We start from the raw sequence: 70,926 nt of genomic DNA on the forward strand, positions 1-70,926 counted from the left end.
ACAAGGATGGGGAAGACGCATTTGGGTGGGGAGGCGGCTTTGCCCCTGGTCTGCATTGCTCACTGTGGTGAGTGCGAGGGCAAATCGCGGGGTGCAGGCCTGCAGGGCACAGGGCATCCCTGAGTTGCCACAGTGACCCCCAGACTCGGGGGCAAGAGCAACATGTGCGCGGCACAGGAGGGCAGTTCAGACCACCGAGAAGGCAGACTTAGTTCGGGCACAGAACCCGCCTGCGCCAAGAAAGCCATCGTACTGTAGTCCAAGTGTCGTGAATGGGCTGACAGTACCACCTTCCCAGCCTCCCCTCCCCGCCCCCAAAAATAATCCAAAATTGCCTTCATGAACCAAAGTAGTAATATTTAATGAAAACAACTACTTACAATGGCAGGATCTGAAAACAGAGATACTGATAAATAAATGGACATAAAAATCTTTTAAAGACTATAAATACATGATTTTCATTTATAAAATCAGTAATACCTCATGTATCTGGCACTTTATGGCAAACCATTTTACACTTTATCATTCGGAAGAAATAAAGATTTCTCTAAATGAAGTACTGTTCTGCCTCCCTAAGCCATGCTTTGAAAGTGCTCCCTCCTTCTCCATCACTGGCCGTCTATTGGGTTTCCAAACGTCTTTGAGTTCTGCCCGTGGGCACACTTTTGTCCTGTCATTCAGCCTTCTCTTTTAGTCTGCTGAGGACTAGGAGACCAGAGAGCCATGTTTGTTAGAACAGTTTGTAAATTAGGAAGATCGAATTTCCATGGGTGGCAGTGAGAGGCTAACCTCTGAGTGAAACGTATGGGCTTTGGAAAAGGGCCTTTGTTCTGGTTTTCCACCGGGGCCCTGGGTGGGTGGGGCTGCAATGAAAGTGAGGGGAAACCGTAGTTCAAAAAAGCAGGCACACCGGCCATGCACTGATTGACCCTATGATGTGGCGTGGGTGTGCGGTTCTTCTTTGACGTAGGTACAGGGAGGGTGTCTGGACTGATGTGAAGTGGACCTGAGAGTCTGTAAATCAAGTGAACAGACTGACACTTGTCACATACAGGAAGCCCTTTGAGAACTCGGGTGTTTTAAATCCACTGGTCCTCCCCTACCTCAAATCTGATCATCTGGAGATATTGTACAAGACACCCAGGGGCTTCAGATGCCAGAGCCGGCCCATCCCACCTGAACCCCACCTATTCTGTTATTTTCTGTGTTCTTGAAAGTTCAGCATATCCCCACCCCTGACCCACCCAAACACTTGGAGCTCAGCCTGTGCCCCCACCAACTTACAGAGGTCGGCACAGTTTGTCAAAGAACATAGCATTTCCTCTTTAGATCTGGAAACCTAGAGAGTTACCCCAAGAGTGATGACACTCGGCATGTCTGAGGTCACTTAAATTGGACAGCCCTGGAGGCAGTGTGGTACAGGGGCCAAGACACAGCTCTGGAGTCATATCGCTTAGGCCACCTCAGGTGACATCTCTGCTTGGGATGAGGTTGTAGCCATAGGGAACAAGAGCTGGTCTCTACAACTCCAAGGCAGCCCTTGCTCCCTCCCTCCCTGCTCTGCGCGATGGCCATTCATCCAAAGGAGAGATCTATGGAAGAGAAGTCTTCTCAGCTGGACCCATGGTCCTGAGGAACAGTGAGTGAGTCGAGTATCAGCTGTCTCGGCCCATGATCACCATGGGCCATGTGGACAGTCCTCAGTGAGAGCAGGTGGCGCTCCAGCCTTCTCAGGAGTACATAGTCATCAGCAGCCACTGCACAGAATGGGGAAGCAAATTATGGCCGGTTTAGCCTAACCCCTGACCTTCGGTTAAAGGTGCTTCATTTCTCAGTCACCAGGTCCCACCGCCTGACATTGGACTTGGGGCCCCCTCCCCCTCACTCCTGGGGAAGCCATGGAGACAGGATATATTAATGAATGGTTTAGCCAGAGGGACCACACCATCTGGTAATACATTTATAAATCAACCTGAAATATAATCAACCTTGACTTCTCGTGGTGCCTGAGAATGAATGATGATAGCCAAGACACAGGCTGATTCTGTATTCAATTCTCAGTACTTTTTCCCCCGTGAATTCAATTTGGCATGCTCGTGACAGCTGTGTGTGCAGGTGTATGGACTGGCCAGGTAGCAGAAATCCATTAGAGCATATTCTACATGTTTACATTTATAGACCCCTTTGTCTGACAGCTTTATGCGGGTGTGATGAATGGTCCCTCGAATTCACACAGAGGGCACTTCCGGAGAAACTACTTCCTGGGCCAATTACATCCCAATAATAATGCTGACGATGGTGACGATGAAGATGATAATGGTGAAGTAAGTTACCAATGGTGTCAAAAAAGAAAACCCCAGAGTGAAATTCCAACAAGCTGGCTGCCCGTCCTTGTAGGACTCCTTGGATGGCCCTGGGAATCCCCTCCTCGTGAAACCAGAAATGGTCAGGGCTGGAGGGGATTTCAGGGAGCACCTAGCCCAGCCCACGCCCTGAGATCTAACGTGATTTGCTAGTTACTAGAGTGCAGTGGGTTCGGCCAGGTCTCAGTCCAATCTTCCTCCATTGCAGCACCCCACACTGCCAGCCTGTTCAGGCTGTGGGCTGTCCTGTTTCAACTGCACACTCGTGTTGCCCTGCTCTCTCAGGTCTGAGCCTGCGCTGTGCAAGGATTGCCTGGGATCAGGACGTGCCCTTGGGGATCGTAGGTGGGAATGGGCTCAGAAGACTCTAATTATTGCTCCTCCAGCTGAATCCCACCTTTGCACTGGAACACAGGAGTGACTGAGGGGAGGGAGTCACACGCTGAGGGTCCCTCCATCTTGGGAAGATATTCCATAAAATGGACATTTGTGGTCAGAAAAGAAGCCCTAGCTTCCCGTAGGTCCTGTCTAAGCAGCCCCAACAGAGGATGTGTTTCAGAAAGAAAGAACAGGGTCCAGACTCCAGTGTCTTTGCAGCGAACAGAGCAGGTGCTCAGTACACCCGTGAGGTTTGAGTGACCAAGGGAGACAGGTGGTGTCAGGCACATATTTGTCTTCTCCTTAGCCTATCACTTCAACCACTCTACAAGCATTTGTCAACACCTACTTCCAGCAAAGCACTGTGTGAGATTCAAGATAAGGGCACAGAGACTAGGTTAGAGTCCTTTCCATATGGGGAAAGCTAAGCCGGCCCTTGAAATGAGGTTTATCTCTTGCCTGTACGTCCTGATCTTTCCAGACTCACTCTGAGCCAGTTTCTTTGTTCTCTATACTCCAGCCAGGATTGAACTTGCTGTTCCCTCTGGCCTGGGCCTTTCCTGCTCTCCGCCCTGCCTTCCCGGCTCCTTCTGATCTTTGAGTTTCAACTTCTATGTCACCTCCTCCAGAAAAGCCTTTGTGGAGCATGCTATCTAGTCCAGCTCTCCTATGACTGTCTGTGCTCAGGTTCATCGCTGGCCCAGGTCTTCACCCCTTCCCCTCTGCATCCATGCCCTCTGCACGTGACTTTGAAGTTCCTCCCACGACAGAGGAGAAGGCTCATTCCCTATAAGTTGGAAGCGGGCTTGGCCACGTGACTTGCTTTGGACAACAAAATTAGTTGCAAGGCACGTAGTCCCTAGACGTGGGGCCCTTGTGTGCTTCAGCTCACTCCCCTTTGCTCCTGCCATTGTTCTGAGAAACCCAAGCCTGGCCAGAGCTTCCTCAGTGAAGGTGCCAAAAAAACCCCTGGCTCACCCACAACCACTAGCCAGCCAGCTGAGGCCCCCCGACTCCCATCATGTGACTGGGGAGCTAAATAAATGCTGACGTCACCACTGAAGTTGTGTGGATGTGTCACATGGCATTATTGTGGTCATAGTCCTTGGGTGCACTGAGTCAGTCTCCTGTTCCCCTCATATGTGCCCAGCACAGAGTGGGTGCTCACTAAATATTTGACGACTACATGAGTGAATATGTGAAGTGAATTCAGTGCCACATCCTGAACTCAGGAGAATGAAGGCTCCCCCAACCCTTCTCCTTCATGGAAGTGGCCCCTGCTACCTTACATGGCATGATCCAACCCCTGGAGAAAGTCTTACCTCTGGCTTCTGGAGGTATATCCCTTTGCCATCTTGGGTTAAGTTTTGGAAGATACCTGTGAACATGCATAAGAGAGAAACAACAGTTAAAGTGTTTTGAAAATATGATGAACTGGTTCCTCCCGTATGTCTCCTCACCTGGGAACCCAAAGGTGGAAGCACATGCAGCCACACCTATCATAAATGAGCCGCCTCCCACCTTTGCCTCTGGAAAGGGGAGGGTGCAAACTAGTCGGAGGGGATGCAGCTAGTTTCCCAAGCACGTAGCCAGCGCTCCCCACAGCTCCCTGGCCTGGTGTCTCTTCACTGGCAGCTGTCCTCCCTCCTGCTTGGACTGGGGACAGGAGGACAACCCATGAGCAATGCAGAGAAAGCCCTGGCCCTCCCTCCTTCCCGCCAGCTCACTCTCCATCTTCTCCGCACGCAGCATCAAGTGGACAAAGCTGACAAAGTCCATCTGGAGCTTGGGGCCGCCGTAGCGGATGAGCATCAGGTAGCAGACGTCATCGCTGAGCACGATTCCTGTAGTGAACACAGATTCCTGCTGTGGGTGCTGCGGACCTCATGCCCAGCTCCCTTTCCGTTTGAGGCCCCTTACATTGTCCCTTCTCTTCTGGGACCTGGGTCCCCAAAGCATGGGGACCTTGTTTTATGGGCTTCATTGTAAATTGTTTAATTATTTAGTCCATTCAATTTTTTAAAAGATTTTACTTATTTATTTTTAGAGAGGGGAAAGGAGGGAGAAAGAGAGAAACATCAGTGTGTGGTTGCCTCTCACGTGGCCCCCACTGGGGGCCTAGCCCGCAACCCAGGTATGTGCCCTGACTGGGAATCAAACCTGCGACCCTTTGGTTTGCAGCCTGTGCTCCATCCATTGAGTTACGCCAGCCAGGGCTATTTAGTCCATTCATTTTATCTCCACTCCCCATTCCTGCCCCCTTGGGCAACCAGCAGAAGATCTTTTTGTCAATTGGGTTACTGGCCTTCAGGGCAGAAGGCAGTCTATTAGGGGTCAAGAGCATCTGCTTTGGAGCCTGCTGGTCCTGAACTTAAACTCCAGGCAAGTTATCTAGCTTCCCTGAGCTTTAATTTCTTCCTCTATGAAGTGGGGATTAGAAAAGGGCATTGTTGAAGATTAAATGAGAATGTGATGTGCCAATCCTCAATAATTGTTAGCAATGATTATAACGATAATAATAAATGTATCCATTATTTATAGATCTATGTGTTTGGATCTCTGAACGGGGAGTAATTTTGTGCATTAGAATTACTCCAGGATGTCATGCAATGCACCCCCACCTGTTCATACCTACTGCACCAGCTGCCCCATGCCCACCTGCATTCTTCATGGCAGCCCGCAGCTGTCCCCAGTTCAGGCATCCTGACCTGTTACTGTCATGCTTGTGGAAAACCACCTACAAAGAACAAAATGTTAAGGACCCCCTGAGATCCTCTCTGTCCCCGGTGTCAATGCTGCAGAAGACTGCTGGGGAGCGGAGGCTCCATCAGCAGGGCCTGCTGCCCAGACAGAGGGTGCATGCCAGGATCCCACCACCTCGCCCGTTTCTGAAGGCTTCTGAGAACGGGAGTGTACCTTTAGGTCGCAGGGGATAGACAGTCCAGGTAGGTATATGTAAATGTGCTTAGTCTAAGATGGGCTTCCAACTTTATGACTGGGGAGACAAGGGGGAGGGCTGTGAGTGATGATTGGAAAAGTAGGGAGGAGCTAAGTTATGAAGGACTTTAATGCCACATTAAAGAGCATGGACTTCCTCTGAAGGCTATGGGGAGTCTGACGGAGCTTTTTTGGAGAAAGTGATGTAATCAGATGTGAGCTCTAGAGACTCAGGAGACTGGTGCAACAGGCTCTGTGAGTTTGTGTAAGAGAGAGGAGTCTCATTGGAGGAAGAGCAGGGAAGACTGGGTGAGTGTTTGGGTTTAAAGGGCTGAAAGGGAGAAAAGTTAAGTCCCTTATATACTTTGCAGAATTGCCATTTCTGCAGCATCCTGCAAGACTTGTTCTTACCTGATAGTGAATCAGCTGCTTCCACAGGTCCCTGAATTCCTGGATGCTCACGGTACCAGATGCATTAAGCTGATAGCAGAGTTAAGGTCAAAGCTGCCAGGGGAGTTTCATCTATGCCTCTGGAGGCAGTAACGGGCCTTCCACACAACACTGTGTGATTGGTGGACAGCCCCATTCGATGTCAGGTATCTCCAGTGGCCTCCAGCCCAGGGCTCCCCGCCCTTGCTGGGAAAGGACAGAATGAGCTGCAACACAGCAGCCTGGGGAGAAGTGCTGATGATGGTGAATAGTGGCAATGACAACAGCTACCGTTGAGTGAAGCAGGATATTTTGACATGGCCAATTTGATTTGATTTAATTAAAAAAAAAACAGTAACTGTCTTTCCAACAGTTACTGTCAAAGCCAACTTATGGAAGGAGTCAGGTGGCTAAGGATGCTTCTTATATTCAGTCATTTTATGAAAAGTTAAAAGCTTAATGGTTGGCCTTGTGGATCATGTCCCAATACCCTTGCATTAGGGAGACTGGGTCAGCATACCACCGTTACAGGGGGGCTAGCTCTGAGTTCCTCGCTTTATCATGTTACTTCATTTTCACCTGGTAGGTGAGATTGGTGTTACCTTGTCCCTATCATGGATGATGAAATGAGGGCTCAGTGAGTCTGATCATGTCCAAGTTTATACAGCTGGTGACAAGGTTGGGACCTGTTCCAGTGCCTGGCACCATCCCACGCTGTCTGTGCCCTCTGCAAAGTTTCTGCAGACACTGTGGTTTGTAGTTGCTGCTCCACTCCCCCCACCCACATGCACACACTCATCCTGTGTGCCTATCTGCAGTACAGACAACCGAACTTGGATTAAAGTGTCCACTTAGACAGGCAGAAGTTTTGTTTAAAAAATTTAATAAATCGCAGGGCTGAGAACGAGGAAAGCTGAGTTTGCAGCAAGCTGTTGAACTTCTTGAGCCTCAAATTCCTGACCCATAAATGGGGGCAGCCACTGCCTGGTCACCAAACAGAAAACTTAGGACCCTGAAGCTCTTGTTAAAGTTTCTTGTAAATCTGGAGAATTGTTACCAACCACCACCCTGCATGTGCCTCATCCTCACTATCAGACTATTGTTAGTAATAGTTCATATTGATCACTTTTCCTAGGACAGTTCTGTCCTGAGCACTTCACATAGCTTATCCTGTTTGCTTTCTCAGACGAGGCTCCTACTGATGAGGCTCAAATGCCATCTCCATGCTGTAGACGAGGACCTGGAGGCTAAGTGACTTTCCCAAGATGACCCAACTAGTAAGCACTGAGGTTGGGATTCAAACCCAGGTAGCCTAGTCTGGCTTCAGAGTGAAGCTCTTCACCAGCAGCGTGTACCCACCCACAGACAAGAAAAGATACATCCAGTAGAGCCAGGATCCCCTGGCAGGCATCGAGGCTGAAGAGGGGATGTGTGCTCCCCAAACCTGTAGAAGAACAGAAAGAGTTCATGGGGCTGGCCCAGGACAGCCCAGCATAGCACAGCCCTTTTCTGGGTGGCACCAGACGGTGTCACCCATGCCAGCCATAGGTTCTGACAACTATCATTTATGTGGGAAGGGAAGACACAAAGAGCCATGGAGAGAGAGGGAAGGCTTGCTGGTGATCTCTGCACCCAAGTTGCACAGTAAACCCCTGTGGAGAACCCGTTATAACCTGGAGTTGCCTACAGAGTGAGTCAGAAGAACGTGGCCCCAGGTGCCCAGCAAGGGCCAGGATCCGAGAGTTACGGGCTCTATGAGGGACGTCTGAGAGGTCAGCTTGATCAAGCTCCCACTTAAATTAGGAGGTGCTTTCCTCAGACATCTTGACGATGGTCAGCCAATAAGAGGTGCTCCCCTGGATGGCTACCTCCACTCAAGAGAGACTTCCTATGTTAATTTCAAGGCAAGCTCCTGTAAGATTCACTCACTATTCCTTGTTCTGCCTCTAGCAAAGCATAAACAGGTTTTTGTCTCCTGTCAACATTTCTCCAACCATTCCCCAGATGATATGGTTTCTAAATTCTCATTGCTCTCTTCTCGATCCATGCTTTGCCAGAATCTCACTAAAATATGACACTAAGCCTGTTCTTCAGAGGCAATTTGGTTAAGCAGAGTATAATGGCGCTATCACTTGCAAAATTTTCAGTCTGCATTTTCCAAATTATGTTCCAAGAGAGATTTTCTGCAGAGAAAGGGTTGAGTTCAAACAAATTTGAATACTTTGTACCTATAGATGCCTTTCTCCATTCATCAGGTGCCTTAGTATATGAGAGGTACAGAGGGGCCAAAACTGAAATTTTGACTCAATTTGTCAAACAAGCACACTTGACTTAATCCCTTCTATTTCATGGGACACTTACAAAACTTCTTGGTTTCTAATGTTTCTTAGAACACAATTTCAAAAACACAAATCTAGACTTCTGGCCAAAATGGAGGCATAGATAGATACACTTTGCCACCTCACATAACCAAAAGAAGGATAACAACAAATTTAAAAACAAAAAATTACCAGAACTGCTAGCGAATTGATCTGTATGCAAAGAGTTAAAGAAGAAACATTCATCCAGACTGGTAGAAGGGGGAGAGACAGGCAGTTGGGGCAGAGAGGATGCATGGCAAGGTGGCAGCTGGATGACCGGGTGGGCAAGGCGGTGGCTGGCAGACCAGGTGGTCCCACATTTGCATGTGGATAAACCAGGAGGATTGACTGGCGAGCAGACAGACTGTGCAACCTAGGGTTACAGCATGGGAAAAGAAAGCCTCAAAACCTCTTGCCATAAAAACATGTGCGGGTTGTGGCAGTAGGAGAGGCTCCCAGACTCATAGGAGAGGTCATTGGAGAGACCCTCAGGGTCCTAGAATGTACACAAACCCATCCACCCAGGAATCAACGCCAGAAGGGCCCAACTTGCTTATGGGTAGTGGGGAAGCGACTGAAAGCTAGACGAGAACTAAGCAAGCGACATTGTTCCCTCTGGGACCCTCCCCCACATACAGCACCACAATGCAGCAATGTGGGTTGCCCCACCCTGGCAAATACCTAATGTTCTACACTTTACAATGTAACAGGGGTGCCAAGACAAAGAAATATGGCCCAAATGAAAGAACAGACCAATGCTCCAAAAATAGAACTAAGTGATGAAGAGATAGCTAACCTTTCAGATGTCAAGTTCAAAACACTGGTTGGTAATCAGGATGCTCACAGAAATGGTTGAGTATGGTCACAAAATAGAGGAAAAATCGAAGGCTATGAAAAGTGAAATAAAGAAAAATAGACAGGGAACCATCAGTGAAGGGAAGGAAATCAGGACTCAAATCAATTATTTGAACCAGAAGGAAGAAGTAAACATTCGACCAGACCAGAATGAAGAAACGGAATTCAAAAAAATGAGGAGAGGCTTAGGAACCTCTGGGACAACTTTAAATGTTCCAACATCCAAACCATAGGAGTGCCAAAGGAGAAGAGGAACAGTGAGAAATTGGAAACTTATTAGAAAACATAATGAAGGAGAACTTCCCCAATCTGGCAAAGGAAATAGAATTCCAGAAGTCCAGAAAGCTCAGAGAGTCCCAAAGAAGTAGAATCCAAGGAAGCACACACCAATGTACATCATAATTATTATTACCCAACATTAAAGATAAGGAGAGAGTCTTAAAAGCAGCAAGAGAAAAGGAGACAGTTGCCTACAAAGGAGTTCCCATAAGACTATCAGCTGATTTCTCAAAAGAAACCTTGCAGGGAAGAAGGGGCTGGAAAAAAGTATTCAAAGTTATGAACAGCAAGGAACTATATCCAAGATGACTCGATTCAGCAAAGCTATCATTTAGCATGGAAGGGCAGCTAAAGGGCTTCCCAGACAAGGTCAAGTTAAAGGAGTTCATCATCACCCAGCCCTTATTATATAAAATGATAAAAGGACTTAACTAAGAAAAAAAGATAAAAAATATGAACAGTAAAATGACAACAAACTCACAACTATCAACAACTGAACCTAAAACAAAAACAAACCAAGCAAACAACAAGAACAGGAACAGAATCACAGAAATGGAAATCACATGGAGGGTTATCAGCAGGTAGAGGGCAGGGGGAGAATGGGAGAAGATGTACAGGGAATAAGAAGTATAAATAGTACGTAGGTACAAAATAGACAGGGGGAGGTTAAGAGTAGTATAGGAGATGGAGAAGCCAAAGAACTTATATGTACAACTCATGGACATGAACTAAGGGGGTGGGGAATCTTGGTGGGAGCCGGGATGTAGGGAGGGAAAGAATAAAGGGAGAAAAAAAATGGGACAACTGTAATAGCATAATCAATAAAATATATTTTAAAAACCCACAAATCAAATGCTTCCATTAAATGCAGCCAGAATCTGGATCAGCTCATTTAATAGCAGCGATTTAAAACTATTAGCTCATGTGAAGCTTGAGGTCACCTACATTAACCAGATAGGTTTCACATCAGGTGCCATAAAAATGAGGTCTCTTCTATTAGGAACTTGCACAACCGAGTTTTTAAAATAACCAAGTGGTAGTTTTGAATTATCATCCTGACTCTGTGTCATCTTTCTGGATGGGCACAGCTTGTGGTGGCATTGTCAATTTCGATTCTGCTGCCTCTGACAATGGTCCCTCCCAGCATGTGCCACCCGCACATCTGGTCAACCCGCCTTCCACATCTTCTTCTGAACCACTGACAAAAGTTGAGGAAACGAAGGGCAGAGTCCAAAGACTTTCATCTAAACATCTAGACACTCAGCTATAACATAGAATTATCCCTCTGGTTTTATATTTACATAACTTTGGGGAATGGTCCTAAGACTTGTGAAGACATCTCATATTGCTGCTTCCCAACCCATACTTTATCATTTATCCTGGGAGACTTTACCAAATACTTCACCAAAATCCGCAGTAGTTCCCTGACCCATCAAACCAGAAAACCAGAACCCCTCTCAGAGACTAAACAGAAGCACTTTGTCCATAGATTCCTTGGGAAACCATTTTGCAGACTTGTGATCAAGGCATTTTAAAAAAATTTAAATGTGTACCTTTCTAGATACTTTCCCTGGAATATTTTTCTAAGTGGGGCAGAGGGAGAATTCTTAGATTCTATCATTTCTAGAATCTCTTCCTCTGGTTATTTTACCCAAATTAGGTTTGAGAAACCATCTGGAAACCCTTTCAAGCCCTGAGTTATTCAGTACCCTGGACTGTAACTTGTTTGAGTGTGAAGTCTTGTTCGAGTGTGAAGAAGAAGCAATCACATAGGTTAGGCAGAATATACCCTTTAATTTTTTGGCTTAAAAAATTTTGAAGTTTAGTTTCCTCCCTGGAGAAATCATGTTCTTCTCACTCAAAATATACTTATAAAATATTTTTATATAGACTTTAAGCTTTCCTAATAATGCATCTCATGCTTCCTCCAAAAGCATCCACACTACCCGTTGTCATCCCTCCTAGCTGACATGCTCCCTCCTTCCAGATTTATGTAGGTTGATCAATTTAAATATGAATTTGTCAGAGAGCAACCCAGTGGGCTAGTCAATATTTAATATCTATTTGCCATGTTGAGGAAATGGGTACAGTTTCCCCAAATGGAATTTATATGCCAAGAAAGAAGTATTCAGCTATTCTTCCCAAACCAGGAAAATTGCAGAAATTTTCGTTTCCACAGCTATAGTCTCTACACACTCAAACAAAACAAAACAAAAAAGAACTATTTTCCAAGCTGCAAAAATTCCTCTACTACCTTGTCAGACCACATGACCCACTCTGGTGTAAGACACAAGACACAGCTGTTCAGGGGAGCAGCACACAGTATGGCCCACGTGTCCCACCAGGGGAAAGAGAAAGAGACCCCGGGATCAGAACGGTTGTGTCCCCTGAGTCCTACAGGATGGACGACTTGGAAAGACTCACCGGACCAGGGCAGGTGGTTCAGGATCTTCTGCAGTTCAGCTGCATTTATCTCTGGATTCTGGAGTGAAAGCAGAGGGACAGGAGAACACCGTCACTACGGGAGGCTCGTTAGATGCTCAGGGGCCCACTGTTAAAGGGGGCGGGGACGTCCTCTCCAGCATCTGTTCCACATGACACAGATGCCACTTCTGGGCACAGTGGGTGACGCTGTTAGCTGGCACATCAGGAAGACAACTAGTCCTGTAATTAAATCTGTAATTTCATGAGAACTTTTATAATGCTTTTTAACTGGGTGCCCAGTCCAGAACACCTCAGCAGGGCAGGACTCTTAAGAAACAGACTGAGAGGGAGCAGTGGCTGCCAGACTGGGTTCTACAGAGATGCCTCAGAGGTTGAGCAAACAATTTGGTTTAGATTTTACTCCTAATAAAATATCCTCAGCCGAGATTCTAGATTTTAATTTAGATTCATCCGAAGCAACTCTTTGCGTTAAGACTTAACTTTAAAATATATTAAAATACAAGGATCACAAATTTGAACTTATAAAACAGGTCCATATTCATAATATACAATTTTTATCTGTTTTGCATATTGGGATTCTCTATGAGATTTCATTAGATAAAAGGACAGCAGCAGAAGATGCTTGGAGATCCCTGATGTGGAGGAGAACATGGATGAACAACACACATGCAATTCTGACATAGCCTCTCTGGCCACATTAAACAGAGCACCAGGGGTGAATACGAGGGAAGATGGGAGGACAGGCAAGCTGTGAACGAAATCCAGAGTGTTACTAACACGAGGAACACACACTCTTCCACTTTTCATGAAATCACTCAGAAGTCAGACCCCCACTTTCCTGTGCATTTCTTGCCCTATTTCCAAAGAGATTTAGCATCCTGCAGGTTAGAGTGGACCCCAGGGCTCTACACCCACCGCCTGGCCTGCTGATCTGGGTCAGCCCAAGGAAAGAAGTCAGGGGGACCAGGTGTGCAGCCCTGGGCCCTCCACCCCACCCCCTCTCCAGGGAGCCACCCGAGAGGTCTTTTTCCCTGGGTTTGTCATTGCCGTGCCCACCCCACTGTCGATACTGATTTCTGACTCTTCTGTAGTCCATTTTCTCCCACAGCTAATCCATATAGCTGCCGAGAACAGAGGTGCATTTTACAGGGGCCTTCTGGAGACAGCAGCTCCAATCATTGGTATAAAAACTTGATGACTTGAATAGAACATGGTGGCAGTGTGGGAGATAAGTCACCTTAAATCACAGTTTGCACACAGGGTCAGGCAGATGCAAACACAGTCTGTGGAATTATAGGCTCCACGTTGTCCCCTGCCCCGCCCACTTCTGGCTGCCATAATTCGTCAACTTACCCTTTCAAAGTATTTGAAGAATTTCTCATGCCCTTCCGCCTGGTCTACTATTTCCTACAGGAACAGACACAGAGAAAGACTTACTCACCTGGAGATGTGAACTCCCACACACACACTCATGTGTCATGGCTCCCAGGCTTCTAAAATCCAGAAGTCTGACCTCGAGCAAGCACTGTCTTAAATTCTCTACCACAGCATTCACACAGCCCTCATGTCTCCATTTCTCGCTGCCTTTGGGGAAGCAGCAAGCAGTGGAATGGGTACAAGAAGCACCAGGTCGAGAGAAGCAGAAGAGGGCAAAGGTAATAACTCATGCACCTGGGGCTCGGGGTCCTCGGTGACAAGGACCCAATCAGAAGGGCAGTTCTCCTGGTGCAAAACCAGCAGAACCTGGGTAAACTGAGGGCACAGTGGAATTGTGGTATGTGCCATGGAGCAGGGTCTGCAGGATCTAGGACCTTCTCCCCGACCCCCGAACATGGGGGAGAAACCCACCCCAGACTTTGTAAACATCCTGGGTTTGTAAACAGCCCCAGCCAAGTGGAATTTCACCCGACTACTCACCTTAAAGAAGACAGTTTTGGGATTGCTGCCAATTTCACTGAGGGAAAACAAAAGACAGAATTCCTTCTTGGGGACCCTCTTAGGAACCTTTGGCCAATGCCCCCCTGCCCAAGAAACTCTTCCAAGTTCCTTAGCGGATGCAGCATGTGGGCCTGTCCAGCTCTCACGCCTCACCTCCCACTCCTCCTTGAAGCACAAGTTCAACCACACACCACGGCACACTGCTTGTAACTCCCCACACACCCAGTGCTGTTTCCCATCTCATGCCTTTGCTCATGCCAAGCCCTCTGCCCAGCACGTCCTTTGCTTCCCCCCAACCCACATCTAACTATCCCTCCTATTTTAGGATGCAGCAGTCTGACAGGGCAGTGATGCTTGAGATCAAGTCAAACTATCGATGGCAAAGCAAAGGAAAAAAACAAAAAAAAAACAGGATTTTAAGCATTGAAGAGCTGTCATGTCAAAATAATCATAGGCCAAATAATAAGTGTAACTGGGGTGTGTATGTATAGATTCACCTGCACATGCCAGCACTGTCTGAGCCTGCTAGTCAATGACAGACAGCCTCCCCTCGTCTGAACCACCCCTGTGTATCCCTGAGGAATCACCACCTCCCAGAAGCCACCCCCGCTTTCCCCAGGACCATGGAAGATTAGCTGGTGCTCCTTCTTGATGCTGCTCTAACACCCTGTGCATATAAATGCTTCTGCTGGATGCAGTCCAACAAAAATGGCTGCTCACGCATCCGTGTCCTGCCCAGATCTTGAGCTTTTGGAGGGCAAGGGCCATGCCTGTGCCTGTCCTATCATTTTCTATAATACTCAGCAGAGTGTTCACTGGTCAGTACAAGGAGAGCGGGAGAAAGAAAGAAGGATGTTCTCCATGCAGAGAGCTGCCCTGCTCTCCTGTTCTCCCGAGCTCTGTCTGGACCAACCACAGGGACCCCCACGGCTGCCTTTCCCACCTCACGCCCCTTATCGGCCCTGGCCTGAGGGGACCCCATCCTCCGGGAGAGGCTGTGCCCTTACTGGAACAAGTGCTTCTTGGAGAAGACTCTGAGGATGAACTCCGACTCCTGGCCAGCCTTCGATGTGCAGGGCACGATGAGGTACGTCCCTGGCTCCAGCCACAACTCCCGACTCACTTCTTTTTCTGAGCGAAACACCTCGGGAAGGACCAGGGGGTGATTTCTCAAGAAGAACTCAGGGGGCAGTTTCCTCTGGTCATCAGATAACTGCAGGAGGCAGACAGAAGGGCACCAGTTGAGGTCATTACCCGGGCTTTAGGCCAGGCCTGGGGCCCTTGGCCACGGACCAGGAGTAAGGTAGCTTCTTATGTGCCAAATCCGCCCTGCCCCAGTGGAGGATGGGATACCCGGAAGTTTAAAACAGAGCGTGTCAGGAGTGGACACCTTTGCTGGAACCTGACGTGAGGCTGAACAAACACTTGATCAAAGCGATTTGCCGTTACATTGAAGACAACATCGTGTACAAAATGATGCGAGGCACGTCACTGTGCCTACATTCTCCAAGGTAGGTCATCAGCCCTAAGTCACCCGGCTACTAAGTGTTCTGTCCAGGGCTGGAGTTCAGGGCAGCCGAGCGCCAGTGCCCACATTCTTCACATTCCCTGACTTTGCACCTCCAGTGTTGAGTATGACGTGGTTATGGTCATAGATGCAGAGGGACCGCCAACCATCTCCCCACCAACATCGTAACAGCTACATGCAGATCAACTGGGCGCTCCGTGTGATCTCAGGGAAAGCGGCCTCGTGAGCGGGAAAGAGGACTGGACGAGAGCTCAGGGGACCTGAAGCAGGGCTCTGGTTCTTACGTTGCCTGGGTGTGTGTTTTATTTCATGAAACAGTGACAGTATTGTCAGACATTCTCAGAGCTCCTTGTAAAGCACTGCAAACTGAACCTCACAGTGGCTTGGCCACACATGACATCCCTCCAAACCAGGGCCAGCTGGCCAAGTGTGGAACTCACCTGGCTCATCTGGAAAACAGAAACACAGAAAGAGAGAGACAGAGACCTCATTAGCCAGTGAATACGCTCTTTCGCAAGCACAAACTCGAATGCAGGCTGATAAACAAGAGGACTCTACCCAGAGATCCCGTCCCCTCCCACAAGCTCTTCTGTTCCAGTCAGTGACATTTAAATCTATCATCGGGAATTCTGGGAAAGGGCGAAGGAAGCCAATCTTGGCTTTTTGGGGGAGAAAAAGGAAACTAGTATTGATTGTAAACTGTGTGCCGGGCACAGCGAGAGGCATTGCCATGTGATCTTTCATTTGGCTCTTTGCATAACTCTCATTGTCCCCATTTTACAGATGAAGAAGCTGATGTTCCATTCAAGGAAATGACTTGTTCCAGACCACATATCCCTAAGGAACAGAGACAGTATGTGTACCCAGGTCCGTGGGCAGACGGAGGACAGGAAACAGGAAGGAAGGACAAGAGCTGGAGACCCTGTGCGTGGCCGTGCATCCCAGAGCCACTCCTACCCTGAAGAGGTAGAAGCCGATGGCCAGGGGAAGCTTCCGGTTGCGGTGCCTGTGCCTGGGCTTCTGGATCAGGGACACCAGCACGCTGCAGGGCATCAGCAACGTCCTGCTCTCCTTTGGCCTCCAGACGGACAGCAGGAACTGCGGGTTCTTCCAAAATGTGTCCCGGGCTGAAAACAGCAAAAGATGAGATGTCCTTGGCTCCCCCTGCATGTTGCTCCCCAAACCGTGGGGAGGTGCCCCAGGACTCCCCCCAGAGGTTCATCAGGACAGAGTCAGGGCCTCTTCAGCCTCAGCTTACCCACCCTCCCATCTTACCTCCACCACCCCTGCTTTCTACAGACACGCGGACTGAGAGGTATTCTCACCGCCGAAGCCCTAGTGCTCAGCACAGGGCCAGACGCAGACTCCGTGTCCCTAAACATTAGCTGCCCATGTGACTGTATTAACTGCCTGAGGAGAACATGCCCAGGATCCCAAGGGGATCTGCACTTTAAGGGAACCAAGCCTTAGCTCAAGGGCAGCTCCGGCTTTGGAGGAACACTCTGGTGGAACAGGGATGCCAGAGGTCGGGCGACCACAGCCCGCTGAGGTCATACCCTACAGGCCTTTCTTTCCAAAGGGATCCCTCACTACCTCCATTGTGGAGAAAGGGACACAGTCAACAAGTGTTCCATTCTGAGAATTTGGATACGTTTGTCTCTTGTAATTGAGGACTTCCTAGGTAAGGAGGGCGTGACACATACGATACAACTGCTATTTCCATCTGCCTGTTAATGAGCAGTTACTTTAACCGATCAATCACCTTGTACTAAAACCAGAACAAGATGTAACCTCCTGGTGCCAATTAGGAAAAGGTGCCCCATCTTCCCAGTGGACACAGCCCAGAGCCAGAGCAGTGAGCCTGGCCCCCAGGACTTCTCCCCCCTCAGCCTGATGCCCTCTGCAGGACACAAGCCACACACCATCCACAGTGGCTCTGCCCGCATCCCCACCCTTGCCTGGAAAAGCTGCCACTTTAGACCCCCGGAGTCCCAACTCCTGTGCATGCACTCACTCACCTTGGTGCAAATTTATGGGGCCACCAGCTGTGGTTCCCTTCTCCCATCTCCCCTCCTGCATGGTGTATGACCACTTCTGGCCTACTTCGTGACTCAGCAGGCCTGGGGTCAGTTTACAGATGACCAGAAGCTTGAAGTGTGTTTTAAAGTCCTTAAGCGTCATCCTGGAGAGGAAGAGGGCACAGTACAAAGATAAATGGGATGATGTCTAGTGAGCAGGACCAAAGAGGAGGCTGGACCAAAGAGGAAGCAGTGGGCATCCCAGAGCCAGGCCCCCATGCTTCATGCCCGTGTGCAGAGCTGAGCAGGCCTTGGACATGGGAGTGGGGCTCACTGGACCAATGCAAGGGGCCACCACGGGTTGGTGGAGCTACCAACACACCCTTCCTGTGGCTGCAGAATGTGCCTCTTGGTTTGCTGGTCAAGCTGATAAAGCTAAATTGAGGCACTTAAAAACAGTCAATTGATTTATAGGTAGGTGTTCAGTAATCAGTTCTCATTCATTAATTGATAAAGATCTTCACTTGTACTTCCTAACTTTGTGATCAAGGCCTGCTACTGGGGCTGTCTGGTGTTCAGTTTACTTATCCGTAGTGTGGAAATAATAGCATCTGCAGGGATCTTGAGTTTGGTGAGTACTTTGAAAGAAAGAGGGCTGCAGCAGTCTGGAAAGGATGGGTGATGGAGAAGAGGAATCATGGGAAGAGGCAGAAGTTAACAGCAAGGGTGAAAAGTCAAGGGAATGGGAAACAGCGGGTCTCATGTCAGACACCCAGAAGCAGCATCAGCTCAGGACATCTGGGTGACCTTTCATAATAAGAGTGAGTGGCTTTGGCGTCAGTGGGAGTAGTACTATTCTGCTGTGGAGGACACAGGTGAGGTAGCTTATAGCTTGACAAGACCTTGCAGTTCCTCCCTTCCTCATCTCCTTTTTGGGCCAGGAGAGGCACAACCATGGGATGGAGTGTACTGAGTGACATAAGAGCAGAGTGGACGTCGGGAGGAGGCGGCCACCCCACCCTCTGCTCTGACCGCCTGCCGAGCCCCATGGCAGTGGCCACTGCTCTTGTCAGAGACTGCGATTGTCCCTTTGCAATGCGGTTTGCCCTGTCCGACTGTGAGCCCCTAAAGGATCTTCTTGATGGCTGCAAAAGAGATGCCAGGCACAGGGGAGGCACCCCATAAATATTTGCTGGGTGGACGAGCAAATACAAGCCAGGGCATTTGTCACGCGTCCTTGAGCCAAATACCAAAATTCTCCATCATTATCTTTTCTCCACAGCACAATCTTCTCCTTGGGGCTCAGTAGGTCCCATGTACTTGAGCTGAAAACAGAAAAGAAACGTTTTCATGGGGAATGAAAGGATTGTGGAGGGCGTGTGAGAAATTCTCCAGTAAATGCTCTATAGCATTGCTATTTCTTCTCTTCATGCTGCCTTTGCAGACAACCACATCTCACATTCTGGATTATAAAAGCAACACGTAACATTAATTCACCATTCATTATCAGCCAAAATCTGGGCTAGGCTTTTGGTGGGCTTTATTTCAGTCGAGGACAACAACCTTGCGAGGTAGGGATTTTTGTTGCCATTTTAGAGATTAGGAAACTGAGATTGTCACTTGCTTGAAGCCACAAAGCTATAAAACGTCAGAGCCAGCATTTGAACCTATGTTGGAATTACTCCTGGTCAAAGGCCATCATTTTGGACTATTATTTCTGGCCACGAAGGATAAGGCTTTCCTGTATCACTTCCACACTACAAGCAATGACAGCTGGGACCAAATATAAGAAATAACTGTTTTCACACATTAGAGAGCAGGCAGCACAGGACTGAGACCCCAGGAGGAGGGGAGCAAATGAGGCGAGGCCTAACATTGCCAGGACTCCTGGCTGACACTAATTCCCTGGGCACCGATGCGGACAAGTGGAACCCAGAAAGAACCTCGAGGTCCTGCTGGGTGTGAGAGACACAGTCCCGTGCTCGGGAGGCCACAGCAGCTAGAACCGGCCAGGCAAAGTGCCCGAGAGCAGGAGGCTGCATAAAGAAGGAGCTCCAGAGAACTTCCTAGGGGCTCCCTCGAGTCTTTGAATGACATCAGATCGGTGCCTACGTAACGTAAAACCCCAAGACTGAACTAGACACAGAAGAATGTCTAGAGGTGACACAGGGCTGGGAATCATTTGAATTCTCATCAGCCAGAGTTGAAAGAGCTTGTTGATCCCCTGGCGTCCTTAGTAGAGACCCCAGGGGGTCAACACCTTCATAGTAGGGTCAGGTTATTTCTGAAATAAAGGTGTCTCTAGCTCTGCCTTAAAAGTGCTTTAAAACAAAACTTCAAAGTATCAAAAATTATCCCTAATTTAACTACCTGCCAGAAGAAAAAAAAAGCCCAACATTCTTTAAAGGAATGCAACAAAATTCAGCACTCAGAAACTTAAATTTATAATGTCCAGCATCCAATAAAAATTTACTAGGCATATAAAAAAGTAGAAAATGAGACCCATTACCAGGAATAGAAACAGTTAGAAGGAACAGACCCAGAATAAGAAAGATGATGGAATTAGAAAATAAGGACATTTACACAGTTGTTATTAACCCATTCAATATTCTCAAGGTTATAAAAAGAACTGTGGACATAATGAAGAGAGAAGTAGAAGACATTCTCAGATGGAATCTCTGGAATTAGAAAATGCAATATCCAAAATGAAAATATGCACTGGATGAGATTAACAGCAGATTAGACTCTATGGAATAAAAGCCCATCATTTCATTTAATCCTTACCAGACCTCTGGCTCAGAAAAAGGAAAAACCTTGCCCAAGGTCACACAACAAACAAATTTAATTCATCACTTATCTCAAATGTAAATACTTGTTCTTCTATGAAACAAACTAAAACCAACATCATGATGCTATATTTTGGTAACACTTTAAAACTGGTATATATTTTTCCCTGGCTGGTACAGCTCAGTGAATTGAGCGTGGGCCTACAAACCAAAGGGTCACTGCTGGTTCGATTCCCAGTCAAGGCACATGCCTGGGTTACAGGCCAGGTCCCCAATGGGGAGCCCTCAAGGGGCAACCACACATTGATGTTTCTCTTCCTCTCTTTCTCCTTCCCTTCCCCTCTCTCTAAAAATAAGTAAATAAAATCTTTAAAAAAATAAAATTGATATATATCTTTGGATGCTGTTTTTACATAGACCCAGTTCCGCTGACAATTCTTTTTAATCGTGTATCACACGTCAAGCGCAGCACATTCTATGAGGAGTGGAGTACAACTTATTTTTCTGAGCCTTCGTTTTTTCATCTATAAAAATGACTAAGTGATAATGAGTACGCAGGCATGTTTCTATACTTTAAAGCGTTATGCAGAGTCCAATATTATAAATCTTCATGCAAGAGGGTGAAGGGCTTTGCCACTGGTCTCTCTCTTCTCCTGTGTCCTCCAGCCAGTCTGTAGTCCGGCAAGCTCGCTAAATAAAACCAGAATTTGGTTTTATTTGTCTACCTCTAACCCAACAAGTCTAAGAGGGCCCATGCCAAGGGAGGGACATTGGACTACACAGGAAAGCCCTTGGCTGGATCCTGCTCTGAGACCTTAAGTAATTCACCTAGTCCAAGCATCTGTTCCTTCATCTGTAAAACAGGAATAAAACTACCTACCTTATAAATTCATTATTTGGAGGATTAAAGGAGATAAAAATCCAAAGGACTTAGCACAGTGCTGGCAAGCTCTTAATGAACATTTGACTTGAATTGTTATAATGAATGAGAAAACAATCTATACATCATGAACCATTTTATAAATGTGAGAGATTGACTGTCACACCCTGAGAATGTTCCTGATGCAGCCTGAGGCCAAGGGAAGAGCACCTGGAATCTGGGTGCAGAAGGCAACCTCCCTGGCAGGCTTCACCTGCCCCTTCCTCACCCCTCCCAGCCAGTCTCGGAAGCTCACCTGTCACTCCAGTCTCCTTTCCATTCCACCTTCCCCCAGGGGTTCCGCAGCTTGACTAGATATTCAGGCTCATGGTTGCAGGTCACCTGCACGGAATGAAAAGCAGTTTAGGTGGCTGGGCCGGGTGCCAACTGCACGTGTTACGGATACCTGGGTGAGATCCATGCCTGCAGACGAGACTTTAAAGTGGAAGATCCAAGGCCTTGAGAGCTGGCAGAGGAGGAAATGGCTCTGCTACTAACAAGCTACGAGATGTAAGGCAAGTTACTTAGTCCCCCCATGACTATTTCCTGATACGTAAAATGAAGCGAATAGTCACATCTGCCACAGCGAATTGAATGGTGGCCCCAGAAGATATGTCTACCCAGAACCTGTCCATGGGATTTGATTTGTAAAAGGGGTCTTTGCAGGTGTAACTGAGAATTTTGATATGAAATCATCCTGGATTCATGTGGGTCCTAAATCCAATGACAAGAGAAAAGAAGGGAAGAAGACACAGAGGCAAAGGCCATGTGAAGAGGGAAGCAAAGATTGGAGCTGTGCTTCCCAAGCAAAGCACTGCTGGGAGCCACTGCTCACTGTACGGCCAGGAAGAATTCTCCCCTAGAGCCTTCGGAGGGAGCAAGAACCTAACGACACTTTTTTTTAATCCTCGCCAGAGGACACGCTTATTGATTTTAGAGAGAGGGAAATGGAGGGACAAAGAGAGGAAAAGAAATGTTGATATGAGAGAGAAACATCAATCAGTTGCCTCCCATATGCACTCCGACCAGGGGCTGAACTTGAAACCTTGGTATATGACCCGACCGGGGATTGAACCCACAACCTTTCGGTTCATGGGTTGATGTTCCAGCCAACTGAGTCAAGCCAGCCAGGGCACTGATAATATCTTGATTTCAGACTCTGGGATTTAGAGCTGTGACAAAACAAATTTCTATTGTCCTGGCAGCCCTAGGACACTCATACACCTACTCACGGGGTTGTTGTAAGGGCTGAGTTAATGTTTGTGAAGCAGTGAGGACAGTATTTGGCACATAGCAAACGTTGAATTTTGTCAAATATTGTTAAATAAATATAAAACAAAATATAAACCTACAAAGATTAACAAATACAAATTTTTCTAAATAAGTGTGAAAATAAATGTAAAGTTCTTGTTACCCACACAAAAATGACTCATGGATATCTGGGAGGAGGAAGAATTCAGACATGAGTTGAGTTCAAAAAATCTGAAGCAGAATTAAAGGGAATTAGAGGACTTTTGGCAAGTGAGGCTTCTTAAATATCAGAGGTTCTTTAAGATTGACCCTACTGATTTCTTTTCGCCACACTCTGCACATGCTGTTCCCTTAGCTAGGATTGCCCTTTTCTCCTCATGCAAACCCACCGCCTTTCAGCGACCAACTCAATGTCACCGCCTCTAGAAAGCCTTTTCCCTCCAACCCAACCAGGTGAATGTCTTCTCTCCAACCTCTGAGCCCCTTAAGCCTTTGACCTATGCCTTCCTCTCCCAGTTTCTACTTTCTTCCTTATCATTTGCAGATATGGTTTTTCTCCGTACTTGACTGGGAGCTCTCTGTAGGCGGGGTCCCTGTCTAATTCCTCTTTCTCTCAATGCTTAGTAGAACTCAAAAGGTAAATAGCAATGGAAGGAAACTGGGAGACTTGAAAAGGCACAAGTGAGGAAGAAGCAGCGATTTGGGACGGAAGAGCCAACTATAAAGGCTATCATGGGCAGCCCAGGGGGAAGTGAAACTCAAGGAAGACTGTGAGGCACAGTGGGGATAGAAGGCCAATTGGCTGGGGCTTCTCCATGGAAAGAGAGGTTGGGATGATGCAGTGACGGTGGCAAAGGTTGGACTCCTCCCCCACTCCACCCCAGAAAATAGGTTCAGAGATATGGGGAGTCCCACCAGCTTTGGTGGACCCTAGAGGACACCCAGAGAATTTACCCCCAGACTAGACACAGATAGTAACGTTCACCAAGAACACCCCCAGGCTTTGGTAAAAAGCCGTAGGAGAGAAGCAGAGGCTGAAAGGAAACAGAGGGGGAAGGTTCCACCCACCTTCCAGATTCTTATGACAGTGTAGGCATGGCCGTCCACCAGCCCATTCTCCAGCATCCTCTCTTCCTGTACAGACAAGAGAGCCCCTGTCAGTCCTGCTGGGGATGGCTTATCCGGGAGCCATGGGGGCCTGGTTGGCTGAAGCAGGGGTTCATGAGGACAGGTTGTAAGAGACCCACAATGCACTGTGTTACCTTACAGTTTTCACAGCTCTTCAGCACCCAGAGTCTCATCTGAGCCTTTAAGTCAGGGTGCCACTCTGCAGTGATTCTCAACATTCTGCAGAGGACAAGCCCAGATTCAGAGCCACTAAAGGGTTGTGTAAGGTGACACAGTGGTCATTAGTGGAGGCTCAGCTGAACTCAGGGCTCCCTATTCCAGTTCCATGTTCTTGGCTGTTAATAAAATTAGACAGCAAGGTCTAGCTGAGCTGTAAAACACCTTGCATGTGGTGGACACTTAACTGTCAGCTCCCTCCTCTGCACACTCCCTTCTCCTCTGTTCTGAGGCTGCTGTGGTTGAACATAGGACTGTTTGTGGGAGTCTCGGGGCTCACACTGAGGTGACAGCAGTGACTGGTAGATGAAGAGAATGGCAGCAAAGAAGATGGACATCTGGACAGCCCAGTCTCACCCCTGCGTGGGTCTGGCAGCCGATAAGAGTTTTGCTGTAGGTGGCTCGGGTTAGGATGTCCCAGAGGTTTCCAGGGGCTTCTGCCAGGTTGATGGTGATTGTCACCCCACCGGTGAAGTCCAACAAGGCATCAGACACCTGTCCAAGCTGCAAGTCTTCATAGGAGCCACAGAGCCTGCCCGGGGGATAGGTAAACATAGGAAGAGAAGGGAAGGGGCATTTAACTGCAGCCTTGGATGAGCTAAAGAGGTCTTGTTTGATTATTCCCTGGGCATGTGTCTGCTACCCCTTCCCCCCAACCCAGTGCCCTGAGTTCTTATCCTCGTTAACAACTGTAGCCATTAGGGAAGGCAGAGTTTCTGAAAACTTGTTTAGATGGGGTAACCCTTACGCAAAAGCCTCTGGACATACCCATTATATATTCACTGAGTCATGCCTCAGTATCTCACTTCACAAACTTTACCTGCCTCTTCTTGCCCTCCCTCAACATTGATGGAGAGACAGAGACGACAGGGTGGCAGGGAGGGAAGGATTTCTCATGGTTGTCTTACTTCGCATAAGCTTTTTCCAGAAGAGCCCCCCAGAACAAGTTCTTATAGGTGGAAGAGACGAAGACCAGCTGACCAGCTTCATCCACGGGCAGTAGGTCATCTATCACCACAGGAACCCACTTCCCAAAGTGCCAGAACTAGAAGGAGAGAGTGCCCATGGGTGAGTGAAGATTATGGTGGAACACGGTCAGCCAAGGAGGCAAAGACATGATTCTTCCAAGAACCTTCTTTCCTATACCCCCAACCCAGACTGGGCACTAGGAGGACACTCACCCAGAACTGGAAGATGCCAGCGTAATTCTCGGTGAAACTCTGATTCAGGGGAACAACCTGGCTCAGGATGTCCTGGTGCAAAGTCAGAGCTTGCAGAGCAGCCAAGAGCCAGCAGTCACCTAAGCCAGACAGCACACAGTATCTGCGTGGATGTACTGCACATGCACACACATTCTCCAGGTGTCTGCACGGCTTTACTGAGGATCTATTGCATGCAAGAAGTGCCTGGTATCGATTGCTACCCTTTCTTGGCTTGTAGCCTACTTTAGGAGAAGGGAATTATATACTAGGGAGGAAAAGGGTGATTGAGTAAAGTGTGGTGCAGGGGGGTACATTGGCTGGAATCTATACTTGAAAATAAGAAGTGAGCCATATTCCTGTAGCAGCTTTTAGCTCCCCAAATGCTCCATCCTCAGACATTGGACCCAAACACAACCACACTTTTCTAATCCCTGTCTCTGTAACTGATTCATGTTCTGGGAAAGCCTGGGCCCTCTGGACTCCACTTCCCTGTCTGCAAAATGGATATTACTGCACATGCGCCTTCCTCATGACCAAGGCTTGTTTCTATTACTCTAAGAAGAAAGTTGGGTTGAGAAGAGGCCTTCTTGGATCCTGTTCTGGGGCATCTAGTGACAGGTGTGCCAAGGACTCATTACAGGGACTGGACCAGAGTGAGCATATTTTCCCAAGATAAGACTTCGACCTGTCAACTGATGATGAGGATTTTCATCAGGCAAGGTTTGACACTCACCTGCATCCCAACAGGACCAGTTGTTATCCTGTTCCCAGCAAAGGGCATGGCTAGAGTTCAGGTGGCCATTTCCCCCTTTGGAATCTCTTGGTTCCCCTCCTTCCCACCCCTGTCTTCTTGGGCCAAGCCAGGCCCGCAGCTGCCAGGTGTGCGTCTCAGGGGCTGTGCAGACACTTACCTACCAATCCCTGGCACAGATCCAGCCTTCGGGTGTTGGCAACATAGAAGAGGGGGTTGCTGTGCAGTTCCTGCAGGGACAGACAGAATTGTCCTTCTAACCAAGAAGAAGCTCCTGGAGCTACAGTGACCAATGGGTCCCCTACTCATGGACTTATGGGGACATCGATATAGAATAGATATATGTATATGCATGTATATGTATATGCATATGTAGAAGTAGATGCAGATGCAGATGTAGATTAGATGCAGATACAGATGCAGATGTAGATTAGATGTAGATTAGATGCAGATACAGATGCAGATGTAGATTAGATGTAGATTAGATGCAGATGTAGATGCAGATGCAGATACAGATGTAGAATCAGGGCTGTCCCCAAAAATCTGGCAAGCAGATTCTACCCATTCTATTTCTCATTCCTCCTTAAAGCTCATATAAGTCAAGTCCTGGAGAATTCTGTGTAGATACTGAGAAATGGCACTTGTACCAAAAAATGACTGTTTGAGGGTTTCCATTAAAAGTAGAAGTACCTATTATAAAGGGGGCACTCTCAGTCTTCCCAGAGATCTTCCCATCCTTATTCTCCCCCTACTCCTTTCCCCTGCCTCTAACCCCAGTGCAATGGCCTCTGGCTTTCTGTGCTGAGACATGGGCTGGGATGGGGTGGGGTGGGGCACAGGGAGAGGGGCTGCTCCCTGGCCTGCACCAAATCCCTCGGTCTTCTCCTGGGCACAATTCAGCCCAGGTCGGGTGTGTGAAAACTGTGTCAGCAGTTCCCAAGATTTCCTGGAAGAAGTAAAATCTCGGCTGCCCTCTAGTTCAGGAGGCACACTTGGGAACCTTACATGTAGTAGGGGCTTAACAAGTCTGGCTTTGATGGTGACAGCTGACGAGGGAACACGAAAGGGGAGCATCTGCAGCAGGGGTCGATTTGACCGTGTTCCGGAATCTTGCATGTAAATCGAGTTTGGGGAAGATGAATTGCTTTTGAACACATTGAAGAGTTGCCTTTGAAAGGGATTGTTGATGCATGTATAAAGTGAAGAATACTTGTGTAAAGTGATGAACAGTTTCTTAATTTGCGAGTTTCCTGAGCCTGATTTAGGGGGCGTGGGGTGTGAAATGTTAAAATGTATCCCTCTGGCAGATGGCATTGGCTGTGACTCAGGAGGCTTGCAGTCTCGGATGAAGCTCAATGGTACCTTAACATATTTTTCACTGCAGCTGCTCTGCATATTTCAGGCCTGGGGGAGGAGCTACATCTCAGACCCCTCCCAGGATCACCCCTTTTCTTCCTGGAAAATGGGGATGTGGGGATTCACCCAGTTTCCTTCTATGGGGACCAATGGGAGCTAAGACCAGATACCCAAAAGCCCCGAGCCCTTGGAAGGAAGGTCTGGGTCGACACACTTTGTGTGTGTGTGTTCGGAAGCCCCCTTCCCGGCCCCTTACCGGTGGCCTCCTCCACTGCAGACGGGGTGGCAGCTTCTGCAGCAGGGGCCCCCTGCCGATGGAGCTCAGGGTGGCCGGGAAGCTGCTGTCTTCAAAGAGGCAGCCATTCCTCAGGCACCTTTCCTGCAGGGCCTCATAGTCCTGCTTGGGAAGCTGTGAAGGACCTCCCATCGGGTCCTTCTCCCCTAGCTTGCTTCGTCCCCGCCAAGGTGGCCACAGAGACATAGCAAAGAGTGGATACGATCTTCCTGGATGCTCTCTGTTGCTCCTGGAATGGAAAGCCAATGTTCCGTTTACTTCCTTCCTGTTAACGCTTTGGCATTCCCACAGAGAGGAGGAGGGAGGCAGAGAGGATGTAAGAAAGAGAAATTAGCCTGCGAAAAAGAAACAAAATGTATATGCACTAGGAGCTACCTGCAAACAGGTCTGTACGAAGACGTACTCCCATACATTGTAGGGGTAATCTGAGGCTCCTCTCTGTCTGTCCAGGTCTTGCCTATCTCCCAAAGTCCCACTGAAGCCCCTCCTCCAGGAAGCCTTCCTTGAGTGCCTGGCCCTCCCTGAGTTCCCCTCATCCTGACTGTTGACTCACCATTGACTCCGTGGAATACTCTGCTACTTATCACTAATGTAGGACCTGTATGCTTTCATTTCCAATTTGTCGCAGAAATTTAATGAATAGAAAAATGAAATTTAAAAATAATATACAAAATACAAGCCCTCTTGTATTTAAAAAAAATCAGATTCAACAGAAGTAAAAGTATTGGTCAATTGCTATAAAACATTCCGAACACTTACCCTTAGTTTTGTGCTTAGCTCATCAGCACTGCTAGTGACCAGCTTGTAGAACGGCCCTAGCCTCCGACCCCATGTGGGCTCCGCGCTGAGTCACGCCCTAAAAGCTACTCTGTCTGATACTGGGTGTTTATCCCCATGGGGTTAACGCTGGCGGAATGCTGTGTCTCACACCCTGATTCCTCTCTGACCTGACAACATCTGACTCCAGCGGCTCTTAGTCGTCACAGGCGCAAACACACTTCCTGGGGGAAGACCCAGCACCCTCCCAACCTGGTCACAGGGATTCAAAAGCTCTTACTCAGGTCTGTGTTTTCCCCTGACGTTTTCTTCCTGATGCAGATGATCAGGCAAAGCTTCCTCCAGCCTACCCCTGTTTCTTTCCCAACCAGTTTCTTCTACCCCCTTTACCTTTGTAAACCAATGCGAGGTCTCATAAGAGCAAGATTTTCCTTTTTTGTCCTTTCAAGCCTGAGCAGCAGTCATTCGCGGTTTGTGACATGACATGTGATAGCAGGTCCCTTGGCTTCAGAACCCGACCCAGGCTCACACCCGCCTTACCAAGCTCTGGGCTGCACTTGAATTCTTCTCTGAACCAGAAAATACTGCATTATATCTCATGACAAGCCTTGGTGCCTCATGGGACTCAAAGGACAAAATACCCATCACAAGATCACATTTCAGAATGAGGCCACATACACAAGTATTATCTCCTTTTTATAAGTATTCCCGAGTCACCTTAAGGAGGGTCTAGATCTAGATGCGCGTGGTTGTCAGTTCCAGCAAGCCTGCTGTGGGCTACCAGCTGGGAGGTGAAATCAGCTGGCTCCCAGATTGTCACAGCCCTCTGCAAAGGGCCAGATGGCTCTTGGTCATGTCTGGAAATTCATTTTAATTGTTGCATGGGAGCCGTGTTAGAGCACGCCCATGGAGCAGGCCCATGGAGCAGGCCCATGAAAGAAGACGATGCAAACAAATAGGGAAAGCCACCTGGGGCACGAGACACCAGACCGTGCAGCCCAAAGTCGTGCTTCCGGTGCCCGAGAGCACTCTCCTGCGCCCCAGAGGGTGTGAAGGCTCCTCCGTCATGTTCTTCGTGGCAGGATTCATTTGCCCTCAGCCAAGGTGGGGCAGAGCCTCCATCTTCACTTTTTTCCATGTTGGCTTTGCTCGCCTAGTCTACAGTGTTAGTGCAAGGGAGAGCTTTGTGACGCTGAGATACGAGGGGTCTACCTGGGGCTCCTGATTGAGAGGGGATCCCGTTAGATTTGAGTGCTAACTGGCTGGGGAGCACTGCGAAGCATTGCCAGGCAAGACACCTGAGCCTGTTCCGTGCCTTGAGTCCCTCCCCTGATGTTCGGTTCAGTCAGATATTTACTGAGCACCTGCTACATGCTAGACACTGTTTCCATGCTGAATACCTGGCCCTTATTCCACCTAATAAGGGTAGAGTGGGGGCTCTGGAAAGGAAACAGAAACATAAGAACCACATCCTCACTCACAGGTGCTGTGAACCTGTGGCATCCGCCTAGGGATGACTGATTCCCAGAGAACTCTGGCCTCTTGCCACAAACCACTGAGTTGTCCGAGGTAAAATGGGAATAGAAACGTGGGCTCCTAGCACAATGGCCCTGTCTGTGTGATAAAAAGTATGAGACTGAAAAAGTGATCAATTCCAGGTTCTTGACAGTTGGAACAAAAGAGCAACACTAACTCTGGGCCCTGCCAGATTCATCTCAGGTAGGGACTGCACCTCTGTGTGACAGCCAGTGTGTAGTGGTCATGGAGCGCTACATTTACAATCAGGAGACCCGGGAGGTGGCCAGGATGCCACCTCTTACCCGTGTGGCTGTGGGCAGACCCTTTACCCTCTCTAAGATCATTTCCTTACCCATAAAATGGAGATAACATATACTATGTCTATTCTTAGGACTCAAAAGAGATTAACTACAAGAAGTGACTTGAAAAATCTCTAAAGCAGGGGTTGACAAACTATGGTCCTTGGGCCAAATCTGGCTCACTGCTGGATTTTGTTAATAAAATTATATTGAAATACAGCCATAGTTACCTGTCCATGTATGGCTGCTTTTGCAACATACAACAGCAGAGTCGGGCCCTTGCAATAGAAATTTTTGCCTGTAAGCCTAAATACTTATTGCCTGCCTTTTACACACAAGTTTGCTTAAAGCACTGTCTCACTCAGGCAGATTGTCATTGCATGGTGCTAGGCACAGGGGTCAGCTCCAAGCAGGAATGTGGTTAATTGCAGCCATCACTAAGAATGTTTCTTCATGTAGCAGAACTTCATCTCTAACTGACTTACTGATACTTCGCTTTTGCAGACTCTTTATGCTCACAGGTTACTGTCGTGGCTCAAAGTGTTAAAGATGCGGCCTGCCATTTCTCTCTGCCAAAGTCTCCAACTTTTTAAGATGTGGTGACAGCAGACCATCCCAGACAGCTGTCGGGCGGGTGGTTCTGTGGCTGCCGACTACAAATAGGAGCACCAATCTCTAAGTACAGGCCATGCCCTGTTCATAAAGGAGGAAATGACTTTGCCCAGTGAATGGTTTAAAAGGATCTTGAAAGTTTTTATTATTTAAATATTTGTCTACATTTAGATGTAGTTTCTGACAGAAGACCCAGAGAACTCATCTTCGTGTTTAGAGCAGCCGTTTGCATTTCAGGAAACAATAAGGAACGTGGCCCAACTGTGAGCTATCGAGAACAAAAACACACAGACACTTAATAAATGTTTGCTGACTGGCTGACTGAGCAAACAAACAGATGGGTGTTTCTTCACTTGTGAAACGTGAAGAATGATAAAGCCTGCCCCCCCCAAGCCCCACCCCCGCTCCTCCTGACTTGAAGCTGAAATGCGGTCAAGATGTGAACTGTCAACCATTTAGCTGTTCTCCTGTTGTTCTGATTACATCCCCAGGAACCGGTTCAGGTTAAGGCCTTCTTAACCTGGGTTCAGAGGCCTTCTTAACAGCCTCCCCTCTGATCCAGACTTGTTTGGGAGCTCCTTTCTGGGGGCAGAGGTTCTGGGGACCCAGGTTAAAGGACCCTAAGAACACAGTAAAATCAAAGTCAGTCTTCAAGGAGGGAGTCTCCAAAGGGAGCATGCGCCTTGGGAGTAGACTGGGAAGAGAAGAGGCAGGAAGCCCCCTGCCTGAGCTGGTGATGCTGGGGGATCCTCTGGGCTGGTCGCACACCTATGTGCAGATATAAAAACTTGGCTGGCGGAGCCCCCTACCCACTCTCAGCTGCCCTGTCTTCCATCTGCTCCGTGACACACAGCACAGCCACAAACCTCTGCAGAAGTGCAGACAGCCTACCACTCCCAGAATGCCAGTGTGCACCTTGAGTTGCCGTGTAGTGGAGACAGCTTTCCTTGGGCTTAGGAACAGTCACTGGGCCTGCGTGGAAGCCAGACCCTGATGTCACTCCTTGAAGACAGGCCTCATATCAGGCTAGAGGGAACTTGGTGGTCTCTCTGGTTAGTGCCCCTCTGCACAGGTAAGACCTCCGAGCAGTGCCTGCGGGCTCTTGGCCAGCTCCGCAGGACTGGGGTAAGCCCTGGGCATCCCTTTGGCACATTTTCTTCTTTTCTTTCTTACCAGCTCCTTAAGCAGAACCTCAGTGGGGTCACTCTGGTCCCCTCAAGCCTGCTTCCGTCCTTACAGTCCCCAAACGGGAGATACCAGTACCCTAGTATTAGGTCGTTTCCTACCCTTACTTCTCTACCACCTTCCATCCATTTAAAGGACCAACCCTTTTGATTTTTCTCCTTTCCAGAACATTTCAAAACATGTTTGAATAGGAAAGAGTCTTAAAACAGATGTGAATTTGTTCCTCTTATTTTTTCAGGAGTATTTGAATCTTAAAGGGTCAGATGTTGAGCTGCATTACCCGTCAGACTAAGGTAGCTTTTCCTCCTCCTGTTCCTGAATTCCCTGTCCGACTGGCCCTGTCACATCCCTCCACTCTGATCCCACAGTTCATGACCACGAACCCAAAGGGTCAGGGTCTCAGTGCTCTGACCCCTTTCTGTATAAACAGCCCGCAGCTCTACCCCAACATACCTTTTACCCGCACACAAACACAAGATGTTTCTTTCTGTCTCTGGTTTGAATTGCATCCATCCATCAAAGCTCAGTTCAAATCCCCCCCTCCTCCCCGGAGCCCTGGACCCACTTTTTCTTCTCACAGCCAAGGTATCTCTCTGGCACGCTGATGTCTGCACCTCAGAAAAGGTATTGTTCTAGGGACCTCTGAGCTCGTGTGATAGGTAAGGAGACTGGACAAAGCTGCCATGAAAGAACACTCCTGAATCAGTTACGACTTAGCACTTGCCCTTTGTTCAAGTTTGTGAACTAGGGAGAAGGGTGTTGGGTAGCAAGTGTACCCCCTCACTGACCCCCCTACCCCCAAAACTCAGTCTGGGACTTGAGGAATGGATGGCCTTGCATCTTAAGTTGTGATTTATGCTACTCCAGAATATCAGCCTTTGCAGTTACAAACCCAGGCAAAACTTTATAAAAAGTAAGTCAAACAAAAATAAATTTTAGGACAACTGTTTAGCAGTAAATACTAAACCTAAATGTGTACATACCCTGTGATAACAATTCCATTCCTGGGTATTACCCAATAGAAATGCTTAAATTTATGAACCAAAAGACATGTACATGAATATTTATAATAGTATTATTCAAAACAGCACCCAACTGAGACCTACCAACAAGCCCACGAACATGGATTAAATATTGGAACACATTCACACAACAGAACACTATATAGCACAGGGGGCAAACACAAGGTCCCCCAGCCGAATCCGGCCCCCCACTTTGTTTTATCCGGCCCGGCACCTTGTTTCTACCCAGCAGCAGTGCCAAGCTCCTTGCCCCTAGTTAAGGAGTAGTTACATGTATACAGTCCTAACATTGCATTCAGCCCTTTGAAGGCAACCTGGAGGCTGTTGTGGCCCCTGGTGAAAATGAGTGTGACACCCTGCTCTACAGCATTGAGAATAAACAAACCAGAATGACATGCTGAAATATGGATGGAATTTGCATAGTACTGAGTGAAAAAGTCTAGACACAGAAACTCTACGATTCTCTCTATGTAATTTTTAAAGAAAGGCAAAACCAATCGTGCGTTACAAATCAGCTCAGTGGTTACCCTTGAGGTGGGGAGATTTATCACACACCAATGATACCACTAATGGTTAAATCAGTTCTATTCTTTTCTATTGATTGTTTTGATGGTCAGGAGAGAGATTTAGAAGAGCATTTGAAAAGTGGTAGATCCATTTCATTTAAACAAGGCTCTATTGAATGCTTCATTATGGGCCAGGTGTTGCCCTAGATGGTAGGGGTGCGTGATGAACTAGAACTTGCTCTCAAGGAGTCCCACGGCTGGGCTCTCACTCTAGAGGGAGTGCAAGGTGCTCCCTCTGTTTAATGGTCGGTTCCCAACCCATCCAAGAATCCTTTCCAGACTTTTAGAGAGTGAGCTAGAGAGTAAAAGAAACTCTCTCACCTTGTTCAATTTCAATCTGGGAGAACCCCCCCATCCCCAAAATATAGGTCTACCCCGCTGGCTCATGCTAGGCTCACAGTTCCAGCTCCTGTATCTGACTAAATCTGACATTTCTGAAACAAAAATGTTTAAGCCATAACCAGGCTCAACCCCACCTAAACGAACAATACCTCCTCTCTCTCCATAGGAGACGACTGATTATAGGCTGAGCTGGCTGCCTTCTCCCAGAGTCATCCAGAGCCTCAGTGATCTCAGATGCCCAGAGGCCAGCAAGCTGCTTGAACCGGCGTGATTTCTACATTTCTCATCTAAGCGAGGGCCCCTCCACCCCAGCCCCACGACGATAACTATCACACGAAGGACTATTTCGTTCCCAATTTGTCATCATTGACTTCTTCACACCTGATTGCACGGAGAAAGTCAAACTGGCCTTGCTGCCCATTCACACCCAGAGAACATCCTTTCTCCTGGAATATCAGGGTCCTTCAAGGACCCAGGCCACCTCTAGACCCCTTCCAAAATGGGTCTTCTGAAGACCCCTCCAGACCCTTCAGAAGACCCCTGGAAGGGTCTGAGCCCTGGGAAATGACAATGCCCAGCAGTATCAGTAACTCCCCCAGATGACCATTTAACAGAAATCAGAGCTGACGCACTGGTAAGCAATAGCAAAACTGAGGACCAAATTCACATCTCCAGACTCCAGGGCTCTTTCCAGAAAAACTCTGACCTGCAAAGTTCAAATCAGAAGCAGCGACTACAATTTCTCTCACCTTCTGAACCCAGACCCTGCAGAGGATTCTGGGGGCTCTGGACTAAATTGAACCCACCCTTGGAGGTAAAGAAATGTACCTGCACAGGAGATCTTGCTTCTTTAAGCAGCTGGACAGGGTCTAATCCTGATGCAGTTCCAAAACCCGCTGCCCAGGCCACTCTTATGCATATATATGGTCCTTTCTATGCACCGGGGCTTGTCCCAGAGCCTGAGTTCCCGCCTCCAGAGCTTTGGCTCCTCCCCACTGTGGGTTCTCTGGAAGGGAGGGGAGCCCCAGAGCTTTGTGATGGCATCACCCGAATCTAATCATTTTCTTAGAACGACAGCCAAACAGAGCTTGTGCCAGTAATGCTTTGACAAGAAAGAGAGTTAGTCATCTTCAGCTCTCTGTTATGACATTCTATGACTCTGTTTAGGACCTGCCTTGAACAAACATTTAAAGGTCAAGTTCGTTTCTGGCTTCCAGACCCACTTCCTGGTTGAATACCTTACTTTCCCGTAATTATTTTTTCAGGGTCCCAGTGCCCTACATAAGCCTGCCCTCCCCCCAAACCTGGGTGCAGTCTCTAAATATGTCCTTTCATTTCCTCCTGTCACTATTCTCATTCCTCAGGGCACTGGAAGGCAATTGGTTGGATGAATTCTCAAAAATGTGTGACTGTGTAACTTGCTCACAAATCCTTAACCTTAGCATAGGTATTTGCACTTTTTAAAATAAAATATTCACCCAAATGAATCCCTGATTATTGAAGTTTCAGGCAGTAAAATAATAAGTGAAAAAGTCCAGTTGAGGAATAAATTAGGTGTCAAGTATATTTAATAGTAACTGCTAACAAGTGTTCGTTCACGCTCATACAGGTCGTTTGTGTTATTTAATTAGACTCACAATAAAAAAAAAAGCAAAACTGTGATGTGTCCAATACAACTGCGAATGGGAAAAACTACTCAAATGCTTGTGCATGCACTATATGCACACTTCATGCATATAGTTGTCAGCACTGCATGCATTGATTCCCTGTTTTGCAAATACAAGAATACAACAAGAAAATCATGAGATAGCAGAGCTCTGGCAAGGGTTACTTCTGGCAGCTCTATAGACAGGGATTGCCATCCTGGTGGCTACGGCCCCACCAAAGCTTCATAAAATCAATTGACAGGTTCTACTATTCTCTGCCCCCCCCACTTCATTGTTGTTCAGTTGACTATATGATTTCAAAACTAGGATCCAGCAAAGTAAGGAGAAGGGATTTTACTTGTGAATGGAAGAAAAGATAATACCAAGTTCAGCAGAATGGAAGAAAAAAATTCCTGGTTCCATATGTTAAGTAACTTTCAAGCATTGAAACTTTATCCCCAAACCAAGATAATAAAAAGGGGTTTTGTGGTCTAGCTCCTAATAAAAGTCATGTCTAAGTTTCCAAAGTAAATCCTAAGACCTTTTTTCTCCCCTCTCCCCCGCCCAAGGGTATTTTTCTAAGTTATCAGAGAGCTAATAGAATTTCAAGGACACTTATTTCTAACCCATAACCCAGTGACCTCAAACTAATGAGGTATGTTCTCTCTGAGAAGGGCTTGGAATATGCTAGATGGGGAGGCAGAGCAGGCATCAGGACATGGTGGCCTGGGGTGGGTAAATCTAAAAGATGCAAAAATACACCAAGATCAAGCTTCGGGCAGGCAGGTATCATCAGAATGTGTCCAAAATAGCCATTGTGACCTGGCCACAGAGCACATCAGGATTCCTGGGAAGTGGCAGAGATAAGGCTGACCTCACATCATAGGACAGGGGGTCCTAGGCAAGGAGCCCTTAGTGGTATTAGGATGTAAGGCAATTGCTTGATCATAGAAAACCAGGCAAGTGAAGAGCACACTTATTGAGACAGACTTCAAGGGCTCCCAAAATACTTAAATTGGGTCATAGACAATATGACCCAAGCATTGGTCAGTAAATCTTGGTGGGGGGAAGTTAAATGGAAGTAGAAGCAGAGACCTCCCTCCATCACCCTCCTTTCTGGTTATTGTCTTCTCTGTCCCACCGCCTCTGGTCCAATATTGGTCCATGGGAGCAGGTTTGGATAGCACTGGAGTCAGCTGGGGCAACATCTGGGACACATACATGACAGGCACACGACATGTCAGTAGGACCAGTGGTACATTTTGGCATTTCTTTTTCTTCTTTTTTTTAAAGATTTTATTTATTTATTTTTTTAGAGAGGGAAGGGAGGGAGAAAGCGAGAGAGAGAAAAACACCAATGTGCAGTTGCTGGGGGCCATGGCCTGCAACCCAGGCATGTGCCCTGACTGGGAATTGAACCTGCGATTCCTGGTTCGCAGCCCGCGCTCAATCCACTGGGCTATGCCAGCCAGGGCCATTTTGGCATTTCTCTAGCAGGTTCATGAAATGTCCATTAATCTGGCATTTTTATGTCTTTTTTAACATGTTTTCTCCCTGATCATTGGAAAATATCTGATCACCTAATATATAAGAAGGTTAATAAGTTTAATAGTCAAGTGCCATTGACTCAATTACAAAATACAGACCTTGAAGGATAAAGCTTCATTTAGCAACAATATGTGCCCAGAAATCACACAGTTATGGTTATGGACTATTCCCTCAAACAAAGACGGTTCAAAGAGAGGAAACAAGAAATGGTCTGCAGTATGGTTTGCTTTTTTGTTTCTTTTTTAGCTCTTGGTCTGGTTCCCTGACAGATAACAATGTTGTCTAAACTTTTTTCTTTCAAAGTCTCCTAGTGTACAGCTCTTGTTTTCTGCCTCTATTCTTAATTGTGTCCTTGGCATTATTAAACTTGTCCACATCCATACGCAACCACAACATGTATTTCTAACCATTCCTCCTGACCCTTGCTTTCTTCCTGACATTATTTTCCCAAGTGTCTTATAGTTTCACCTCTACTAATGTCTGTTTTGGCTCATTGATTGTTTGTTTGCTTTCATTTTGACTTGTGACCTGGCCTGTCTTTCTTGGCAGAGACTTTGCCATTAGGATGCTCATGACAGGGAAAAGTGACTGCCAGGGAGAACAGCGTGGTTTCTGTATTTCCTCCCAAGAGGTGGTGGCAAGATTTCTGTTAGGAAAGAAGTTCCATCAAACAAAGAAAGAAAGAAGAAAAGAGATAGAAGAAGGGAGGGAGGGAGAGAAGAAAGAAGGAAGGAAGGAAGGAAGGAAGGAAGGAAGGAAGGAAGGAAGGAAGGAAGGAAGGAAGGAGAAAGAAAGAAGAGAGGGAGGGAGGGGGGTGAGAGAGAAAGAGAGAGAGAGAAACAGAAACAAACAAAACAGACTACATTAAAAAAAAAAAGGGGGGGTGGGAAGGAAAGGAAAGAAACCCTGATAGTCCATAGGCCGTGACTGATCCCTGGGGTACAGTAATGAGGAAGACAGTGCCGATAGGGTGATGACTCCAGTAGAGATAGTAGCTCCCATCCCTGGGAGCTGACTCATGCAAAACCGTCTAAAGGGACGTCTGTGCATGGAGGCTTCCTTCCCGGTCGAAATCAAAGGAACTCCTCACATTAACAATCACATCCATTGGCCATCCTCACCTTGCATTCTCCTCAAAGAAGGCACTATCCTCTATCCCGAAAACAACATGCTTTTATGGAGAAGTTGTGTGGGCTAATGTTTTCAGCAGGAACATAACATATTTATGTTGAAATGTTTTCCTGCTACAGTTCCATGGAAGGGTGTGTGTGTGTCTTTCAACAAATAATTAAAAACAAAATCCCTCTAACTAAAGAGCATAATCTCTGATAAGCTTTCGAGTCTCAGCTTAAGGGAATGAGACAGCAGCTCTGAAAACATTAGTCACCCAGAGGGCCCTCATGCCCAGACCTCCCCATGCACGGGAGGGTTTTACCATGATCTGCCCTTTCTAGAACTGTGTGAGTTTATGTTCTAGAGAGAGCTTGCCTTTGGAGCCAGATAAATGTGGGGTTTGAGGCCAACTTTACCACATATTAGTTGGAGAGCCTCGAATCATTAACACACCTCTGAGGGCCTCACTCTTAGCATCTACAAAACAAGAATCATAGCTACTTTCTAAAATTAGCGGAAGAATTCAACTATCCACATTGCAATGAATACAAAACATTTAGTCCAGTGGCTGATGTATAGTGAGCACTCAATACATTTTGTTGAAGGAATGATTATGATTATTTCACATGACTAGATTCAGTGCTTACTGAGAGGTCTTTGGGAACGTCTTACCCCTTGGGACTGAGTGTGAGTTGCCCACAGAATACCCAGGGGGTGCCTGGCCTGGACACGTGAATGTTTAAGGTTGTGGGCAGGGGGATGGTGACTGAGATTGCGCACGTGGGTGATATCACAGTAAAGACAGGGTGAGTGAGCAGTCGATTGCTGCGTTTGGCTCATTCTATATCCATAGTTTTTGCCCTCCCATGTGACAGGCCTTCAAATATAACTGTTATGATTTTAGTTCTTTCAATTATTCACAACACAACATAGTGACTATTGTCCTAGGCCACAGCAAGCCACCTCCGAATATATGAATGAATTGGTTCAAGACTTTACACTTCATAGAAACTGTGGTGCTCCTCCTGCCCTGCCTCGCTTTAGCTACTAAGCTTCGGTTTCTCTGTGTGAGAGAGTAATGGCACTTTGAACCGTCGCTGTGAAAATGAAATGTGTCATCTCGGTGACAGCACCTCTATAGTGCCTCCCATACGACAAGCTCTAAGTCAGCATTGATAGTTGTCATTTCCTATGCAGCTGGTACCTCCTGATCATTTTTGGCAACTACATCTCAGCATTGACTCACATTGACTTTGACTTTGCTGTATATTAAACCTTGTACCTCTTCAACATGTGGATTTTGTGCCATCCCATAAAGCAGCAATTTTCAACTGGTGTGCCGCAACATTTTTAAAACATGCAATACCTGATTATTCATTCAGGGGAGCTGACCTCTTCCTCCTTAGATTGTCACATTAAAAAATGACAACAACCAATACAACAATAGCCATCCAGTGTGAATGCCTTGAACCATAAATATATAGGTCATATAATAGAGTTGCATCTTCGTGATCATGCCTCATAATACGTTTGCATCGAATTGGTTAAATCTCGATAGCAGAAATCCTTACATGCAAGTATAGGTACCTGGTTTTTTAAAAAAGTCACTCTGGAGCAAAAAAGGATAGGTTATGATTATTATCATCAACATTAATATTGTTGTAATCAGTCAAAATTACACCTATTTTTGTCAGATTGTCAAAAAATATATTTTTGATGTGCTGTGGAATTTTAGTAATTAATTTATGGGTGACACCTGATGAACAAGGCTGAAAATCACCGCCGTAAAGAAAACTCCCTTTGAGAAGGCACCGGGACGGTACTGCAGCGTTCTGTGGCTGTAAGGAGATAGCTCCCCAAACCTACCGCTCCTCCTGCGGTTTCCATGTCTATTAATGGCATCACCATCTACCCAGGCTTCTAAAAAAGAACATCCAGAGAACATAACATACATATGTAATTATCTATGTAGGGTTCTATATACATACAAATATACGTACCTATAAATTTGAGAGGATGCCACCTACTAGATGCTTTGTTTTGGTAGAATATTTTTTATCTGAGATCACAGCTCCCAAGTCAAAGAGATGAAAGAAAGAATCCAGATAAGAATCAGAATAGCACTGATGTCGGGGACAAACAAGAATGCCCCTTTTTTGTTTTCGACATTGTTCTGAAACTTCTGACCCAAATATGAAATTTAATTATAACCCAAGTAGTACTAATAAAAAGAGAAAAACATTAGTTGATGATCTTTATATCACTAGAAAACCTAAGAATGAACTAAAAAGTATTATATTGATGAGCATTAAGTAAAATATACAATATATATTATTAAAGTAATAGCATTCCTATATATATATATAACAATAAGCAATTAGAAGTTACCATAATAGAAATACCTCATTTGTAGTAACAGTAACAATATAAAATAACTGAGAATAATCTTGAAGTGTTTTTGACCATTTGAGGGGAGCTACAGAAAGATTATAGAGATGTAAAAGATATTTGACTAAACGGGGAGTCATGTCATCTTGGATAGAAAGATGAATCATTAATACGATGTTAATCATCCTAAAATTAATTTGTGGTTTTAATGAGATTCTGATTTAAATAATACCAATGATCCTGTTTTGCAGAGATAGGAAGAGACAAGAAGGTCACAGATAAAGATGTTGGCTTAAAAGATGTTAACATAGTTTGCCCTAATTCTCAACAATGGGAACTGTTTGAGTTGCTGCACTTTCCCCTTCAACAGAGGTCAACAGAATGGATATGCTGTGCTTTACGCACACAGTCGGGACCAGGCTGAGAGGGGCCTGCATCCTAGAGTTGCAGATACTGGGCCCCGACTTGAACTGTCCTCTGACTCCTCTAACCTCCCCTGGCCGGGCTCAAGCTTTTCCTCTAAGTTGCTACTGCAGTTCATATCTCTCCCTCTACTTCTAACCAGACCTACATGGTCTTGGTGAGAAAAGGGAAGAAAAGAGAAGGACCCCAATTTCATAGTGTCACCCCCAAGGGCCTATAGTGAATGCTACAAATTCTATTAGCAGTTATAATCCTTTGAGTCAATGCCATCTTCCATTAAGATACAAATGAACAAAAAGGTCCAGAACACAGGGCAGTGCCCATGTAGTGAATAAAAACAATAGTGATTATAACCTTAATCTCTAACCATGAATATTGAGCACTCTCGGTGGATTACGCACTGCACTAAGCTCTCTGCATGCATTGTCTCCTTTAATCCTGAAAAAAAAAAAAGGATTGTTTCTCTATTTTGGAGACCAGGGAGCTGAGGCTTAGACAGCAAAGATCACACAGCTAGGACGTGGGGGGACCAGGACCTGTCTCCTGCAGGTTGTCCGAATGGGAACTCCCATGGGCCATCAGGGTGACAGACTATAGGGCCACATGCTGGGTTTGGGAGAGCCACCTGGCTGGACGGCGTCACCACAGAGGCGGAGGAGGTCGAAAACAAAGGCTGCTGACAAAATGCTGAGTAGGGAAAAAAACTGAGTTCTGAGGGACTGCATGCAGCAGGATGGGCCTTTTATAAAATTCCAAAGCACTAAACCTCAATAATATGTGGTTCAGGCTTCCAAATATATGGGATAGTATTAATTTAAAAAGCAAAGGAATAAAACGCACCAAATTTTGGGTTGTGGTTCTCTCTGAGGAAGGGAGGAGGCGGGAGGCAGGACAAGAGAGGAACAGGTAGGTAGATGTAAATTATTGCTAATTTTTCTAGTCCTTGGATTAGATGATAGGTTCACCAGGAATTCATTTATATTATTTAAAATTGAGGAAATTCCCATCACTCCACACTCACATCACCACTTGGTATCATCCAGCTTTTTATTTTTGGTCATTATGATAGGTGTGAAGTGTCATAATCACTGTGGTTTGGTGTTTCTCTGATTACTAATGAGGTTCGACATCATTTTTTTTCTTGATAGGATATTTATATAACCTCTTTTGTAAAAGGAATTTTTATTACTTCTGCCAGTTTTTTAAATTAGAATATTTGTCTTTTCCTCCTAGATGTACAAGTATTAATTATAGTAGTAACTGAATGCCCCTTCATTAATTTTATGCATTGTAAATATTTTTTACTCTCTTTTGTATCTTTAGTTGAACAAGTGTGCTTAAGCTATTGCCAAATGTATTAATATTTTCATTTGTGGTTTATACTTCAACATCTTATTGAAAGAATTCTTTCTGACCTTGTACTAATATATATGTGATCTCTCAAATTCCTTATATATCAGGTTTCCATATTTGCTGGCTATTTTACTGTGTCATTCTATTGGTTTATCTCTGTGCCGAAAGCACACCATCTTAACCACAGCAACTTGATAATGACATCCACTAGGGCAAAGTTCTTCAGCTACTTGTTGCTATTGTTGTTACTATGTTCTTTTTCTCATCCTTCTGCCCACCCCTCCTTCCTCTCCTCCTGTTCCTCCCTTTCTCTTTTTTGTTCTACTGGAAAATCTTAGCTATTCTTGGACTATTGTTCTATATGCATTTTAAAATCTCCTTGTTAATTTCCATGGAAAATCGTGCTCAGATTTTAATTAAATCTCTATCAGTTATTGAATCACATCTTTGTGACATGGAATCTTTTAAAAATTGAACATTATGTCTCTCCCACTTATTTAGAATGCCTTTAATATCTTTCCATTACATTTTATAATTTTTCATATAAAGGTCTTGTACATCTTTTGTTACATTTATCTCTAGGTTTTTATGTTTTTGTAAATAATATCTTCTAAAAATTATCTAGTTCTAAACAAGATAGCAGCATAAGTAAATGCACTACTCACATCCTCCCACAAACACTTCAAAATTACAACTAAACTACAGAACAACCATCGTTTAGAACCACCTCAAATGTAGCTGAACAAAAGTCCTATAACTAAGGACAAAAAGAAGAAACCACATGGAGCCCGGACATAGTGGCAGAGATGCGGAAACAAGCTGGTTCCACACACACATGGAACCATCACACGTGCGATGATTAAAAATCAGGAGGGATATCTCAGCTACATGGTCAACCTTCTATGATCGAGGGGTCCTAGCCCAGCACCAGGCCTCCAGCCTTGGGTTCAAGTGCCAGGAAGAGAAGCCCCCATAACTTCTGGCTGTAAAAACCAGCAGGACTTAGGCTGAGGAAGACAGAGGGCTTCTGGAATACCAGGTGTTCCTCTTAAAGGATCCATGCACAGACTTACTCAGACCCACTTGCTCTGAGTTCCAGTGGTCAGGCAGCAGCTTGAAAGACACATGAGGCACTCTGCAGAAACTGAATTACCTGGCTTCGGGTTAAGAGTTGAAGGGGCAGCTTTCTCTCAGACAGAAGTACTGGCAGAGGCCACTGTTCCTTTGCTGAGCGCTCTACCTGCAGGCAGGCACCACATCTGAGTCTCCATCACTGTTTGTCCCACCCTGGTGATTCACTGAGGCCCCACCCCATCCAGCTTGTGGACTTGCCCATGCCATTTCCAGTGGCTTTTCCCTACAAATGGCATATCTTGGCTCACGGTGCAGACTTTATCAAAATCTCTAAGAGATTCACAAGCAGCTTCTGGCCTGGGCATGCCCCATACCTCTTGCTGAGTAGCCCCTGGCTTGGTACAAGCAGCAGCCAGCCTTGGTTCACAGCTTTGCCTTTCCCAGGCACCTCCAAGCCCAGCACAAGTAGCAACCATCTGCAGATATCTCTGCACCTCATGCCAATTGGCCTGTACTTCTCCAGAAGCCCCAGAGTCAGCATACCTGGTAGTCAGCTTCAGACCACGCTGGAGCACCACCCAACCACCTCCATGACTGACACACCCAAGGAGAGTACTCATCAGGCCCCAGAGCCCTGCTGAAGTGAGTACTGCCATGTGGGGTCAGCCCTTGCACAGTAGCTCCTCCACTGTAGTCTTGGTCAGTGCTCACAGCCCATGGGTCTGGGGGGCGGGTGGTAAATCTCTTCCACTGACATGCCAACAGCAAATAAGACTCAACTACAACAGGAGGGTACACACAGCCCACCTGGAGTGTCCATGGGAAAGGCTAGGCAACTGGGCCCAACAGGACACCTATTACATAAGGCCACTCTACCAAGATTGGGAGATGTGGCATCTCAATCTAATGCACAGAAACAAACCATGGAGGCAAACAAAATGAGGAGACAAAGAAACATGTTCCAAATGAAAGAACAGAAGAAAACTTCAGAAAAAGAACTAAATAAAATGGAGACAAGCAATCTACCAAGTACAGAGTTCAAAACACTAGTTATAAGTATGCTCAATGACAGGGGAGGAGTAGATAAACTCAGTGAGAACTTCAACAAAGAAACAAAAAACACACAAAAGTGGAGATATTAAACAAAAAAGAACAAATGAGAAATGAAGAATACAATAACTGAAATGAAGAATACATTACTGGGAATCAACAATAGAGTAGATAAAACAGAGAATCAAATCTGAGATTTGAAAATAAGAAAACAGAAAATATCCCATCAGAACAGCAAAAAAAAAAGAATTTAGAAAAAGAGAGTAGTATGAGGAGCCTCTGGGACAAATTCAAGTGTACCAACATTCATATTATTGGGTGCCAGAAAGAGAAGAGAGAGAGCAAAGAATTGAAAACCTATTTGAAAAAATAATGATGGAAAACTTCCCTAACCTGGTGAAAGAAACAGACATGAAAGTCCAAGAAGCACAGAGAGTCCCAAACAAGATGAACCCAAGAGAGGCCCACTCCAAGACACATCATAATTAAAATTCTAAAATTTAAAAACAAAGAATCTTTGAAAGCAGCAAAAGAAAAGTTAGTTACCTACAAAGGAGCTCCCATAAGACTGTCAGCTGATTTCTAAACAGAAACTTTGCAGGCCCGAAGAAATTGTCAAGAAATATTCAAAATTTAAAAAAGCAAGACCTATAGCCAAGATTAATCTACCCAACAAAGCTGTCATTTGCCATTGAAAGACAGATAAAGAGCTTCCCAGACAAGAAGAGACTAAAGGAGTTTATCATTATCAAACCGATATTACAAAAAAAATGAAGTTAGAGTCTCTTTTAAGAAGGAAAAAAAGGATTAAAAATATGCAAATTAAAACCACAATGAGCCCTGGCTGGTGTAGCTCAATGGATTGAACGTGGGCTGTGAACCAAAGGATAGCCAGTTTGATTCCCAGTCAGGGCGCATGCCTGGGTTGTGAGTGGGGAGCACACAAGAGGCAACTACACATTGATGTTTCTCTCCCTTTCTTTCTACCTCCCTTCCCCTCTCTAAAAAATGAATAAATAAAATCTTTAAAAAAAAACACAATGAGATACCACTTCACATAAGTTACAATGCCCATGATTAGCAAATCAACAAACAACAAGTCCTGGCGAGGCTGTGGAGAAAAGGGAGCCCTAGTGCACTGTTGGTGGGAATGCAGACTGATGCAGCCACTGTGGAAAACAGTATGGAATTTCCTCAAAAGAAAAAAATAGAGATGGAACTGCCTTTTGATCCAGCAATCCCACTGCTGCTATTATACCCTAAGAATCCTGAATCACCAATTCAAAAGAACCTCTGCACCCCAATGTTCATAGCAGCATTATTTAAAATAGCCAAGTGCTGGAAACAGCCTAAGTGCCCATCAGTATATGAGTGGATCAAAAAACTGTGGTACATTTACACAATGGAATACTATGCAAAAGGATGAAAGAAGGAGTTCCTGCCCTTTGCAATGGCACTGATGGAACCAGGGAGTATTATGCTAAGTGAAATAACCCAGGCAGTGAAAGACAAATACCATATGATCTCACCTATAAGTGGAACCTAATAAAAAAACAAATAAGCAAAATAGAACCAGAGACATGGAAATAAAGAACAAACTGACAGTGACCAAAGGGGCAGGGGAAGGGGGATCACAGGGGAAAGAGGGGGAAGAGGGGGAAGGAGCAAGTCAAGGAACATGAATAGAGGACCCAAGGGCAGGGACAATGGGGTAGGGATTGACTGGGAGCAGGGGAAGGGGGTGGGGGCAGGGGGTACAGAGCAGGGGAGAGCAATAAGGAAAAAGGCAAGACAACTGTAACTGAACAACAATAAAAATAAAATAAAAATATGAATAATAAACTGGCAATAAATATATATCTATCAATAATTACTTTAAATGCAAATGGATTAAATGCTCTAATCAAAAGACATATGGTGGTTGAATGGATAACAAAACAAGACCCTTACATATACTGTTTAGAAGAGACTCACTACAGATTGAAAGACACACACAGACCAAAAGTAAAGGGGTGGAAAGAGATACTTCATGAAAATAGGAATGGGGAAAAAAAAGCTTGGGTAGCAATACTTATACCAGACAATAGCAAGAGGAAACGAAGGACCCAGAAATTTCCCTTCTGGGTATTTATCCAAAGAAACACAAAACACTAAATCAAAAAGACATATATACATCCATCTGTTCCTTGCAGCATTATTTAGAATAGCCAAGATATGGAGGCAACCTAAGTGTCCATCAATGAATGAACAGATAAAGAAGTGGTGCATATATACAATGGAATGTGATCCAGCCATTAAAAAAAATAATGAAATCTCGCCATCTGCAGCAGTGTGCATGGACTGAGAGGGTATTGTGCTGACTACAGTAAATCAGACAGAAAACACCATATGATTTCACTTATATGTGGAGTCTACAAAACAAAATAAACAAGGAGATTCAGAGAACATTTTGACAGTTGCCAGATGGAAGGGGGGTTGGGGGAATGGGTGAAAAAGGTGAAGGGATTGAGAAGTACAAATTGGTAGTTACAGAAGAGCCGTGGGGATGTAAAGCACAGCCTAGGGAACAGAGTCGACAATACAGTAATCACTATGTGTTAGGTGGCTGCTAGATTTCTCATGGTGGTCGCTTTGTGGGTTGTACACCTGGAACTAATATAATATTGTATGTCAACTGTAACTGAAAAATAAAAATTATTACTTAAAAAATTATCTTTTATAACTTGTTATTGCTAGTATACAGAGATGCTGCATTATTATTTGGTTCTTTTTTTTAAAAAAAAGATAAATTTCTAACTCCATAAGATTGAGAACTTGAGTTTGATGTGTCAACAGGCACTCAGTGAATTAGATATTCAGGGCTGACATTCAATGGTACACAGTACAATGGTGGTACCACTTACTAAAATGTTGAAATATTTCCACTGTGGACCCCTCTTCTTTCCCTCTCGTACCCTGGCCATCCAGGACTTCCCCTCAGACAGACACAGGCCTTCTCAAGTTCCAGACACCTGCTAATAATGAGGCTTAATATTTTTTCTTACGTTTCCAAGGCATTCATGTAGTATCTTCTACAAAAGTAACATTTTGTCTTTGCCCAATTTTTTAATTGGAATGTTTTGTTATTAATGCACAGGCATTAATTATATATTTTGGGTGCTTTTCTGTTGGTTTTGTGTACTGTAATTCCTTTCCACTCGTGTTTGAACTTCTACACCCAGCACAGCTGGGCCTTAAGCCCTGTCCCACAGGGAAGGCTGTATCTGCTGTGTATGTTCCATTCCCATCCATGTGAGTTATTAAATATTTTGAATGTTGCCTCTTATGCTCATGTACCAATGCAAACATAAATACCAAGGGTAAATTATTAATCTGAGTGGTTTCTTACCCAGGGGTGCGGGGAGCTCAGAAGGAGATGATGAGCGCCGGGGTTCAAGCAGGGGGCAGGGTAGCTGAGATGCCACTACGGAGATTCTGGCTAGCATTCCTGCCTAAATCCTCACAGCTTCACCAGCTCTACTCCTCCACTTGGGGCCCCCACAGGCACCTCAACCACATGTGTTTCTGATGGAACACATCGTTTTAAATGCTAAGCATGTGCTCCTCCCGGCTCCCCAAATCAGTGAAACAGTGTCTCCAACCATCTTCTTCCCTACAGTAGAAAAGTCAGAATCATCACTGGCTCCGCCTTATCCTCCTTTCCTCTCTATTATTCCTTACCAAGATGTGTCATTTCCAGGCTATAAAACATCTCTTGAATACGCCCTTCTCCCCAACCCCGATGACTGCTGTCTCCTAAATTTTTGAATAGTTTCCCAGCCTGTCTCTTGGCCTCCAGCCTCTTTTGCTCCTCCAGTCCCTCCCCTGCCCTGCTACCAGCATTAGCAGTCCCGCCTGGCCCATTAGCCAGCTCTGTTTCCTCATCTGTGGACGGGAGTGTATAGAAGCCATCTGCCTTGGCAGGGAGCAGGGTTTTATCACTGACACTGCTTAGAACGGAGCTAATATAAAGCAGACTGACTGACTTTGAGTTGGTTTTATCATTGCACTGAAGTTTCCTACAGATAACGCACTACTTTTGCCTACACCTGGCCAACTGTCCCCACCCCCATTCTTGCTGGTATGCTACAGGAGATAATATGATCTGTCTCACGGGGATGCCATGGAGGTCAAATGGAAGGATGCTCACGGAGAACACAGCCCAGGCGCCTGCACAGGGTGAGCACTGAACGCTAGCAGTGATTAGTAATAACATTATTTTTGGTTCCTTATCCCCTATATGATGCCTGTTTTGGCAAGCAAAGCCTTTCTGGAGTCAGACACTCCCTTCCACCCTCCTGAACACTATGCCCTAGTGAAATTGTTCATTCTGCCTTCACCAAACCAAGTTCTTCCATGTTTCCATGCCTTTGCAAATGCCCTTTACTCTGCCAGGATGTCGTCTCTCTTCTCTGTAGATTCATCACTTCAGATCCTGCTCAGGGTCATGTTTTCTGTGAAGCGTTCCTCAAATCATCCAGACAGAAGGAATCCCTCTTCCCTCCTGTGAGTCCATGGCCCTGGCTCCTGGCTCCTCTGTGAAGCTGGCCTGGAAGGAACTCCTGGAAGGGAGAGTCTATTTGTGCTCATCTCGGTGGTCAATTTTGTATCCATAGTCACTAAAACTGGGGAGCCCACATTACCAGCCCAACACTTGCAAGGATGTTGTTTGTTTTGTATTATTGGAATGAATGAATGGGAATGGTTTTGACTTCACCCTAGACCTAGCAAAATGTTTGGGTAGTTACAGGTTTGTTTGTTTGTTTTTTTCATTTTATGTAACCTGGTATTAAACTCTTCTTTCCATACCCCAAGAAAAATATTCCCAAATACGCTAGCGTACTGCCTTCTTAAGGAACTCAGTAATTAAAGGGAAGGCCTTTTAAAGGCTGAAAGAATGAGGAGCAGGTCAACTCTGTGTTCGCAGCTGTCCCTGAGAGGGCGCTGTTCCGAAATCAAACCTCCAGAGGCCGGGACTGAAATACCAGAGCGTTCCCACAGGATTCAGCATCACTCACTTCCCAGGCAGCAGCCAGGAGCATCTGCCCACAAACATGGCTGCGCCCTACTCAGCTTCTCCTGGCCGGGACCGGGTGGCCGGGCTGGCCTTGCCAGTACTCGGGGACTTCCTCCAGCAGTCCGCTTCCTGCACCGCTGGCATTTAAACCCGTGCCGGGGTCTGCGGGATGCGGATGCTGAGCTGTCCGCCAGCTGGGCAGGGCTGTGGCATCCCTTGCGCCATCCGGCTGGGCAGGAGCGGAGCCGAAGCACCTAACTGTACCCGGGTCAGAGCAGAGGCGGTCTAGGAGGGAGATTGCGGACTCCAGCATCTGGCAGTTTAATTACAGGTTTGACTTTAATTTCCAAGATCGCAACCCTCCTACCCAGCCCCGATATTTTTCTCCGTCCTCGGTTGCTGGATGAGTAGGGACTGGGCTTGATCGCAGGAGAAGAGCTTGTTCTCCGCCCCGCGACGTGCTCCAGGGACCTTCAGCCGGGAGCCCCAGTCATGGTGAGGCTGAGCCCCGTGCTCCGGTGAGCGGTGAGCGAGGCGGCGGCGCGATCCTGAGCTCTGCGGACACGCCCTGCGGGGCACCTTCCCCAGGAACCAAGGGCACCGGGACGCGGGACTCCGCGCCCTCCTGCTGGGGCTGCGTGAGCGCAGGGGGCAAGCAGCAGTCGCGATGTTCAGCTGGCTGGGTTCTGACGACCGCCGGAGGAAGGATCCCGAGGTCTTCCAGACTGTGAGTGAGGGGCTCAAGAAACTCTACAAGACCAAGCTTCTACCTCTGGAAGAGCATTACCGTTTCCATGAGTTTCATTCGCCCGCCCTGGAGGATGCCGATTTTGACAACAAGCCCATGGTCTTGCTGGTGGGCCAGTACTCCACTGGGAAGACCACTTTCATCAGGTGAGCCAGTCCAGGGCACGGGCAGTCCCACCCTGGCCCCCAGCGCTTATGCTTCCCGGTTCCCTCCTGGTGCCCCCTCCACACTGGGTCTCGTCTTCATTTGTGGGCTCTGAAGAAATCTTTGCATGCACGTGTATTCAAAGCTTACCCCACAATTTCACTGCTGGCCCCCGCCCCATCCTACCCAGGGCCTCTCCAGCATACTTAGAGCCTTGGCTTGGGTGGTCAGTTTGAAGTGTGAAGATTCAGAGTCATCCTATTATTCTTCCCATTTTATGGATGGTGAAACCAAGGCCTAGGAGGCACAAATGAGAAATTCCCTGGTTCCAAGAGTACTTTATGCTTGGGGGTGGGGGCTTACACCCTCACTTTCAAGGGGCATGCCCTTTATGTCCAGTTCCACTTCCCTTGCCTTTTAGAGCCTTCAGCCACTCATATGGGGGCTTTAAAGTTGCAGCTGAAGAGGTGGGCTGGGGACCCTGTGGCTCCCCCTGCCTGGTAGTGTGACTCACCCTTCTTTTATCATTTTTCTCTGAGCAGAGCTCCTACATAGACTTCTTGGACACTGGATAGAAGCGGTATCCAGAAACAAAATTTTTTTTTATCTTTTCCCTTGTTGATCTTAATGACTCAGCTGTAATATTAAAGTTCTTTTAAAGGTGGTCAGGACATTGACGATCATCTCATCCAGCCCCTTGACTGGGCAGGTGAGCTAACTGAGGCACAGGGAGATTAAATGCATTGTCCAGAGTCATCTCAGCGGGTGGGGGACCAGCTCGGGATGCTGGCCCTAGATGCATGGGAGGAGATGCTTGGCTACAGGCCTGTCATTTTGAAGGTGAGTCATCCAGGCCCTTCAATTACAGAATCCTTGGGCCAGAGGGATCCTCAAGAAGTCAACTTGTCCATCCTGCATTCAGAGAGGTCTACCTACTGTCCACTTGAGTGATGAGAATCCTTATCTTTAGAAGACAGACTTCTCGTCAGTCCTCAGTCCCCACAACCTTCAAGGCCAGGCCATTTTCCTTGGCCTCATTTACAGCCATTGCCAAGCTGTGGAGGGTGCATATGGTCCTCTGTGTTGAGAGTCAGGCTCCTACAGTGTGGTGATGGCATTTCCATGGTCCATAAAAGTCAATGGTGTTCATCTCTTGCAGGATTTAAAATAGGGGTGCTCTCGTTTCCGTTCCCTGACTGAGAACCCATAATACCCAGAGCACTATTCTTTGTTTGGCAAGAAAAGCAGCCAAGTTAACAGTCTGGTTACTGGTCTTCTAGATATAAATTTTCCCTTCATGCTCAGCTTATAACACAAGCCTTCTGGAAGCAGGGCATGCCCCATGCTGACATGTTGTGTCTGAACAGAACGCCACACCAAGTTTGCCTTTGGGTGGATAGCCTTGGGCTCAGCAGCTTTGAGAGGCTGAGTGACTTCTTAAGAAGTCTGGTACCCAGGTAGGGGAGCGGGAGAAGTAGATGGGCTGCTTGGCTTTTGGATCTCTTACATTGTTAGAACTGTAAGAGCCCTTAGCTCTGAATCTTACCCATTGCGTCTTAACTTTTTAAAAGGTCAGCTCCTCTTTTGAAAATCTGATGAAAACTGTGGACCTACTGATGCACATAATCCCAAATTTACACATAATTTTGTGGGCCCAGGGACTGCCTTGGACTTTAGGGTGAGAACTCTGATCTAATCCATCACCCTTATTTTATTAAACACCTGTCACTGCCACAGACACTCTAGAGATGCATGGGTCCTGGGTAAGGTCTCACTGTAGTCTGTGTCCTCTGCCCAGCCTGGATGATGCCCCTCAGGAAGGCCAGGCTCTTTACAGATGGTTCCTGCCCTTGCAGAAGCTTCCCTGGCCCTCTGGACACAGCTGGGTAATTCAGAGCTTCTCCTTCCTGTAACACCAGCCCTCACAACTGTGCCTTAGCTCCTTGGGGCCTCGCCTGGGGTCTCAGCCACAGGAGGTTCCCAGTGTTGATTTGCCAAATGAGGGGGAACGTGGAGAAAGGCAGGTGTCCCTTGGGGAGAGGCTATGAAAGCAGCAGACAGGTTTAAGTGCCTCTTGTCTGAGACTCTCTCGTGGCTTTGTCTGAGTCATGCTGGCTGTTAACTGGGTCTAAGAAAGTGGCAGGGTCGCGGTGTCAGAGATTATTTGTTATCTGAGGGAAACAGGAGGCCTGGAGAGGCAGATCTCTCCTCTTTCTTATCCTCCAAGTACCAGAGTTTTCTCTCCCCGCTCATGTCAGCAACTGAATTTAGCTCCTGCATCAGAAGCTGTCTGCCTCCGAGGGAGAGTGTGCCAGCAGGGTGGGAGGGCTGGCAGCACAGGGAGGCTGTCCCAAACCCAATTACATATTTGCCTTCCTTATGAAATCCACGGCACAGTTATTTTCTTTAAATTGGAAAATGCAGAGAAGAGTGAATTGGAGGAAGAAAGAAAAAGAAATCACCCATAATGCCACAACTCAAGGCAAACCATTTTAAATATCATTCATATATATATATATATATATATATATATATATATATATATATATATATAAATCTATACATTTCCAGTATTTTTAGCTATCGGATCCCACAGCTCAGATCACAGCAGAGTGCAATTTTGCTTGCTGATTTATTTCACTTACAGCATGAGCAGTCCTCATGTAAATTAAAAAAAAAATCTTTGTAAGCATTATTTTGAAGAGCCTCATGGTACTTTGAAGTGTATGCAATTATTCATTTGACCGGTCTACTTCTTTTGAATGTTTGAGGTTGTCTCTAATTTTTCTGCTATTGTAGAATCACTCGGAATATCCCTGTGCATAACATTTTTCCACAGACTGACTGTTTTCTCAGAGATTCCCAGTAGTGAAATCACTAGGCCAAAGGTTATACAGAGTTGTTTCTGTTTATTCATTTGTTTTGGTATTCAGAGTCATATTTCTGGGTTGCTTTGCAAGAGGGTGAGTTGGTACAACATCCCTTCCCAAGGCTCTGCTGGGGTAACGGTGTGCCGGGTGTAGATCTCGGGGTGCCTTCCCCCCTGCCCTCTGCCACCCCTGCTTCTTGCCCTGAGCTCCACGAATGGCCCTCCATCCCTGGCCTGAACCTGTGAGGGACCTTTCTCTCAGGAACAAAGACTTGCCTCTTCCTTCCCCAGCCCTTGGCCTTGGCCTCTGGAGTGCCCACCCACTTCCAGTTACATGCACTTGCCGCAGGGTCTATTTCTTTTCTCAGGAAGAACATGCAGAAAAGGACATTCTTCTAATAACTAATTAATGTGCTATGATCTCTGCCTGAAATAACTTCCCTGGCCTATGGCCCGGCAACCCAGAGTAATAAAATAAACAATAAATGGGCCTGGTGGCTGCTCCCTCCAACACAGGCCGCCTCTTCGGAGCACAGTAGCTCTGTGTGCCTCTGGCCTGGCAGCCTTTCCCCCGCCTCTGCTCTTTTCCCCCTCCACGCACCATCTCGCTGGCATGCAGCTTCCAGTCCCTCCACCCTTGCACCGTTTGGCCCCCTGGTCCCGGAGGTGAGTAGACAGCTGCTCCAGGGCTGAGGAAGGCCCAGTGCTCTCAGGAGCCGTAAAGCAGGCCAAGTAGAGGACTGGGGGGGTTGGGTCTCAGGCCTGGGGCTGCCAGGGCCGAGCTGCCTGCGTCTTTGCCCAGGGAGGTCTGGGCCAATCTCAAGGGTCACATGGCCCTTCTGTAGCATGACATGGACACTGAAGGATGAGCACATAGTGGGGGCTGCTGCTCAGCTGACCCTTTCAACCTCCCCAACTTCTTCAGGGGATGTTTGAATGCTGCCCAAAGGTAACTCAGCATTTACCTGTGGCTGCTCCATCTCCCGGCACCACCCTGGCATCCCACTGCCCGGGCCTCACTCCGTGCATTACAGCATTGCCACCCACCCCAGGAGAGTGGGTCATCTGCAAAGTTGAAGGCCTGGAGACAGGGTCCGCCTTTCCAGGCAGACCCACTGACCTCTGCCAGGTCTGTCCTGCCAGGCACAGTCCCCACTACACCTCTGTCCTGTCCACCCTGAGTTCAGGGGACATCCTTTTCCTGTTAGGGCTCTGATCTGCTGGTCCCTAAGTGCAGCTGGGTCTGCCTGCCGCCTTAAAGGCAGAGGTGTGGAGGTCACCAGGAGGAGCACTGACTGGGCGAAGTAGCACCTCTGGAGAAAGGGCTCCATCTCATTACCGTTGACGTGGAGACAGGCCATGGGAGGAACACGGCCTGCTCAGCAGAACCCAGCCTCCAGCAGACACTAACCAAGAGACTCCTTAGCAAGAGCTAACCCTTCTGAACCTCAGTTTGCTTATCTCGGTCATGTGAATTGTGACAACTGTCTCACAGGGTCATTCTCAGGGTTAGGAGGGGAGAGAACCTATGCAGCGCCAGCTCTGTTCCAGACACCCTGCTTCAGACTTTATCATTTCCTCTCCTCTTTCTAGCTGATTCTCGAAGCAGAGGCTTAGGGGCTGGCCCTCAGGAGGTGGGGGAAGCCCCTGTCCGCTGCCCAAATCAGGGATGGGGGGAGGGGAGATGGGTGCAGGGAGGGCTGGAGGAGGAGCCTGAGCTGGCTGTGCTGAGGGGTGGACAGGCAGGAGACCTGACAGTGTGGCCACTGGTCTCCTTTGTGTTGGGGTCACCTCATCCCGTGGCAGAGGCTGCTGTGCCCCAGGGACAGTGGGGGCTGACACAGACCTCAACTCCGCCATTGGGGGCCTGCCACCTCCTCCCTCATTCTGTGTCTCTGGGGTGCTCTACAGTCTCTCTAAAACCCCATGAGGCTGACAGGGCAGGTATTATTGTTTGGACTCTGTTTTAAAGCTGAAGTACCCAAGGCTCAGAGAGACTGAAGATATAACACGAATACCTATGATACAAGGTAGAAAGTGTTATGTGCCTTTAGAGTCTACTAAGATAAGGGCGTCAGGTTTGGGATGACAGGGCGAACCAGGTAAGGCCTCACGGAGGAGGCACTGGGCCTGGATTTGGGGACTGTGTAGAAAGAAATGCACCGAGTACTTACAGACAACAATGCGGCGTTTGTTCTCTCTCACTGGTGTCTCCGCAATACGAGCCCATGTCTGGCGTAGCCTTTGTGTTTCCCAGGCTCATGGATGTCATATCACAACCTTCATGCCGTCCTTTTGACTCACTGTAGTTAGAAACCAAGTATCATCCCCATTTCATAAACCAGGGAAACTGAGTCAGTGGGCTGTGGGGTGACATGTCCAAAGTCATGTGTGTGATGGAGGAGCCACTCGTGAAGGCGCATCTCCCGACTGAGCCAGCCCACGGCAGCACTGTTGTGGAGGCGGCCCATCTGGTGCCTGCCCTGGGCGCTCGGGCCTGAGGTCTGCCCTCCCCCCAGCCCCTCGCACAGATGGGTCCTTGGAAAGCAGACTGAGTTAAGATTCTTGGCTGCGCCTTACCCTGGGTGCTTAGGTCACCAGGAAAGCAGACCACATGCTCAGATTGCCCGGGAAGCAGGGCGCGTGCACACACATGCACACACACACACACACAATGAAAATGTCATGAAATCATTTACTGAAGAAAATATGCAGAAAAAACATCAAAATTGTGTTGGGTTTTCTTACACCTGTTTTATGATTTTAGTATTTACTTATTTTAGCTCTCAAAGTTGCTAAATATTTTCATTTGGCCATGAACTTGGGCAGCCTACATCTCAATTTACTCCACCGCGAAACTGAAAGGGTGCTGCCTTCCCACAATGCTCGTGGGACTGACGCGGTGGGATAATTTGGGTAAAGGTCCCACAACAGCACCTGCCCCTCGGCGGTCCCTCCTTGTCCTTGCGTGTCCTCAGCGCAGCCGTTCCCACCCAGGCTGGAATGAACTTCCCTTTGTTTCTGCTGCTGTGGGAATGCTTTCGCCTGGCAACAGAGGCGATCTGTATCACTTCCCATAGAGGAGCGGCGATGAGATCCCTCAATAGGTTGTCCTTTCCGGACACAGTGGTGGCTTTGTTAAGGGGGCGCTCGGTGCTGCAAGCCATACCCAAACGTCCCTGAGAATTTACCCAGCTCCGGTTCTCTGCGTGGCCCCACTGTGTCCCTGAATGGGCTGATGGCTCTGCTGGACTCTGTGTTTCTCCAGCCTCTGTGTGGTCAGCAAGTTTGGGATCATGTGGTTTAGTCTCGGGCAGGACAGCAGTCCCAGCCTCCGGGCCTCGCTCAGGCAGACCCAGGCCGTGGCCCCAGAACATCCCGGGAAGTGGCCCTGTCCTGCTGGGGAGTGTCACCCTTTCTTTGATCATCTGCCAGTGCAGCACGTCTCCCGGGGATGGAATCTGAGATGGCTGGGTCAGCAGGATGCCTCATCGCTGCCATCTGGCCCTGTGCAGGCTGGGTGTTCTCGAAGCTGCCTCGGAATCGCTTCTCCCCACTTCTCTGTCAGCTTTCCCGCAAGCCTTTGATCACTACCACCACCACCTCCTGCCTCAGAACGCACCCTTGCCACCCCCCGCCAAGGTCCTGCTCAGGGCTTCTCCCCACACGCTCACGGAGCAGGTGTTCCCGGCACTCGCACGGAAGAGTTGGGCTTTCCCAGGCGTGGCGTGGATTCTCATGGAACTTCTTCCCAGGGGAATCTGACTGTACTATTTTTAAGTCCCAAGAATGTCCTTCCAGAGCCAGTGGGCCTGGGGCCTGCTCTGGTTACCTGATAGCAACAGCTTTAGCATGCCACACCCCATCCATCGAGGACTCGCTACGAACCCCAAGGGCAGCCGAACCCCAAGGGCAGCCGTGCACGGAGATGAGTGCACTGCTGGGTTTGCGGGTGTCAGAGCCTAAGCTTCCCCCCAAGGCCTGGGCCCTGGACAGTGTCCTGCCAAACCTCATTCCCCTGTGGCCCTCTTGTCCCATTCCTCATTCTGGTCCTGTGTGGGGCTCAGCCCTGTTACATTTCCTGGTCAAGGGGCGACCTAAGGCAGGAAAGGACACAGTAAATGCAGTGTGGTTAGGAGCATGATTCTCAAATCCAAGTGCCAGGTTCAAATGCTAGCTCAGCTATTTGCTGACTCTATAACCTGAGGCAATGATCTAACCGCTGTCTCCTCCTCTTTAAAATGGGGTGCTCACCCAGGTGTCAGGTACTGGTTTTAAGTGCTTGTCACTTAGTGTCATTCTCGGACACCCTATGAGGTGGGTTTTCTTATTAGGCCTATTAGATAATAAGGATCATCATACTCCCCTCAGAGTAGATGTAAAGATGAAATGAGGTAATCCATAGAAAGTCTAGAACAGGGCCCAGCAGATCACAGGTGCTGGGTACATTGGAACCTTTATCTCCCAGGTTATAGAGGAAGGTGCTGAGGTTCACAGAGGCCCTGTACCTTCTGAAGGGCACATCCCTCGTGGTTGAAGAAAGCAGGTCCGCGGCCCTGGGCTGCTGAGATTCCCTGCCTCTCCCGTGGGCCCTGAAGGAGAAGGCACATCGAGGAAGCAGGAAATTCTGTCTAAGTGATCAGTTATTGTGATGCATCCTCATCCACAGCCCGGGTGCCAGATTTCAAGATGGTCCCCTAATGAAGGAAATCCTGCCTTCACACCCAGGCTGCTGAGCTGGGATCCTGGAAGGAGATGAAGGGCTTCCCAAGGCGACGTGAAACCCTCTGTGTGTGGCGGGGGTGGCCTCCCGGGCAGCAGCTTCTCGCCTGGCTCCCGGGGGAGGACCCATAGCAACCCGCCTTAAACTGCCTGAACCACGGAGTAAACTGATGGCCCAGAGGCACAAGCAGGACGTCCATGAACCAGAAAAAAACGCCAGTGAGTCTCCCTGGCCACCACCCTGTGGACGGAGCAGGACCCTGCTCCAAGCACACCCTGGGGAGGCACAGGGTGAGCAGAGAACTCGGGCCCTGGAGACAGGGCCCCTGGTCCCGGCTCTGCCCTGACCTTCTGTGAAGCCTTGATTGGCTCCCTCTGGTAGTGATTTCCTCGGGGTAGAAGACAGTTGAAGAGCAAAGGATTTGGTGTTACACCAATACAGGTCTGGGTTTCAATGCCACCATCAGCTGGTTAACTAGGAGAAAGTCACATACCCCTCCTAAGCTTTGGTTTCTTCAATACCTACCTAAAGGGCTACTGGGAGACCCAAAGATGATAATGTTCCCAAAGAGATCAGTATAATACCTGGCATGTGGAAATGCCATTGAGTGTCAGCGATATTGTCAGTAAAATGACAGGACTGTCAACCCCAGCTGCACATGAGGATCAACTGGGGGGCTCCTGAGAAGGGCCAGTGGCCAGGGCCCCAGCTCTGAGTGAACGGGTCAGAACCTGTGGGTGGGGCAGCCCAGGCACCATTAGGTGGAGCTCCACTGTAGCTCAGCTGGGCAGCTGGGGCTGAGGACCACTTATCCAGGGGGTCTTCAGGTTCCCTTCCCAACTAACAGTCTCTGACTTGGCCCCTCCTCCTTACTTTTCCCTCTGAGCATGGGCCTTCAACGTTTAGGAGGTTCTCCGCACACAGTGAGGGCTCACGGCCTGGGTCTGTGTTTGTTGGTCAGTACTCTCCTTAGCTCCGTGTCTATCCTGGACTTGGAAGATGCCTCTGGGACTCTCCTCTGGCCAGTCCCAACCCAATGCAGTTCTGGGCTCCTGCCCTGAATTCAGCCTCATGCTATTTGGGCTCAAAGCTCTTCTAAGCTTCTTCAAAAGGACGTGATTGTCCTTACAAGCTGTTCTCTTCATTCTCTGGCTCGTCATGTGCCTTTGCTCTCGACTTCTAAAGGGAGCGATGCAGAGGGGGCTGTGGTCCTGGGCTGTCACTGCTCAGGCTGGAAAAAGAGCAAAGGGAGGGACCCTCCATCTAGAGAGTGGATCCAAAGGCTAGGAGGGGATCCACTGTTCCCAGTGTGCCTCTCACACCGGTTGTATTTTTGTCTCATGTATGAGCTATTTTTATGCTGAAGGACTGACTAAGCAGGTAAATGAGTAATGACCTATGAAAGGCTAGCAGACCCAGAGATGGTCCCATTCTAGCCGTGCCAGTGTGCAGGTCCTTCAGCAGGGAACCTGCAGTTGTGAAGTCCGCAATGCTCTGTGCAGCCATCAGTTTCAACCTGTGCTCTAGCTCTGAGCCCAAACCTTGCTGTGTTTTTTCCTTCTGATTCAGGGAGGGCAAAAGATAAGAACCAAGAAGAACAGATTTGGTATTTTCAGTTCAGCTACGATCCCACCTCTTCCACAGTGTCTTTGGAACCCTGTCCAGTGGTCACCTCTCCCTGCCCCAAAATCGCACGGCTCTGGATGCGCCCTTCCGCCACGATGCACATCATCACCCGCCTCGTGGTAGACACACAGCACTGATCTACCGGCAGAACCCCTGCCTTATGCCTGTGCTCCCTTCTGCCAGGTACCTGCTGGAACAGGATTTCCCAGGCATGAGGATTGGGCCCGAGCCGACCACCGACTCCTTCATTGCAGTGATGCAGGGCGAGGTGGAGGGCATCATCCCTGGGAATGCCCTGGTGGTGGATCCTAAGAAACCCTTCCGGAAGCTCAACGCCTTTGGCAATGCCTTCTTGAACAGGTGCGTGCAGTGGGAACACTCTCCCTGACTGTTCTCTTTTCTTCTTCTTGGGGTGTGAGAAGGGGAAGGACAGGGTCTTAGGAGGATCACTGCCTTTTCCATACTTAGAGTCTGTCTTGATTGTCCCCAGCTTGCTGGGAAAGTAACTGAGTCAGTCCCTGTAGATTACGGGTGTGGGAGCTGCAAACGGTAGGCTGACTCCTCCTGACCAAGAGGCAGGTTGAATCACATCCCCTCTGCACCTCCTGCCAATAAAAGCAGAGAGCATTCCCAGCCCTTGCCCTCTCTTTACAGAGAGGATTTGCATCCAGCTGGACAGGGGCAGAGGAAGGCTTTTTGCTGCTCCTGGACATTGTTCTTACTTGGTGGTGAGAACCCTGGACTTAATATGTAAGCCCTGAGTTTGAGCACTGGCTTTCCTATGGAACTCACCGTGTGGCCTTGTCACCTTGTCCTCCTCTTGGACAAGTAAAAGCCCACAGACAGCAGGGTCATTGTGATAATTTGAGCAAAGAAAGCTCTAGGGAATGCTTCACAGGCTGATCTGGACCTTCCTGTAATTATTGTGTTTAACTAAAATGCCCTCTGATTGCACTTTGTCTATAAATCCACACCACATTCTTGCATGAGTATTGCATTAAAATTTTTTAAGCTACTTTCTCTAATTGGAGGTATTTACAGTACAGGGAAGGACTGTGGGCTTTGGCTTCAGACAGACCTGGGTTCAAATCCTACCAAATAGCATATGGATCTTAGACAAATGACTTCTCTGTGTCTCACTTTTCCCATCTGTAAAATGGGATGACACTAATATACTCCTCCAAGGCAAGAGTGCTGATGCGGCCCTTGTGGAAAGCTGGCATTTAATGGTGTTCAATGATGAGTGAAGTGACACTGAAAGAGTAAAAAATTAAAAAAAATTCCAGGTAGACAAAACCGAAAAAAAAAAAAAAAAAGCAAGCAGAAGGGACTGAAAGACTGTGGCTCAGTGCAGGAACCTCGTGGCCAGAACTCGGAAGGTCTGTGTGTTTCTCCAGGAGCATTCGACCACTGAGGCGGTGGGCATTTAGACCGACCGTGGCTGGGGACCTGCCAGGCATGTCCGTTGCAAGAACCACAGCTCAGCCAGCCTGTGTCGCGTCCCTCGTCAGCTCCCCGTCCTCCTCTGTGGGAATCCAAGCACTCTCCGGTCACCTCAACCTCCTTCTCATTCAGCAAAGGGCCTCACTTCCCCTTCCAGAGAAAATGGGAACCAGTGTCCACAGATTCCATCTAGTTGGCTTTATAAACTCTGCCCGTAAACAAGTTCATTTGCCTTTGTCCTCACTTCCCACCACCGGGCTGCAGAGAGCTGTGGCTTCTCTTCCTCCCAAGGTCTGATTCCTGCCTCGCCCTGAACTTCACCCTCCCTTGGCCTCCCTTCCACACTGAAATATCTCCTCTCAAAAACCCTACAGCAGGTCCTACTAACTTTCACCCTCTCTCTCTCTCTCTCTCTCTCTTCACAGTCAAGTTTCTTGGCTTCACCTCCTTGTGACTCCCTGTCCCCCAGCCTGTGGAACGTGGCTTCACCCTATTACAGCTGCTTGTGTGAAGGTCACTGGGACCTCATAGTGATCATAAGCAGCAGGCTCCTTCCACCCTTACCTTCCCCCACCTCTCCTCCTGCCTCCCTGGCCAGGCCCCCTGCAGTCTGCTCTGTGTCCCCTTTTTCTCTGGCTCCCATGACCTGGTGTGCCCCTTAGTCAGGCCCATCGTCATCACCCTGCCCTTCTTACTCTGTGTGCTTGACCTGGGTTTTGCCTTATCTGCAGCCCTGGCCTCAAACACCACCCCACACACAGGACAACCAGGTTACCAAAAGACAGAAACCCAGCTCCGCAAAATACGGGATGTATTTGAGAAGTCAGGTGTGTGTGCCATGGAACCTAAGGAGCAGTACGTGGCTGGGCCTCAGGCATAATGGGAGCCATGGGCTTCGAGAACATGGGGGCTGTGTCACTCACTGTTCTGCCCCCATTATCTGGCGCAGCACCAGGCACGTAGCAGGCCCCCCCTAAAGATTTGTTGAACTGAACTGGACATGCTGACAACCATCCTATCTCATCATGTCTCTCTTCTGCTTAAGGCATGCCAATGGGTTTCTCCTGTCCTTGGTAAAAACAAAATCCAGATTTCTCAATGTGATTTTCAAGACCTTTGTGATCTGGCCCCCGCCTCCTCCTTGTCTAGACTCCCCTCTGGCCACTCCAGCCTCCCTGTTCGCACCTCACCCACGTGCACCTTCCCCCACACCCCAGATGGTGCGTGCACGCTCTCTCTCATTCCGTGCTGCGTTTGCACCTACTTGCATACCTAGGGCTGCCGTAACAAATTACCACTCGGTGGCTTAAAATAGCAGAAATGTATTATCTCATAGTTCTGAAGGCCAGAGTCTGAAATCAAGGTGTTGGGCAGGGCTGTGCTCCCTCAGAAGATTCTAGAAGAGCACCCTCCCTCCCTTCTCCCCTCTTTAGGTCGCCCTAGGAGTTCCTCGCTAGTGGAAGCCTGATTCTAACCTCTGCTTCCTTCTTCACACGGGCTCTTCCCTCTGGGCGTGTCCCTCTCTCCACAGAGTGTTCTCCTTTCCTATAAAGTGTTGTTTGATAAAGTTGCACACCTGAAACTTACATAATGCTATTAACCAATGCTACCATAATAAACTTAATTTAAAAAAAGACACTGGTCCTGTTGGATCGGGGGCACACTGTGCTCTTGTATGATCTTAACTAATTACATCAACAAAGACCCTATTTCCAAATAAGGCCACATTCTGAGTTCCAGGGTGGGGGGGCAGTTAGGACTTCAACAGATCTCTTTGGGGGGACAGAATTCAACCTGTAACACTGCTCTTTTGCCATGAACTTCTGTCTCAGTCTGGAACGCTGTCTCCTCCTCACTCCCCATCCGCTCATACACAAACACACAGAGCACACACGCGCACCCACAAACTCATGTATGCGGGGTGTGCCGGCTTCCTCTTGTCTGCCTGGCAAATGCTGGTTATCTTTTGAAGTCATAGTTCCAGTGCCACCTCCTCTGTGAAGCCCTCCCTTTTCTGTGCATCCTGCATCCTGCCATCTCACATAATATACCTGCGAGAGTAAAGCCCCTTTTTAGCTTTTGCCAAAAATGACACATAAGGGAGAAGGCTTGTAGTGAGAAGCATCTAAGTTAGGTGTACCAGTTTGTATTTGGGGACTTCAGGACGTAGCACTAGACATGTTTGCTTGAATAATGCCTGACTTCTACCCTAATAGCAAAGTTTGATATTGGGATAGCCCTTGGAGGCCCAAACATGTGTGATGTGACCCATTCATCAAGGCCAGCTCCCATGTCCCCTCCTCCAGAAAGCCGTCCCTGGAAGCCACCTCTCCCCCTTGGGTCTCCCTAAGCCTTCACCTGACCTTCACCCCAGGGTGCTGGTCACACGCATGTTGTGGGTGGCCGTGTTCGTGCCTCCTCTCCTCACCAGCCTGGGTTCCTTGGGAGCAGGGCTCGAGTCCTGGACATTGTGATGTGCTGATAGCAGGGGTTCACCATGTAGGTGCCCAGGATCACCCAGGGAGCTTCCTCAACATACAGGTCCCGGGCCCACGGTTGGGGCTAAGTCTGACCTGGAGCCCAGGCATCTACGTGGGAAGGCAGCCAGGCTTCCGAACCTCTGGCCCAAGGGCAGCGAAAGTGGGAGTGCGGCTGCAACAAGGTCTGCGAGAGGCTGTGAGAGGACAGCAGCTCACGCGGTTTCCTCTCATTCACGCAGGTTCGTGTGTGCCCAGCTGCCCAACCCCGTGCTGGAGAGCATCAGCGTCATTGACACGCCAGGGATCCTCTCTGGGGAGAAGCAAAGGATCAGCCGAGGTAAGCGAGGCACCTGATAGGGTTGGGTCTGGCTCCATGCTGTGTTCTTTCTGGTATGTTCTCTAGCTGCCATACCTGGATAGAGGCCCCCGGGCCTTTCGGTCCCTTGATGAGCCGGTGCTGCCTCGAGTGCTGTACGGAATCATCCTAGGCAGGGCCAGTGGACCAGTGTGGGTCCGCTATAGCTCAGGAGACAGCCGGCCTCAGTCTTCTCCTCTGTAAAATGGAGACATCAGTGTCTGCCTTACTTCCCTCGTCAAGGTTATTCACTCTGCAAACCACAGCTACCGTGGGCCAGGCCCTGGTTACTTCTGAAGTCCCTGCAGTCCCTGCCCCCAGGATGCAGGGGAGGCAGGTGCATGCAGAGAACTTCAGCACGACCACGTGAGGATGACAGCTGCTCGCTCTGGGGCCCAGACACAGGGAGCTGGTGTGCGAGAGCACTTTGAAAACTGTTCACTCCAGACAGATATGGAGTAATTGCTCATGAAGGGAGGTCGCCAGCCTGCCAGGGTTCAAAGCCTGCCTCTGTCACTTCCTGGCAACATGAACTTGGGCAGGTTTCTTTGCTCTGGTTGGTTCATCTGTGAAGTAGGAAGAAATAATTCCTACTATATAGGTTGATAATAATCTACCATATAGGTTGTTTGCGGATTAAAAGAAATAATACAGATAAAAACACAGCAATGTATTTCTATGCCCAGCAGGCGTGAGGTGTTGTATGTAGATCGTCGTCACCATCGGTTTTTACAGCTAGACTGATGCTGTTAAAAGCTAAAAACAGCTGCTCCTGGCTCCTCACCTCTAGCCTCCCCTGCCACAGCGGCTGTGTGCCGGGGGTAGCCCCCCGCCCTTTCTGCATCCTGTGCTATATCCCTGCAAGACAAGCAGATGAAGCCACACCCACCCGACTCTGGAGTTGGGAGCTGGGCTAGAGCCAGAGGAGCACTCGGAAGTCAGCATCCGGAAAGGAAAGGCTTTGGACTGGCACAAGTTCCCTGGGCAGCAGCTGGAACTCTCTCCTCCCCTGAACTGACCTTAGATTGACTGACTGGCTGCTTCCTTCCCACAATGCCATGGGCCCCGTGCTCTTTGGTCCAGCCAGGACAGACACGAGGTGTGTTCTGCAGGTATCTGTGCCGCCACTGCAGGAAGCTCAGAAACCCGCTCCACCAGGGACATGGCCTGAAAGGGCCAGCACCCGCTCCCCCCAGGCCCTCGAGGAGACCCCGTAGCCTCACAGGAGACAGGCCAGGGCCCAGTGGCTGTGTACTAAGTGCTGCTGGCAAAGGCCTGGGTGCCTGGGTACCTGGGTACGGGCCGCTGCTGCTGGAACTGGGCTGCTGTCCAGCCCTCCTCCTGCGAGCTGCCTCGGCTTTCCACCCCGAAGGAAGCAGCTCAAGGGCACCCGGCTCTGCATTCGGGGTCCACCGTGGCTGTGTGAGTGGGCACAGCCAGCCCTGGCTGGGGGCAAAGCAGGGAGAGGCCCCCCTGGGTCAGCAGTCTGCTCATGGGCCTCATGACCCCCAGTCTGTCCTCAAAGGAGACAGAGCCTGCTCTGCAGGGACCTCGCTCTGGACCAGGCTCCAGCGGGAAAACCCGGCCCCTCCCCACATCTCACTGAGGAGGTCACACCTGGGAGGGAGAGGGGAAGGAGGCAGCCTGTCAGGAGGAAGCCGTGTTAACAGTTCGTGTGTTTGGCAACCCGTCTAAAAGAGGGAGGGCAACTGAAGGCCCTCTGTGGTGGGGCCTTGGGAGCCTGGCCCCACGCTCTCTGACTCGGGGCTGCACGGCGGCACAGTCGTGGAAGGGGTGGGGAAAGCTGGCCGGTCGGAAGCCACAGAACCCATGGTCCTGGGAAGAGAGGGCTGTCTCCCAACCCCTCTGGTCTCTCTGCTCTTTGTAGGTGTCCTGGCACCCTGCTCAGGGCCCTGTGGAGAGGAAGCTTGGGTGGCTCTCAGTCTGGCTTCTATTAGTTTCCCTAAACGTTCCCCCTCTCCTAACCAGTCCTCACCCCCACCCCCACCCCCACGAGGATTCACCTGGGCTGATCCTGAGTGGAGGCCTGAAGGGGATTTACTGTTTCACTCGGGCAGCCTGCGTCTCCTCCAGAAAGGCTCAGCAGAGCCAGCCTTCTCCATCTGAGCTCCCAGCACGTAGGTGGACGTGCACCTGCAAGGCCAGGGCCACCTGGCAGGACAGCTTCCCAGAATGCGGGCCTGGGAGTTCAGAGATGGGGTTTTAGAACCTGTGTGTGTCTCAACAGGTCGCATTCTCTCCCTGAGCCTGCACGTTCCCACATTAACAAGGGGCGGTGACGCCCATCAGATGGCCTTGTGAGGTCTGTGCATGGTAATGGAAAGACAGACATCAGCTCTCGGTCTGGGTCTCCGTGAGCGCCCTGCTTTCCCCTTCATCTGCCATCCAGGGCCCCCCACTCTACAGCCCAGGGCCCCCCACTCCACAGCCCAGGACCCCCTCACTCCACAGCCCAGGGCCCAACCTCTGCAGCTGGACGGCGCAGGCCTGCTTCAGGGAACCTGTCCCGGTCCGTTCTCTTTCCCCTGCTCCCTGTCCTCCTGCCTTCATCTTTAGACCTCAGCGGCTGCCCTAGGCCAGTTGGGTGCGTGGCTGTCTCCCTGCCCTTCCTGTCCTTTCCATCTAACACGACTCAGCCCCACCTCTGGGAGAAGTGATGGCCCCTTGAGTGGCTGCCCAGGCCAACGTGCTTTCTGTCCTCCTGAGTCCAGACTACAAATGCAGCTGCTGGCAAAAGCTGGCTGTGCTAAAAACGGGGGCTGGGAGCCGGGCCGCCAGCACTGCAGCACAGGCCTAGGACAGTGCTGACCTCAGTTCACCAAGGAGACTGGGAAAATGGGGGTCACACACTCTCAGATTCAGGGGGACCCCAAATGAGGAGAGTTTCCAGTATGCACAGTCCCTCCTTCTCCTTCCTCACAAAGCCGTAGAACCTGGAGGCTCTAGCTTACACCTGCACATATAAACACTCACACATCTGCACGCACAAACACCCACCTAGCCACACACATGAACACTCACACACACACACATACACGTATACCTACACATACACACACATACATACCCACATGTACACACATACTCATACATACATACACACGTAAACATACTCATATATAACCACACGTCCATTCCGTCCACACCTCCCTCCACAGACACACCCCCATACAAGTGTGTACACAGAACCAAACACGCTTTCTCTGGCTTCTGGCCAGGGGCCCTCAGAGCTCCAGGTCTGGTCACAGTGCAGATCAGGCGCCTCTTCCCTTCAGCCAGCCCAGGGCGGGACAGCAGCCAACCCTGATGCAGCTGGGTTCCATGCTGGAAATTGAGCTGCTCCCGAGGCCTTGGGCTCCATGGGAAGGAGCTCTCAGACCCCAGGCCAGACCTGGACGAAGTGTGGTCCTTGCTCAGGGCAGGGCACTTCCTGTCACTTCCAGGAACACCCCCTCTGCCCAGGTCCAGGGGTGGGTGTTTTCAGGGGAGGGAAAGCAGGGGGGGATCCGGGAACCTGCGGCTGGGAGGTCGCAGGCCAGCAATTGTCTCTGGGTGAAGATGCACTGTGTGGGCAGCGAGGGGCAGGGAGGCTGTTCCTGGAAGTGACAGGAAGTGCCCTGCCCAGGACTCATTACTGGGAAGGAGCAAGGAAGCAGCTGAAGTGGGGGTGGGCTCCGGAAGCCTGCGAGTCCTCACACTCGGGACCCAGGCTTCCCGGCTGCTCCTCAGCTAGAAATCCCCCCGCCCCGCCCTAGAAAAGCAACCTCGTGGTGGTCGGGGAGCCCACTTCCCTCCCGGGAGACCCCTTCCTATACAGGTGAGCTCAGCAGATCTACTGCGGGTAAAACCCTCGCCCATGTCCCAAACCTCTGGCCTCCTGATTCCCAGCCTAGTGGCTTTTCAGCACGTTTTCACAGCCTGCCCAGGAAGGAGGCAGGGAGTAGGCCTGAGAGCGAACTCCTGTGTGAGTTTTCCCTGGGGCGCCTTGGAGCATCTGGGCTGGTCCTCACAGCCTCACATCCCTCGTGCGTCCCAGCCCCCTCACTGAGGGCCCTCCTGGGCCCCAGACTGGGTGCTGCATACACGTGCCTTTGTGGGCCTCACCCATGGGGACAAAGCAGTAGGGCCCCGATGCCCTTTAGAACAGCTTGCTGCCAGCCTTGTGGTCATCTCCTGGAAGGCATGTGGTATGGCATTTGTTCCCACTGTCATCTCAATTCTTCCCACATTGTAGAAATTGATGCCTTTTTAATTCTTTTTTTTGTTAAATGTCCAATCTTAAAAGACATCTTGGGGGACAGGATAGGACCTTTTTAGTACCCACCACAAGTAAGTGCCTGGTCTGAGGGTGCAGCCCCCTGAGCTCCAGCCTGGCATGCGGCTATGAGCAAGAAAGGGAGTGTGGACAAGAGTCCGGGATCTGGGTTCTGGTCCCAAGTTTGCCACCACCTGGCTCTGTGAGCTCACGCAAGCCCCTTAACCTCTCTGTTCCCTCTCCCTTCCCTGTTGGGTGTGTGTGCTCTGTTTACCTCCTGGCATATACAGAGTTACGAGGTTCGAATGAGATTATGTGGCTGAAAATACAAAGAAATGTGCTGTCTGGCGCCTTGCATCTCACTTCAGACTCAGACTGCCGGTGGGTCATTAAGAAGTTGCCTTGCTTATTGTTTGTCTCATTGATTTTCTCCTGCCTGCCATTACTTTGAAGTCTTTCTTTGCAGTTTACTAGAGCCTGGGGGCAGCAGGGAGCGCCCCAGACCCCTGCAGGCTGCCCAGTCTCTGGGCTAGGTGCCTGCAGCCCGGAGCTCTGGGAGCCAGCAGACCTGCTGTAAGCGATTCCGGGAAGGCCAGCTCAGCTCTCAGCCTCTGCGGCTTGAATCTCCCCCCCACCCATCCCATCTCCATATCTTATCTCAGGAGCCCTGGGGCTGCTGCAGGTGCTGAAGAGTCCCCCCCTACACCCCACCCCCACCCCTGTTGTGGGTCTGGGAGCCATTCCTGGGACCGGTGAGGGAAAGGGGGCCTGTCACCGGGTGTCCTGCTCACCCCAGACACTAGGACAGAGCCTCCCTCTGTAGTCAGATCCTGTTGCCACGGCTCTTCCACTGGCCCTTCATTATTCGGTTGTTATTATTCCTGTTTCTCAGCTGAGAAGATTGAGGTTCAGACTTGCCCAAGGCCACACAGTGAACACTTGGGAGAGTAGCCCCATGCCCTTGTTCTTAGTGCGTCCCGTGCATGCCTTTCAGAGGCTCCCCTTGCTGGGTACACACAAGCCGAGTCCAGGAAACAGCACCATACCCTTCCGGGAGGCTGCTAGGCTCTGAATAGGTAAGAGCAGGAGGCTGAGCAAGAGGAGGCCCATGGAGTCCTTACTTGATTCTCAGGATCCTCATGACCACCCCTGGGAGAAAGAACCTGGCATTACTAACTCTGTAATTTGATAGCAGCCTTGCTGGAGCATGCAGAATTTGAGAAAAGGAGGAGCAAGCATAGGAGACCTCTGTGCTTATAAAATCCTGGAAGGGACAGCCAGCCACCTGCTGTCCTCAGCAAGAGTGACTTCACAGAGGCCCCCACATCCAAGGGGTTGCTTTTCTAGGGTGGGCCCTGTTTAAGGTGGTGGCCCCAGCCTTCTTTCTTCCTATTCTGCAAGGACTTTCTTGTGTCTGATCTCCATCCATCCTGCTGTACGTACTCTCCACCCTCACACCTCCAGTCTTAGAAGCAGGGCATTGTGAACTGAGAAAGGAAGCTCAAAGACATTCCAGTCCTATCGGCTTGACAGGCAGAGACCGAAGACCAGAGAGAGGAGGCTGCTTGCCCGAGGCCACACAGCAAGTTAGTGGCTGAAACTAGAGTTGGTCTTCCCCTGGCCGTTGCTCCTCAGGGGCCGCCTTTGGAGCTCACCTATTTCATGGAAACTGGAGCTTGTAAGTTCTTTGTAAAGGGGGCGGAGGAACAGGAACAGCCAAGGTCATATGCAGTCTCACCTGCATCCTTTAAAAAAAAAAAACTGGATCCTCACAGCAACCCTATGGCAGGGTCTGTGGGATTCCAATTCAGACACCAGACAGCTGAGGCCCAGAGATGGCTTGTTTCCTGTCCCTGAGGTGGAAGAAGCAAAACACGGCTCGCATTTCAGTTTTGTTTGGCAAAGACTGACCGAACACTACTATGTACAGGATGCCATGCTAGCAGTGGGGGTTAGGGGCAGGTCCCTGCCCAACACCCAGTGTGAGTGTGTGGCGGGGGTGACTCATCTGACAGCTTCCGTGGGAGACCCGAAGGGCATGCGTCTGCCTGAGCCCATGAGAACACTGAGGGGCACCTGCCCCGGCTGTGGAGACAGGAACGGGCAGGGAGCCATCCTGCTCTGGCAGCACTGACCTGGTGCTGTCCCTGTCCCCCAAGTTGGAGCTGTCCAGGTCACTGTGATTTGCCCCTACTACCCTCCAAGCCTTCGCAGCCCAAGCCTCCTGTTGCATGGCCGACACCATCAGGGATCGAAGAGGGATTGGAGGTGGGGTGGGGGGAGGCTCTTTTCCTGAAGCTTCTCTGGCCCCTTTGCTTTCCCCATGCTGTGGAGGGGTGGCTAGAGTGGTGGACTTGTGGTTGGAAGACCTGAGTTCCGGTCCTGACTCTATCGCTGCATGACCCTGACCCTGGGCATGTCTCTCCCCCTCCTTGAGCCTCCATTTCCTTGTCAGTAAAGTGCCCAGCTGTGGCTACCCTGGCTGCCCTGCCCAGCCAGCATTGAGTGGCTTGTGTGGTGGGCACTCAGGGCTGGCATCTGCTGTACTGGGGGAGGGAGCAGTAGCAAGCTTTTCCCTGCTACCCTCCCTGTGGGCTGCACACCCTGTGGGCTACAGCCCTTGTCAGGCCAGATCTCAGAAGGATGCCAGAGGCCTGAGCCCTGCTGCCCTCCCCAGCTACCAAGTGGACCAGGTTGCTGATTCTAGGCACCAGAGCACCAAAACCATGACCTGTTTTCTGGGGTGGGGTTTGGGGCAGAGGGACCAGGTTGTCCTGATTTTCTGAGCCCCCTATCCCTCTTCCTGCCCACAGTGCTGAAGGAGAACTGTGGGAGGTGAGAGCGCCAGTCTACCGG

The 70,926-nt window shown here is 48.6% G+C and overlaps 2 protein-coding genes across 3 annotated transcripts in view; one reads left to right on the plus strand and one right to left on the minus strand.

Moving 5' to 3' along the window:
- Window positions 1-336: 336 nt before the first annotated feature.
- On the minus strand, window positions 337-34,704 carry CAPN14 (calpain 14). 2 transcript variants are annotated; one of them, XM_036027802.1, is made up of 23 exons: window positions 34,584-34,704; window positions 27,396-27,663; window positions 25,944-26,013; window positions 25,012-25,130; window positions 24,739-24,875; window positions 24,188-24,362; window positions 23,810-23,813; window positions 23,555-23,616; window positions 21,492-21,577; window positions 18,781-18,855; window positions 17,531-17,694; window positions 16,470-16,639; window positions 15,953-15,961; window positions 14,992-15,197; window positions 13,964-14,000; window positions 13,400-13,453; window positions 12,026-12,083; window positions 7,487-7,551; window positions 6,090-6,158; window positions 5,400-5,478; window positions 4,469-4,585; window positions 4,064-4,119; window positions 337-1,757 (listed from the first exon to the last, which is right to left on the minus strand). In XM_036027802.1, the coding sequence occupies exons 2-23, from the start codon at window positions 27,618-27,620 to the stop codon at window positions 1,731-1,733; spliced, it is 2,064 nt and encodes a 687-aa protein (XP_035883695.1). In that variant the 5' UTR covers window positions 27,621-27,663; window positions 34,584-34,704; the 3' UTR covers window positions 337-1,730. The 2 variants fall into 2 exon arrangements, with proteins under 2 accessions (XP_035883695.1, XP_035883696.1); XM_036027803.1 differs by lacking the exon at window positions 23,810-23,813 and having other exon boundaries at window positions 23,555-23,620.
- A 14,683-nt stretch (window positions 34,705-49,387) lies between these two features.
- The window catches only part of EHD3 (EH domain containing 3), a 28,218-nt gene continuing 6,679 nt past the window's right edge, over window positions 49,388-70,926 (plus strand). The window contains exons 1-3 of the mRNA XM_028517021.2: window positions 49,388-50,300; window positions 59,700-59,876; window positions 63,679-63,776. Of these exons, the coding sequence (XP_028372822.1) occupies window positions 50,074-50,300; window positions 59,700-59,876; window positions 63,679-63,776 (502 nt within the window). The 5' untranslated portion in view covers window positions 49,388-50,073. The remainder of the gene's footprint in view (window positions 50,301-59,699; window positions 59,877-63,678; window positions 63,777-70,926) is intronic.

The sequence above is a fragment of the Phyllostomus discolor genome, chromosome 6, assembly GCF_004126475.2.
Source record: "Phyllostomus discolor isolate MPI-MPIP mPhyDis1 chromosome 6, mPhyDis1.pri.v3, whole genome shotgun sequence".
Taxonomy (NCBI): domain Eukaryota; kingdom Metazoa; phylum Chordata; class Mammalia; order Chiroptera; family Phyllostomidae; genus Phyllostomus; species Phyllostomus discolor.

Coding starts and splice junctions, on each gene's coding strand:
- CAPN14 (XM_036027803.1), bottom strand. CDS start 27,620: ATGTCTCTGTGGCCACCTTGGCGGGGACGAAGCAAGCTAGGGGAGAAG. Junction 24,876..25,011: donor CTGGCATCTTCCAGTTCTGG/GTGAGTGTCCTC, acceptor CTCTCCTTCTAG/TTCTGGCACTTTGGGAAGTG. Junction 23,621..24,187: donor GCTGCCAGACCCACGCAGGG/GTGAGACTGGGC, acceptor TTGTCTGTACAG/GAAGAGAGGATGCTGGAGAA.